We start from the raw sequence: 72089 nt of genomic DNA, 5'->3' as shown, positions 1-72089 counted from the left end.
GCTGATATATATATATATATATATATATATATATATATATATATATATATATATATATATATATGAGAGAGAGAGAGAGAGAGAGAGAGAGAGAGAACATAATTGGCGTATTTCATGTCTCAATGGTAGTTATAAATAAATTTTGCTATAAAATAGAAATGGTAGCTACACGTAATAATATTTTGAAATTGTTTTGATTTATAATAAATAGAGTGTAATAGTTTACTATATGAGGTAAGACTTCCTTACCATTACTAAGCGTGAATTAAGCCATGTAAAAGATGGGTACTAATTGCAACTAATAAAGGCTCGATATATCCTTTCTTTTCTTTAGCATAAAATGCATCATTCTTTTGTGTTGTGAATTTCAGGGTGTCTATATACGCATTTCTTTTCTTATGCACAAGTATCTTGACGTTTGGCTAAAATACTATATTTTTAGCACATTACTCGCCTTACATGTTGTTATTTTAATGGTTAATTGTGCGATATTTGAGCTAAAATATGTTATTTTATGTGTAGGAGCATTAGAAGACAAAGACGAGTGAAGGTTGCACGAAAAGAGGATGAAAATACAAGAAAAGAGCACAAAAGCATGAAGTACCCAAGCCTGGCGTCAGGCCAGGCGTTGCTAGCTCTATAGCATGATGTTTCTCGCTATAGACCTCGCCTCGCCTAGCTTAAGGCGAGCTCCACCAGGCTTCGCATGGCTTATGGCGCGCTACAGACCATGCCTCGCCTGGCTTATAGCCTGGTCCTCCAGTCCGTAAATAAATTATTTTCTACTCAACTTTGGACTCGGAGACTTCGACTCTAGCCTATAAATACTTCCTAAACATGTCTAAGATAAGGGGTTGGACGTTTTTTTAGAGGGGATTCGATCTAAGGAGGCAAGAACACTCTAGGAGCAAGTCGGAGAATTCTTCTACGAGTTTTTTACTTTTTTCTTCCTATTTCTATTATTGGTTATGAATTCTAGTATTGTAGTTTTACATACTATATGAATCACTAATTTGTTATCTAGGGTTTTGATGGAACCTTTTGTAAGTTAATTTCTTATTATATTTTTATATAATTCAGCCGTTGGATTTTGCTACCTGTTCAACTACGTGTTTATTGTTGTTGATTGAATGACCATCAATTGACTGTGCCTATTTAGTGTGTATTACTTGAAAAGGATATACATTTAGGTAGCTGTTGAATAACATCACTCCTAACGTATATGAGAAATCAATACGGAGGGTTTAAAGGAGGGATTAAAAATAACGAAACCTTGATGCGATCGTAGTGAGCGGTGAATTAGTGCCAGCTAGCGAGTTCGAAAAAATATGTCTAGTAAATTATAGTAGTTGCTCAAAAGAGAATTACGACACCCAAACTACTCACGATCGGTAGAGAATAATTAGGCAAAGTTATACAAGGCGTAGCGGGAAGGATTCTGACAATTGTGTGGAAATCAAAACTCTAGACCTCCTTAATTTAGTCTCCAACATTCCTAATTGTCAATTCACTCCTTTAATTTGTTAGTTAATTAGTTAGATATAAGAATCTTAATATTTATAACTTAGTAATTGTTCGATCTTGTCTTCTTAGTGATAGCGAACCGTTGTAGCTAAACATTAGTTCTTTGTGGGATTCTACTCCAGATATTTAGACCGGATTATATTTTTGCAACAACCGGTTATCCTTTTTAGAACTACAGTTGGGCATGATCATATCTCAAGCATCAATATGTTCCAGATATCAAATGCGTATAAAAAAGAAAAGGATGTTTTTCATGATAATAGAGAGGGCTTCTCCCTTAGACGGCTTTACGCGACACAAATCTAAATTAGTCGGGCCAGTGAATTGGATACCTCATACCATATGGTTATAGAAAAAAAATTATGATTTGGATTGACAATCAAATAAACCATGTTTAAAGACGTAAAAGGGAAAAAAAGGAATGAACTTTGTATGTGGTGAAATCAGAGGGTTTAATTTCTTGCTGCCAAGCCATCTTGGAAGAGTATCTCGAGACCCCGAGGACGTGGAGTTGCGACTGAGTCCCCTCCCTGGGGGCTCGTCGAGGCTCGACTCAAAGAAGATGAAGATCGAGGCTGGAACAAAAAGGGAAATTCCCAAGGCACGCGGCTAAGTCTGATAGAGCCGGCCAACCCAGAGCCTATGTCGAGGCTTCACGTCTAGCCGTCCCATCTCCATGCTTTTACAATTAATGTATGTTGTACTATAACCGGATTCCCCTCGTATATAAAGGGAACCCACATTACTTTGTAACCTGCTACTGTTGCTCCAAATATTCTACACAAGATCAATAATATCCTCCTCTCTCTCTTTGCTCTCTAACCCATTTGCTTGAGGCTACTCTTTCCATTTTATACTTTCATACTTGTTCTTCATGTATTGCTTGGTATTGGCCATAAAGAGCCTTTTTTAATTATATTCTAACTGTTATCCCTTCCCTGGTTGCTCCCGATAGCTCGAACTCGAGCCGGACATCGACCCCGAGGCCCTTCATCGACCAGTTCGAAGCCCGGACAACAAGCCCCTCGGTTTAATTACTGTCTCGTTTTAGCTTGTATCTCATCGTTAAATTTTATACTCTTAGCATTAACTGCTCTAACAACTAGCATAAAAATAGATCACATATTTTTAGAGTCCTATTTACAAATTTAATTATTGTTACCATTTTCACGGTAAACAAACTCATCTAACATAACGGGAAGTTTTGGTTTTAGTTTTCTAGCGCTATGTATCTATTTAAAACCGTAAATTGTATGGCTGAATAAGTGCTGACCTGTTGACTATATCGTTCAAGAGCACTATCCGTTCCAACATAACCAACTTAAAAATTTTAAAAAAATAAAACCTTTTCTAAATACAGCAAAAATATTCTTAGATTTGCAGAAAAGCACAATGTATCTTGTTTGTAGTCTTAACTTTCACTACCTTCTTAATTTAGACGAGAGTGAGCATCCACCACTTCTACAAAAGCAGAAGAAGGTGTAGATCCTTTACATTCATAACTGAATTCAAAACAGAACCAATTTTTTTTAAAAAAAAAAAAAAAGAAAAACAGAACCAATTAATCACTAATACTAACAAGAATATGAAACTTAATTAGGTATCAAAGTATCAAAAAAGATAAATCGTTTTGCTGAGACTCATTGAGCATGTCTTCTTGGGACAATAACTTGAAGACTTCATCACTTAAATTCATTACATCTTTAGTCATTGCAGTATGAAAACTTTTTGAAGGCTTCTTGGAGTTTATGTATGGAGAATATGGTGGAAACTTTTTATCCAATATTTGATGAAACTGTCGAAATCCATAATCGTTCCCAAAATCAAACAACACACATTCATCATCAGCGCTACTAAATTCAGTAGCCACAGATTCTGTACTTTCTGTCTGCTTTAGATTCTTGATACCTATCTCAACTTTTATCGTTAAATTTGGAAATTCAAATGGAGATCTATTGTTCTTTGCTAAAATTGGGAATTCAACTGGAGGATCATTCTTGAACAGGGGATGGGGTTTCTTGAAGTATAGCACTGCTCCTGTAAAGTTGATTTTTTTTTTTTTTGGTTTCTCATCCGGTGTCCGGTACCCGCATCGGAGCCCAACTATATCCGAATTCGTGCCGCGTAGGGCCCCATTCGGGGAAGCATTCCCTACCAAGAATTTTTTCATACCCAGGGCTCGAACCCGAGAACTCTGGTTAAGGGAAGAGCAGTCTCATCCACTGCACCACATCCTTTGGTGGTAAAGTTTAAGTTTGAGTTGCCATGAGAAAATATGTGTGTACTGATATTTACGTACGGGGTATTATATTATATAGTTGTAGAAATGCTGGTGTTGTATTTCCAAAAAGCCTAAGGAATGTGTTCGCGTTTAAGTTGAATAAACTCGGAAATGGTAAATATATTAACAAGTAGGGGTGTAGAAATCGAATTGGAAAACTTTACCAAATCGAAAAAGTCAAATCAAACAGATTAAAAAAACCTGACTAGATTTGGTTTGATTTGATTTGGTATTGAGTAAAAAAAATCTGAACCAAACGGACATATAAATAGATAATTTTAAAACTTTATATAGAATTTTATTTAAAAGATGTCTAGAAATATTTGAGATCCTCAATGGAATATGATATTTAATAGAACTATACAGTGCATTCATTTTTATTTACTTTAAATAATAGATTATATCACTTTCTTATTATGTGTTATTGAAATGCGTCAATCATCTCTTTGTTCTTTCATATTCATGTCAAGATTTCTTATATTTTTTCGAATTTGAAGTGGTATTTTGATAATCTAAAATTACATAGAATATATCATTATTTATGTATCATATTGATTTTTATGTTTAATTATTAAATTTGGTTAACGCTGAAAGCATACACAACCAAAATTTTTTGGTAGACGACTAAAAAAATAAATCATTACGTGTTACTATATTTGGTATTAGTCTTGGACTACACTTACATATTTGTAGTTTTTTTCCATTTGCGCCTTTCTTCATTAAAGCCCACACTTTATTTGCGCTTAAAGCCCTAATAGACCTTAGAGTTTTTTTGCGCTTTTCGCCTTTAATAACATTGGTCTTTATCCTGTTTTCAATTGCGTGTGGTGTTTCTTTATCACATTAATTGATTCAAGTGGTGACTTTAGGAACTTTTTAGTTCTTGATCATTCAAGAACATTTTTCTTGATCTAAATTCGTTCGTTTAATATCTTAGAATCAGAACTTCCACTGAACCAGTACAACCTCAATATTTACTTGTTTTGAACGAATAAATAGTCTTTCTTCTAGTTCAGATCGTCATTGTTCACCTCATTTTTGAATCATCGGATTTTGAGTCCTAAAACTTGAGATACACTGTTTCTAGAAATCAGCCCATAAATCTCACGTTTTCGTTTCAAGATCTTGATCCTGGTCGATTGGTTCTTTGTTAACTCGAAAAATCACATCAATTTGGTATTAGAGCTATAATCTAGAGGTCCAGGTTGACGAATTTATCTTGGCCAAGATCATGTTTTAGAGCTCTAGTTCAATCATATGAACTTATTTTTAAAAAGCGCAAGAAGTCCAAGAAGCTCAAGATTGATTTCAAGAAACCAAAATTCTTTCCTTCTTAAAATATGAATTATTATTTCTTTACAAGAAAGGATTTCTTGTTTCCTTTTCTTGGTAAGTTTAGTTTCATTTCTTTGTAGAATAGGGATTCCTTGTCTTTAGCTATTTCATTTCCTTATTAGATTAGGAATTGTAGTCATCAAAGAAGAGACCCTAGGCCAATATAAAGGGTTCTCATGCCTTGTAGAAGGAATTCACGTTTTTGAGATTTGCCCTAATTTGCAATAGAGTATTTTTTTCTATTTTGTTTTCTTTATCCTTGTGGTTCCAAGCAAGGTGGTGTTAGTCTTTATCTTGTTTTCAATTGTGTGTGCTGTTTTATTATCACGTTAATTGATTCCAAGTGGTGACTTTAGGAACTTTTTAGTTCTTGATCATTCAAGAACACGTTTCTTGATCTAAATTCGTTTGTTTAATTCCTAGAATCATAACTTTCATTGAACCGGTACAACCTCAATGTTTACTTGTTTTGAACGAATAAATAGTCATTCTTATAGTTCAGATCGTCATCGTTCATCTCGTTTTTGAATCATCAGATTCCAAGTCCTAAAACTTGAGATACGATGTTTCTTGAAATCAGCTCATAAACCACGTTTCATTTCAAGATCTTGAAATAATCTCATGATCTCAGTGCTAACTTCTTTTCATCTTTTGAACAATACTTGAAATGATTTTTCTGTATTATGGCTTTTTGGGTTGGGTTCCTTGAGTTCTTATTTTCCGGTGCACAAGACTATAGCTCTTTGTACCTAAGCAGAAAGGAAATATCTGTTACTCTTGTTGTAGTTCCATGTGTTAATATAATGGCTTGAGGAGATGCGTACGGTCCTTCAAAAATATCTGTTCTGTTACTTCACTAAATTTCTAAGTACCTCAATCATCAAAGAAACAACCTAATACCCAACACCAAGAACTGCAGATTATAATGGTATTGATGAATGAATTTTACCTTTATAAGTTACAATAATCGATGAGAAGTAGTTTTTTGTATCATTTAAGAGTTTATATTGATTTTCAATGCTAATGGAAGTCCTAGTACTATGCTTCTTATTTTGCTTCTACAACAAACCAATCCCAAGCTCCATAAACTTATCATATAAAAGAAAAACAAAACCAACCTTTTGTGTTGCAATTGTCTATTAAGAAATGTCAATACTTGATTATTCAATTGGAACAGAAGGAAGAATGAAAATGTGAATGGAGACGGGCAGTTGATCATTTATGAACAAGTAAAGTTGGGTTCTTTTGTCTTTCTGAGCTATTATGCTTTTTCCCTGTCATTGGACATTTCCAATTTATATTGAGCATGATGTTGTTCAGCCGCACATTCATGGCGATCATTGGTGGTGTCATTGCCGGCATTCTGGGACTTACTAGCTTGACAGGCTTTATCTTTTATTTCCTTGTCATGGCAATAACTTCGGTAGCACTCACAGCAAAGGCCAAGTTTTCAGTCCACTCCTACTTTGACAGCAGGAACAAAGTCATGCTTGATGGATTTTTTGGCGGTCTTATGGTACCTCTTTGATTCGATACTTCTAATAAGATGTCTTCTTTGTGTATTTTCATTTGTTCTAATACTTGATTAAGAATCTGTTGGTCCTCTGTACTTGTAAATAATGATTCTGGAAATTAGAACGTTAGCTTATAAACGTAAATATAAATAAAAAACAGAAATTAATTCGAGCCCACTGAATTCACAGTGTTTCCTTAAGGAATTTAATCCCCTCCTAGTACCCAAGGTTATAGATTATTTCCTCCCAGGATAGAACGAATTACACACTGGTGTAGCGGTACTTCAAACCCCAGTGTTTCAACGAACACAAAGTTCGGCAACAAATCACACTTATGGATGCTTTGTTTGTAGTTAAAAACAATGCAGAATAAGGAGGACAACTCAGAATAAGAATGGAAATTCTGAGAGGAAGGAATGCAAAGTATAGCCAATGTTGAATTCTTACTGAAGAGAATATCAAATTGCAATTCGTTTTTCCAGTGTATACGCAGTGTATACAGAGTGTATATCCAGTATATGCAGAGTGTATATCCAGTGTATACAGAGTGTATATTAAGTGTATACAGAGTGTTTCAAGTGTTTTTTTCGATGTGTTCTTCTTTCTCTCCAACTTATGCTCTATTTATAGCAGTTATTTGAGAGAAATCCGCCCCTTCCATGGTGCAACAAGCACTAGATCATGGAGAAAGCACTTACATGGTGGTATATACACTTGCTTGGTGGGAGGAACACTTGCACCATTGTGGGAGGTGCACTAGGCTGCATTGTTGCTTAGTGTTGCAACACAATACACGGATTGGAAAACATCCGTTATAAACACGGATTATATCACGTTAATATTCACTATTAACAAATAAATTTGGTCCAAAAAATTAATCAATCGATCGATCATTTGACCAAATCCGAATCCAAATCCCATTTCCCATTCACTCTAATTTTAAGACTATTTCATTTTAAACAAAAACTCAACAATCCCCCACATGAATGGGGAATGAGGCTATATCATGGAAGTATGCATGAAAAACTTGTGTGATTTGCAAACAAGAATTAATTGCATCTGGATAAGTAGGTTTCCCTTTGAACTTTCCGTAGTGAACTTATGTCGGATATACTCGGTCAATCGGTAGATTTGATATCTTTGAACCGTCGAACTTTAGTGTATACCTAGACAACCATAAGTCACACAATCAATCCCTTAACCGTCTTTGGTTCTCATTGTTGTGTTCGTTTCAGCCATGAACACTGCCTGGTTTCATAAGTGCGTAGAGAATTGGTCTTGCAAAATTCTCCTTGAAGCGGCTAACACTTCACACATACATAGGTGATTCCTAAACGTGTCATCTCATAGATACACTATTTGATATACCCTGTATCAAATTTAGAAATCATTAAAAAGCCTTAATGCTTTATCCTTGGTACTGAACATTGTCTCATCACGAGAATGGACTAAAACAAATTTTGTTGACAATGTTGAACCGTCATTAATGACTTTGTTTGATCTCCTTGAACCTAGATCTTGGGATCTCCAGTCTTCTAGGTAGAGTTACCGCCACAATGACTTGTTCTTGGCCATAGTCCCATTCCCCTCGATGATTTCTCAACTACCTCTCTAGTTAGGCCTTTTGTAAGTGGATCTGACACATTATCACTTGACTTTACATAGTCAATCGTGATAATTCCTCTAGAGAGAAGTTGCCTAACGGTTTTATGTCTTCGTAGTATATGACGAGATTTACCGTTATACATAACGCTCCCAGCCCTTCCAATTGCCGCTTGGCTATCACAGTGTATGCATATTGGTGCCAACGGTTTGGGCCAAAATGGAATATCTTCCAAGAAATTCCGGAGCCATTCAGCTTCTTCACCGGCTTTATCTAAGGCTATGAACTCAGCCTCAATTGTAGAGCGGGCAATACATGTTTGTTTGGACGACTTCCAAGATACCGCTCCTCCACCAATAGTGAATACATATCCACTTGTGGACTTCGAATCAGTTGAACCGGTGATCCAATTTGCATCACAATATCCTTCAATCACCGCAGGATATTTACTGTAGTGCAAATCAAAGTTTTGGGTATGTTCTAAGTATCCCAAAACTCGTTTCATTGTCATCCAGTGAGATTGGCCTGGATTGCTCGTGTATCGACTTAGTTTACTTATAGCACAAGCTATATCTGGTCGTGTACAATTCATGATGTACATTAAGCATCCCAACACACGAGCATAATCCAATTGTGATATGCTTTGGCCTTTGTTCTTTGCTAGTGCAAGATTCACGTCAATTGGAGTCTTTGCAACTTTAAAGCCCAAGTGCTTGAATTTTTCAAGTACTGTCTTAATATAATGAGATTGTGACAATGCCAGGCCTTGAGGAGTCTTTTGGATCTTAATCCCCAGAATTAAATCTGCAATTCCCAAGTCCTTCATATCAAACTTGCTAGTTAGCATACGCTTAGTAGCATTTATGTTGGCAATGTTATTACTCATTATCAGCATATCATCCACATATAGGCAAACAATGACTATGTGATTTGGAACATTTTTAATGTACACACATTTATCACATTCATTTATCTTAAAACCATTTGACAACATTGTTTGGTCAAATTTCGCATGTCATTGTTTGGGTGCTTGTTTTAGTCCGTAAAGGGACTTAACAAGTCTACATACCTTATTTTCTTTACCTGGAACCACAAACCCTTCAGGTTGTTCCATGTAAATTTCTTCCTCCAACTCTCCATTTAAGAAGGCCGTTTTAATATCCATTTGATGAATTTCAAGACCATACACTGCAGCTAATGCTACTAACATCCGTATGGACGTAATCCTTGTAACTGGGGAGTATGTATCAAAGTAGTCAAGACCTTCTCGTTGTCTATACCCTTTGACAACAAGTCTTGCCTTGAATTTATCAATAGTGCCATCATCTTTCATTTTTCTCTTAAAAATCCATTTAGAACCCAAAGGTTTATTTCCAGGAGGAAGATCAACCAATTCCCATGTATGGTTGTTCAATATGGATTCTATTTCACTATTGACTGCCTCTTTCTAGAACAATGATTCCGAAGAAGACATAGCTTCTTTAAATGTTCGAGGCTCATTTTTCAATAAGAAAGTCACAAAATCTGGTCCAAACGAAGTAGACGTTCTTTGACGTTTACTACGTCTTGGATCCCCCTGATTAAATGTACTTTCTTTTGTTTCTTCCCGAGGTCGTTTAGATACTTCACCAATCGACTCGCATTCCTTTTTATACGGATATATATTTTCAAAGAACTCAGCATTATCTGATTCTATAACCGTATTATTATGAATGTCGGGATTTTCTGATTTATGAACCAGAAATCGATATGCTTTACTATTAGTTGCATATCCTATGAAAACACAATCAACTGTTTTCGGTCCTATTTTTACCCTTTTGGGTTTAGAAACTTGCACCTTTGCCAAATACCCCCACACTTTAAAATAATTCAAGTTGGGCTTCCTTCTTTTCCATTTTTCATATGGAATGGATTGTGTTTTACTATGGGGTACTCGATTTAGTATTCGGCTGGCCGTAAGAATGGCTTCCCCCCACAAGTTCTGTGGCAAACCAGAACTTATCAACAATGCGTTCATCATCTCCTTTAATGAACGATTCCTTCTTTCCGCAATCCCATTGGATTGGGGAGTGTAAGGGGCTGTTGTTTGATGAATAATTCCATATTCTAAACATATTTGTTCAAAAGGAGATTCATATTCACCACCCCTATCACTTCTTATCATTTTGATTTTCTTGTTAAGTTGCGTTTCAACTTCATTTTTGTATTGCTTGAATGCGTCTATTGCTTCATCTTTACTATTAAGTAAGTAAACATAGCAATATCGAGTACTATCGTCAATAAAAGTTATGAAATACTTCTTTCCACCGCGAGATGGTATTGACTTCATGTCACAAATATCTGTGTGAATTAAGTCTAAAGGATTTGAATTCCTTTCAACCGACTTATAAGGATGTTTAACATACTTAGATTCCACACATATTTGACATTTTGATTTTTCGCATTCAAACTTAGGCAATACTTCTAAGTTTATCATTTTTCGCAAGGTTTTATAATTGACATGACCTAAACGTACATGCCATAAATCATTTGACTCAAGTAAGTAAGAAGAAGCTGAAGTTTTATTATTAGTTTCAACAACTATTACATTCAGCTTGAAAAGGCCCTCAGTAAGGTAACCTTTTCCTACAAACATTTCATTCTTACTAATCACTACCTTGTCAGATACAAAAACGCACTTGAAACCGTGCTTTACAAGAAGTCCAGTAGAGACTAAGTTCTTCCTAATCTCGGGAACATGAAGGACGTTGTTCAAAGTCATGACCTTGCCAGAAGTCATCTTGAGAAATATCTTACCGTATCCTTCAATTTTTGCTGTAGCAGCATTTCCCATAGAGAGCGTCTCTTCGGGTCCAGCAGAAGCATATGTAGAAAATGCTTCCCTCACAGCACAAACATGGCGAGTGGCTCCAGAATCAATCCACCACTCCTTTGGGTTTCCTACCAGGTTGCATTCAGAAAGCATGGCACACAAGTCATCAACATCATCATGCTTTTCTACCATGTTTGCTTGACCCCTTTGCTTGTCTTTCTTACGAGCACGACACTCCGTAGATTTGTGTCCGGTTTTCCCACAGTTGTAGCAGTTTCCACTGAACCGCTTCTTGCTTGGGTTGTATTTCGGACTAGAAGCCTTCTTTCTCTTTTTGTTATCTTCAACAATATTTGCTCCCATTATTGTTGAATTTCCACAGCCTCTTCTCTCAGCAGCTTTGTTGTCCTCTTCGATTCTCAATCGAACAATGAGATCTTCAAGGGACATCTCCTTTCGTTTGTGTTTCAAATAATTTTTGAAGTCCTTCCACAATGGAGGCAACTTCTCAATTATTGCTGCTACTTGGAATGCTTCATTGATGACAAGACCTTCAATGAAAATTCCGTTAGTAAAATTACTAAAAAATTTACTTTCAATATCAGTATTTATTTGAAACATACCTTCAGCAAGTAGATCATGAATAATCACTTGCAATTCCTGGACTTGGGTAATAACAGACTTGCTATCTACCATTTTGTAGTCCAAAAATTTTGCGGTGACGAATTTCTTCATCCCGGCATCTTCAGTTTTGTACTTTTTTTCAAGTGCATTCCACAATTCTTTTGACGTCTCCACGCCACTGTATACATTATACAGATTATCCTCCAGCCCGCTAAGAATATAATTCTTGCACAAGAAGTCAGAATGCTTCCATGCCTCAATCACGAGAAAGCTATCATTCTCTGGAGTTTCATCTGGAAGATCAAGAACATCTTCCTTGATGAACTTCTGTAGACATAACGTAGTCAAGTAGAAGAACATCTTTTGCTGCCAGCACTTGAAATCCATCCCGGAAAATTTTCCGGGTTTCTCTGCCGGTGCCAACGCCGGAGTTCGACTTGTCGATGCGTTGGCAGTCATCATCGGAACAGCTTGATTTCCGTCATTCGCCATTTTTACTGTAAAAATGACACAATCAAACGTTTAATAAACGTTTAAAACTGGAGTGAAAAATCACGTAGATTTTAATCTCCAACAAAATGCCACGAAGGTTTTAAAACTGGAGTAAAAATCACGTAGATTTTAATCTCTAACAAACCGCAACGAAGGCTTAACTCTCCAAACGGGAGTACACAAAAAACCACAAAGGTTGGAAACAAGGTTATAGTTTCCAGAATAATAAAAGTAACACAAATACAGAAATTAAATTATTAAATTATTAAATTCCTTAAGGTTGTTGGTCCTCTGTACTTGTAAATAATGATTCTGGAAATTAGAACATTAGCTTATAAACGTAAATATAAATAAAAAACAGAAATTAATTCGAGCCCACTGAATTCACAGTGTTTCCTTAAGGAATTTAATCCCCTCCTAGTACCCAAGGTTATAGATTATTTCCTCCCAGGATAGAACGAATTACACACTGGTGTAGCGGTACTTCAAACCCCAGTGTTTCAACGAACACAAAGTTCGGCAACAAATCACACTTATGGATGCTTTGTTTGTAGTTAAAAACAATGCAGAATAAGGAGGACAACTCAGAATAAGAATGGAAATTCTGAGAGGAAGGAATGCAAAGTATAGCCAATGTTGAATTCTTACTGAAGAGAATATCAAATTGCAATTCGTTTTTCCAGTGTATACGCAGTGTATACAGAGTGTATATCCAGTATATGCAGAGTGTATATCCAGTGTATACAGAGTGTATATTAAGTGTATACAGAGTGTTTCAAGTGTTTTTTTCGATGTGTTCTTCTTTCTCTCCAACTTATGCTCTATTTATAGCAGTTATTTGAGAGAAATCCGCCCCTTCCATGGTGCAACAAGCACTAGATCATGGAGAAAGCACTTACATGGTGGTATATACACTTGCTTGGTGGGAGGAACACTTGCACCATTGTGGGAGGTGCACTAGGCTGCATTGTTGCTTAGTGTTGCAACACAATACACGGATTGAAAAACATCCGTTACAAACACGGATTATATCACGTTAATATTCACTATTAACAAATAAATTTGGTCCAAAAAATTAATCAATCGATCGATCATTTGACCAAATCCGAATCCAAATCCCATTTCCCATTCACTCTAATTTTAAGACTATTTCATCTTAAACAAAAACTCAACAGAATCAATTCATCTGCTGCCTGCCCAACCACCCCTACGGGAGAAAATATTGTAAAATTCACTTTCTTTTCAAAATCATAATCTTTTCGAAAAGCCCTGATTAATTTACTTTACCCTGCCTCATTTTTTCTCCCTTGTTACCTTTTTGGAAATTTTTCTCATTCATTTTCCCGGTTATGAATTCTTCCCAAATCTTTTCAACTTTTATTTCTTCAAATTTCTCTTGCAGTTAACCAATTAATGGATCATATTATCTGTATCTCAATGATATATTATTGGTTAGAATCATGTTTATCAGTATTCCTACAGATCTTCGTCAATTATTTGGGGAGATGGGATTGATTTCTATCTTGGTAGCCTATGTTGTACCTTTTTGTTTTAAGGTAGTATCCAGCATAAAAATTTCACTGCTTGATTGCTAAGAGGAATTTGCTATCTTTGCATGACAATTTGAAATTTAAATTTAGCTTCATATGCTTAATTTGACACTGACTTGACGTTTCTGTTCTTTGCAGTCATTCGTGCTCTTCTGGACGTATCCTAATATGTTGTAATCTTTCGACAAATAGATTTATGAATTATTTTATTCCCTCTTGATAAAACTATATGAAGGTATTCGGCTTATCATCTCCGTGCCAACATGTATGTCTTTTGTCAATATTCTCAAGTTTTACTCTAAGTAACAAGATAGGGTGTAGAGATGACCATGCGATGTTATCAGGTTATAGTTGGGAACATGTTATCCTCTACCTCCCCTCCTCTGCCCTAGGAAATAACCATATTTTGTCTTTTACTTTTGCCTCTTGGACAAATTGTCTTGGACAAGTTTAGTTGAGAAAAGAATTGTGGGAAACAAAAACATAACTGGATATTTTGTCCTCGGGTCGTTAAAAAGACATCGATCAAAGACGAAAGTTATACTAGAGTTCAAGCTTTTTTTGTTAAGGAGCTCACAGATAACATTTATAGTGCTCTCAAATTCTTTTTCATAGATAATTATTTCTTAACCAACCAAATTGAAAAAAAAAAAAAAACGAAGAGGCGTAGTGGTGCCAATATTTTCATTGCATTTCTTGTGTGGTTTCTATGTATCTTTACCATACCGTCCCTTGCATGGTGTTGTATCGTATATGCATTCCTGTATTCCTTGACATGCAAAAGATTCGCATTTGACATTGTGCATATATTCTGAGGATCCCTTGCCGTGCGAGATGAAGACCTTTGCTATACCAAGAAGATGCTAAGACATTTTCAACTTCAAAGTGGTGGGTATTCAAAGTTTGCACTCATGATATTTTCGTTCTATTAAGCTTGTAAGAAGGTTTTTAGAGTTGGGAGTAGTTGAATATTTGATCTTGAGAAAAGTTTTTGGTTAGGTAATTTATATTCAGAGTTTAAAAGCTCGAGTAATTGCATAAGCTGTTGAACATTCCATATCACTGTTGAATGATATAGTCGAACATTTTCGTTCTATTTGACCACTTCCAACTGAGAGGTTGTGAGTTCGAGTCTCCCCAAGAGCAAGGTGGGAAGTTCTTGGAGGGAAGGATGCCGGAGGTCTATTTGGAAACAGTCTCTCTACCCTAGGGTAGGGGTAAAGTCTGCGTACACACTACCCTCCCCAGACCCCACCAAGTGGGATTATACTGGGTTGTTGTTGTTGTTGTTGTTGACCTCTATCGGCCCTGTTGTGCTTCTAAGAACAAGCCTATACTGCTTCTTTGGGAAATCACGATCCTGTTATGAAATATAATGGGGTCAAAGTCTAGCATATTGTTTGCAATTTCAATGGTGCCAAAGACCAGGTTACTCACCTCACATGGATCAGGAACTTCAATAAGACTAGCATCTGGAGCTTTAATAGCAATAACAGTTTTATCCTGTGACAAATTCCACAAACACTTTAGAGAACTGAGACACCATCACAAATCACTGATGTAAGAAGGATGTTACATACCCTGAAATGATGCAAGCTCATGATCTCTTTCTCCGTCAGAAGGAGGCTCCTGAAGAGTCGAACCAGATGACTTTAAGAAATTGATCACATTTTCAAAATAGAAAGAATTGCATAAAGAGAAAAAGGGCATACTTCTGACAAAATTTACCTTATGAAAAAAAAAAAAAAGTCATACTTCTGACAATTCACATCAGATTCCAGGGTCCTTATTTGGTCTAGTTTTCCCCTGTAATGAAAATTGCTTTCATGCTCACATTCACGAAGTAAAAAACTCAGAAACATTTCTCATTGATGACAAGTTGTTACTAAACCTTATGCAGTTATCAAGTCGCCAATCCTCTGCATTTAGATATTCAATCTCTCCCTGTCATTTAAATGGTTAAAGAATCAGAATGGAAGAATATACAGAACACCTCACTCCTTCCTGCCAAAAGCTATTACTAGTAGTCAGGTGCAAACAAATATTTCTGCTTCATTATATTAGTATATTGTTTGCTTCAAGCTCTAACTCATAAGCTTCTTAAGTAATATTTAGTGCTTTTGTTTGTACAACAGTTAGCCATCACATTAAGCAATTTATAAGCACCTTCAAGATCATGCAGCCCTCGTGATCTGGTTGACGGAAGCCCTCTGTTAAAGATAAATCCAGACGTCATTACCATGTAAGGTCATAAAAGACTGAACCAAATGCATACGTGTATTACTTCCAACATATACGACTCTTTGTAGTTTTCTCAATTAATCCAATTCCCTCAAGGACATTCGTGATCATGGAGAGACCAATCAATACTTAAATAGACACTGGTAACAGAATATGATCTTTTGGCATAAAACTATATACTATATAAGAGGTTTCCCCCATATTACAATAACAACGTGTGATTTCAATGCTATATCCATTTACATGTCAAAAGGAGCAATTTTTTGTTTCATTCCTTCATGATAGAATACCATGAGTCTCTACATTGTCAACTCACCTCTGTGAATTTTTTTTGTGAACTTCATAGATGAAATCACTATAGCCTATAGGACTGAAACCTCAATGCCATCTAGGGCTTCAATCCTCTCTCTTATGTACATATTTTACTTTTGTTAATATAGCGAATCCAAAATTTGGGTGTTTTCTCCAAAAAAATAAAATAAAATTGCCAAGCCTTAATCCTTTTTTGAAAGCATAAAATGCACCATTCCTTTCTGTTGTGACTGAATATTTGAAATATATCTTCACATAATTTCACAATCGAGCTTACACATATAAGCATCACGCTGTGTATTATTAATGTTTTCTTTTCTAGATATAACAACAAGAAGTACACGCCAATCACAAGCTAGTTGAGGGCTTACTTTTACGTACAACGTCGGTTCTTAGCGGAGAAAAAAGAAAGAGTCAAGGGTAAAACTTAATTTAGGGTAAAAATAGCACCGGCTAGCCTTTTCGGACTGATCATCCAAAAATAGCCAGCGTTTGCAAAGTCATTGAAAAAGCTGCAACACGGAAAGTTCCAGCATAATATACTGGAGATCGGTGCACATGTGTATGAACTTCCAACATATTATGTTGGAACTCCAAAACGCGAAAAGTTCCAGCATAATATACTGGAGATTGGAGCACCTGTGTATGAACTTCCAACATATTAAACTGGACTGGAGTTCCAGTATATTATGCTGGAGTATTTTCCGGATTTTGAACAGTATTTTCATTCAGATTTATCTTTACATGAAAAGTGGCTAAATTTCGATTACTTTTGAAATTGTGGCTATTTTGAATGACCACTTATAAATCTGACTATTTTTGAATTTCTCCCTAATTTACCATGCATCCTCTTTTTAGATCCTTAATTCTCTTTAGTATGTATCTTTTTTTCCCTTTTTTCTCGTTAATATATTTTAGTTTGTACCAGAAGTAGTATGTAAATAAAAAGTAAAAAAAATTAACAATTCGACCAATTAAGAGAATTTTAACCAAGATTACTAAATACTAATTATCAGAGAGTACACTGTACAGGGTGTTTCGAAAGAGTTTGGTCATTCTGATTCCAGCAAAGTGTTGCGGAAGCCAAATGTATAGAGTGTGAATAAGTCACAACTACTATACCAAAAATTATGACAACCACCAAATAATAAATAAGACAATAAAACAACAATAAAGGGAACACCAGAATTTACGAGGTTCGGCTAATTTTGCCTACTCCTCGGACACAACCAAATATTTTATTCCACTCCAAAAATACAAGTGAAATAATACTAAAGAGAGAAGATACAAATGCCTTAAACAGATGAGAAGGCAAATGAGAGGTGTGTTTCAATCCTAAACATTAGGCCTTCTTTTATAGGGGAAAAATCCCCTCCAAACTTAACTCCCAACCAATGTGGGACTTTGGCATTTTGCCAAACTTCAACAAATCTCCACCTTGGCAAAATTCCACATTTTCAATTCTCTCTCAATAACAAATTTTGGTTGTGTCTTCATCTTCAATCTTCAGTGTTCAACAATGTTGATCAAATCCAAACAATGTTGAAACTTGACCGCAATCACCACCTTTGTCAGCATATCAGCAGGATTCTCTGTAGTATGAATTTTCTTCACCGTGACTCCACCTTCTTCTATGATTTCTCGTACGAAATGATACCGAACATCAATGTGCTTCGTCCTTGCATGATAAACTTGGTTCTTCGCTAATTGAATAGCACTTTGACTATCACAAAAAATTGTGATACCTTTTTGTTCAACACCAAGCTCCTTTAGCAATCCTTGAAGCCAAATTGCCTCTTTCACAGCATCTGTAATAGCCATGTACTCTGCCTCTGTTGTAGACAAAGCAACTGTTGACTGCAAAGTAGACTTCCAACTAACTGGTGCCTTTGCAAAAGTAAACACATAACCAGTAGTTGATCTTCGTTTGTCCATATCACCCGCAAAATCTGAGTCACAATATCCAACTACAGACTGATTGTCTTCCTGCTCAAAAACTAACCCGACATCTACAGTATTATGAATATACCGTAGAATCCACTTCACAGCTTGCCAATGCTCCTTCCTGAATTGTGCATATATCTGCTAATAACTCCAACAGCTTGTGAAATGTCAGGCCTTGTGCAAACCATTGCATACATCAAGCTACCAACAACATTTGCGTATGGTACCTTTGACATATACTCTCGTTCAGCTTCATCCATTGGCGACATAGTAGTACTTAGCTTAAAATGGGAAGCAAGTGGAGTACTAACTGGCTTAGTCTTGTCATCTATGCCAAAACGTTGAAGTACTCTCTTCAAATATTCCTTTTGAGATAAACAGAGTTTCTTTGAACGTCTATCTCTAATTATCTCCATGCCAAGAATTTTCTTTGCCTCACTCAAATCCTTCATCTCGAACTCCTTCTTCAGTTGAATCTTCAACTTATCAATTTCTTCCAAATTCTTGGAAGCTATCAACATATCATCAACATATAGGAGAAGATATACAAAGGAACCATCTTTAAGCTTGTGCAAATACACACAATGATCGTATTTGCTTCTCTTGTACCCTTGCCGCAACATAAACTCGTCAAATCGCTTGTACCATTGTCTAGAAGATTGTTTCAATCCGTACAACGATTTTTCAAGTTTGCACACCATATTTTCTTTTCCAGCAACTTTGAATCCTTCTGGCTGAGTCATGTAGATTTCCTCCTCCAAGTTTCCATGTAAAAACGCAGTTTTTACATCCATCTGAACTAGTTCCAAATCCAATTGTGCTACCAAAGCCAACATAATTCTAATGGAGGAATGTTTTACAACTGGAGAAAACACTTCATTGTAATCAATTCCCTCCTTTTGAGCATATCCTTTGGCCACCAATCTTGCTTTGTAGCGAACATCTAATTGGTTAGGAAATCCTTCTTTCTTTGCAAATACCCATTTGCACCCAATTGCTTTCTTTCCCTTCGGGAGATTGGCCAATCTCCATGTATGATTCTGATGAAGGGACTGTATTTCATCATTCATGGAAATCCTCCACTTATCTTCTTCTGAACTTTGGACAGCGTCTTTATAAGTAGTAGGAACATCATCAGCTACAATTGAGGTTGCACAAGCAACCGTCTCTATGAGACGAACAGGTTTCGTTATTGTTCTTTTTGGCCTGCTGGTTGCTATTGATTCAAGTTGTTGTTGAGATTCCTGAGTTGGAATCTCCTCTACTGGCTCTCCTTCCAGAGGGTAATCTTCATTTGTTTCCTCCTCTGCTTCTTGTGTAGGAAAAATAAATTTTCCCTCAAACTCCACCTGCTTAGAAGCACCTTCATTTTGTTTGGTATCTTCTGTTACCTTATTTACCATAGCAAATTCATCAAAGGTAACATCTCTGCTGAATATTACTTTCTTTGTCATAGGACACCATAAGCGATATCCTTTGACTCCAGAAGTAATTCCCATAAAAATAACCTTCTTTGCCCTTGGATCCAATTTTGACTCCGTCACATGATAATATGCAGTTGAGCCAAACACGTGCAAAGAGTTATAATCTACAGCAGGTTTTCCGTACCATTTTTCAAATGGTGTTTTGCCATCAATAGCAGCAGATGGTAGACGATTAATGAGGTGGCATGCATATGTAATTGCCTCAGCCCAAAATTCTTTGCCCAAGCCAGCATTGGACAACATACACCGTACCTTCTCCAGCAAGGTCCGGTTCATACGTTCTGCCACTCCATTCTGTTGTGGTGTATGTCTAACAGTGAAGTGTCGGATGATGCCATCATTTTCACAGACCTTATTGAAATGATCATTTTTGTATTCACCTCCATTGTCTGTGCGAATACACTTGATTCTCCTGCCTGTCTGATTTTCCACCATCGTCTTCCATTTGAGAAAAATTCCCAACACTTCATCTTTGCTCTTCATTGTATACACCCATACTCTTCGTGAAAAATCATCAACAAAGGTTACAAAATAGTGCTTCCCACCCAATGAAGGTGTTTTGGAAGGACCCCAAACATCAGAGTGTACATAATCCAAAATGCCTTTAGTATTATGGATCGCTGTACCAAATTTAACCCTTGTCTGTTTCCCTTTAACACAATGCTCACAAAACTCCAAGTTGCAAGCCTTTACTCCTTTTAACAATCCTTGATCTGATAGAGTTTTCAAGGATTTTCCTCCAGCATGTCCCAAGCGCATGTGCCATAGCTTGGTTGCTTCTGCCTCTTTGTCGTCACTGGATGTTACTGTCGCTGTCCCAATAACTGTACTGCCACGATAGCGGTACATATTATTATTCTTCCGATTAGCCTTCATTACCACTAGTGCACCGGAGCATACTCTCATCACTCCATTTTCTGCAATGATTTTGAACCCTTTTGATTCTAGGGCTCCCACAGAGATGAGATTCTTCTTCAAATCCGGTACATATCGAACATCTATCAATGTTCTGATCATTCCATCATGGTTCCTTAATCGTATTGAACCAATGCCATATGAGGTAAGAGGGCTGTTATCCGCTGTGTGGATGACTCCATATTCTCCTTCTTGAAATTCCATGAACCAGTCCCTGTTGAGACACATATGATAGCTACAAGCCGAGTCCATCAACCATATGTCTGATGATGTTGATGACTCTGTTGTAACTAATGAGAAGTCTGAATCATCACAATCAGCTACATTTGAATCCATAATGGCCTTTCCATTGTTATGTTTGGCCTTATTCTTCAACTTCGGACAGTCTTTCTTCCAGTGCCCTTTTTCTCGACAAAAGGCACATTCATCTTTGCTGGGTCTGGATCTTGACTTGGATCTTCCCTTCTTTGTCCTCGTTTGATTTTGAGGACGACCCCTCACAAATAGTGCTTCTCCTTCTCCGCCCTTCTGTTTTTCTCGCTTTCTTTGTTCATAGCTGTACAAAGCCGAACAAACTTCTCTGAGAGAAACTTCGTCATTTCCATGGAGTAGAGTAGTTTCAAGGTGCTCGTACTCATCAGGAAGTGACGCCAACAACATCAAGGCCAAGTCACCATCATCATAAGTTGTATCCATATTTTGCAAATCTGTAACCAACTTATTGAAACTGGTGATATGTTCATTCATCGTGGTACCAGGAACATAGGTGAAGTGAAACAGTCTCTTCTTCATGTATAATTTATTTTGACTGTTTTTCTTCAAAAATTTATCCTCCAGTGCTTTCCATAATTTACTTGCAGAAGTTTCCTTTGTGTATGGATATTTCTGCTCTCTAGCAAGGTAGGATCGAATGGTACCGCAAGCAACACGGTTGATAATTCTCCAATCTTCTTCTCCAATAACATCTGGTTTCTTTTCTTCAATGGCCAGATCTAGCCCTTGTTGAAAAAGGACATCTAGAACCTCGCCTTGCCACATCCCAAAATGTCCGGACCCGTCAAATATTTCGACCGCAAATTTCGCATTTGACACAATTCTTGTCATAAGCGAAGATGCCAATGATGACGTATTGTTGACACTTGATGTAGATTCTTCTTGTTTATTGTCTCTCATCTTTGACACAAATATTATTTAATAGCTGACGACACAAATCAAGATTATTTCCTTTCTGGTGTGGAAGATCAGACTAAGCTGCAACCACAGAGCATACTTAGACAGTACCTTGGCTCTGATACCAATTGTTGCGGAAGCCAAATGTATAGAGTGTGAATAAGTCACAACTACTATACCAAAAATTATGACAACCACCAAATAATAAATAAGACAATAAAACAACAATAAAGGGAACACCAGAATTTACGAGGTTCGGCTAATTTTGCCTACTCCTCGGACACAACCAAATATTTTATTCCACTCCAAAAATACAAGTGAAATAATACTAAAGAGAGAAGATACAAATGCCTTAAACAGATGAGAAGGCAAATGAGAGGTGTGTTTCAATCCTAAACATTAGGCCTTCTTTTATAGGGGAAAAATCCCCTCCAAACTTAACTCCCAACCAATGTGGGACTTTGGCATTTTGCCAAACTTCAACACAAAGAAGATTGGAGATTTTCCTAACATATTATTCTTTCCATTTAAGCCTCCTTTATTTTTCTTTTTTCTTTTCTGTTTTTTTTTTTCTTTTTGTTCCACCCTGCCACGACTCCAGGCCTCGTTTATTTAACCTTCAGATCATGACAAACTTGATTATAATAAAGATATCATGTCTAGATTTTAATAATAAATAATTAAGACTGTTTAGCATGTGTGTACAAATGTATCTTTATTAAAATTCTAAAACATATAAAAAGTCAAATAAAAATAAAAATTAAATGTTATACCCCCAAAATGTTAAACAAAATCTAAATCTATATGCTGTTGTAAAAAGTGTTCCTTTAATAATGCACACTCTAAAAGTTAGTAGCAGTGAGGGTCGTCGGCGACGTTGATTTTTAAGGTAGCATTCTCTCTCGCGCGCGTTGTCTCTCCCTCTCTTATATACCATTATCAGCCCAGTATTGCACGTGTGGAGAGACTAGTATAACCAAAATGTATGTCGATTGCAGTCTTCTCTCTATTGAGTTTAGACCAGATTGTGCGGCAAACACTTCACAAAACATGCACATTCACAATAGAGTATTCAAAACATAAACAATTAATTTATTACTGATACTAACAAGAACATTGAACAAAAGTATAAATTACGAATTAAAAAAGACTGCTTTTTAAAAACTCATCGATCATGTCTTGTTGGGACGATAAATTGAAAACGTCATCAGTTAAACTCTTTGCATCTTTAATCATTGCTAGTGAATGTGGCGACACTTCCCCAAATAACTTGGAATTTTTGTATGGACAATTTGGCGGCATGGTTTTATAAACCTAGCCTCCCAAAATCCATAATCATTCCCGAAATCAAACGACACACATTCATCACCACTTGTAAATTCAGTAGCCGCCACATATGCAAAATTTGTGAGCAGCAGATTCTTGATATTCTCCTCAACTGGTAATTTTCTTGGGAATTCAAGTGGCGGATCTGTTTTGAATGGGAGATCGATGACGTTTCTTCAAGTAAAGCACTGCTCCCGTCCTTGTATGTCTAACAACTCCTAAACTTGGAGTTTGTGTTGCCATGACCAGAACTGGATCATGTGTTGACATGGGGTATTATATATATATATATATATATCAAATCCGATCCGCCCCCTTGTACACGATTTGAGTATGGATTTAGTCGACCTTACTTTACTTTAATTACAGATATATTCAACAAGTATAGTCGTATATGTTGATTCTATATATATCCACATAGAGTATTAGAATGCGTCGCGTTATACGAAATAACTTGTAAATGAAATATTAAGTGTATACAACGAGTTTAATTGTACTACTTTTAATTTTATAGCTTTAAATATTAAATAAGAGGAATGTTGCTCGTCTCAAGTCTGGATAAACGAGAACAAGTAAGGGTGGATAAAGAAGAGAAATTGTGGGTAAAATTAGTTAATTTATGCTGAATCGTCTTTTATATCCTTCTATCAATAAATTATTTTTCTTCCTTTTTCTATTGTTAAGGAATTTAAGTATATACTAATATGTGAATAACAAGTAAAAACGTAACAATTGTTCCAGTCAGAGGGTGTACATAGGTCGGGTTGGTTCGGATTTTGTAATTACCAAACCAAACCAATTGTGTCGGTTATTAGATCTAAAGACCAAACCAACCCAATAAAACTCGGGTTTTTCAGTCTCGATTTTTCTCGGGTTTTCGGGTTTTTTTCGGATTTTTTTTCCGGTAAAATCTTCGTAGCACAAAACATATAACTTGTACTCAAAATATTTTGTTGATCCTAATAAAATACAACCATATAAGGTATTTTCCAAGAAAATAATTCAAAATATGAGATGTGTCATGGCATTATCCTAAAATATTCAACAATAAAGACAATAAAATTATGTAATATAAATATTGCTAATTAAAAAGCCATAATAAAAATAAACATAATCTAAAAGTACTAACCTATGCTAAAGTAAGTAGACTAATAAGGGAGTATTAATTACATGACTAAACGCTAAAGAAAAAATAAAAATAGATTATGCATTTTTATCTAAATTAACAATAGGATAGGAGTGCACAGGTTCGCAACTAGACTCTTCTCTGACTAGAAGAGCTGCGCCTAAGACTCTGAAGCGAAGGGAGGTGGTCCCGAGCCTTGCCTATATGGCTATATAGCGTCAGCGTTGTTTGCAAGTCACGTCAGTGCAGGCGCAGCGTAGCCTCAGAGAAAGATATAGTTTATATACAGAAGAAACCTAGTTTTGAGTTCTATTAAGGACCCGAAGAAGACAGGAGAACTGGGCATTCACAAGACTGCTTTGATTCTCATCATGATACATTCTTGTAGTAAGCGGGTGGTTGATAAAGACGTATTATTGGGAGGGGGTTCCTCAATCTTCGGAGAATACGGCGTTGTATTATTGTAAGTTCTCTGTTCCAAACATTTCCTGAAAGTAGACGACAAGTTTTAAATCTTAATGCAGGCAAGGCATATCTCGTTGAATCAGTCTTTTTCGCCACATCGCGTATAACGGGAATCGAACCCCCTCCGCTGCTGGCGGGCAGATGTATAATGTACTACTTCGATCCAGCAACTTGTTAGGAGTAGGTTTTGGCTTGCCCCTTTCTTCTTATTAGTCAGATAGGTTTTCCACCCTTTCCTTGCAAAACAAAAAATAGATATTCAATACATTGTCGTTCGTAGTATTGAATTGAATGTTTTTTGTTAGCATTCGTATTGATTTGATTTTGGTTTGGGCTTTTGTTAGCATAATTTAAGTTACCAATATTAATGACTATAAAATTTATTGGAACATTCAAAAGTTATAAGTCCAACCTTGGAATAATACCTTAAAAGATAAAATTATGAAAAAAGTTTAAGAAATATTTATAAATTACATCACAATAAGTATATTTATATATTAAATATATCTAAAATTTCTATATATGTAATGTCGGGTTGGTTTGGTTTCAGTTTGACTTTCTTTAGTTAAAACCAAACCAAACCACTTATGGTCGGGTTTTTTTTTTCAACACCAAACCAAATCAAACGAAACTATAGTTGGGTTTTTTTTTCTCGATTTGACTCGGATTATCGGGTTGGCTCGATTTATCGGTTTCGTTTGTACACCCTAGTTCCAGTTAATAGAATTTTAGCTAAGATTACTAACTTACTAGAGACTACGTACACTACACAAGATGTTTTCAATGAGTTTGGCTTCATTCCAATTCCAAAAAACATGGAGATTTTCTTCTCTCTCTCTCTCTTTCTTTCTTTGGTGAAAATGGGCGATGTGCTGTCTTGGATCACCCTTTCCATCAAATTGTCTTGGACATTGACAAACAATCAATCCACATGAAGTACGGTTTTTAATTAACCTCGGGATTTTTGTGATAGATCACCATATTAACCTCTGATTAATTTGTTATCATGTCTTTTAAACTGTAAACGTCATATATTTTCCTATCAATTAATTAGTTCGTCAATAAGTGTCTTTTAAAGCTTAAGGGGAAAAAGTGTCAATTAATGGTATGATAATAGTTCTGATTTTTGTTTTTAAGCTTTAGAAAAGATTATGCATCTATTTAAAATCCTAAAATAGATGGCCTAAAAGAGTTCTGACTTGTTGAACTTTTGTTCAAGAAAACTATCAGTATTACAACATGAACCAATTTTTTTGGGATTTTTTTTTTCCAATACAGGAAACATATTCTTAAATTTGCGCAATGAAGCTTAATGGCCAGCTTTCTACCAAGTGAAGATGCAAATAATCTACACTGATAACTGAATTCTAAATAGAAACAATTAATTAGTGATACTAACAAGAACAAAATTAAGACAATAGGTTCAATTGAATCTATTATTTTTTGCGCAAATTATATTTGCATATAATAATTACAATAATCACGTTTCAGTCCCAAGCAAATTGGAATCAGCTAAACGATAAATTATGTATGCATATGCCAACAACAACAACAAGAAGGCCAATTTAATCCCACAAGGAGGTCTGGGGAGGGTGATGTGTACACAGATTTTACCCCTACCTGGTAAAGATAGAGAGACCGATGCCAAAAAATAAAAATGCATAAAAATATCGAGATCACAATTATTACGAATCCTAGATCCAAGATTCGCCTCTAAATTTAAGCAACAAGAATCAAAAAAGATGTTTTTGCTGAAACTCATTGAGCATATATATATAGAGAGACGAGAAGGTGAAGACTTGTTCGGTTAAACGTGCCTCTTGGGCATAAAATTTAGATTTTACTTTGAATGAAGGAATATTTTTATTCAAGATTTGTAAGGCCTGTTGAAATCCATAATCATTTCCGAAATCGAACAACACATGTTCATCAGCCGCCATTCTGCAGATTCTTTATACTTGGGAAATGAAGACGAGGTTTCTTGTAGAACAGTACTGCTCCTGTTCTTCTATGTTTTACAACTTCTAAAGCTGAACTATGGCTCAACATGACAACTCAACTCGATTTGCGCAAATAACATTTTTACGTGCCCAACTCGGTTTTATATATATACTATAGTTGTGCACTGGTGTTATGTGAAGCCTACCAAATTGGATTCCTGTTTAAGCCGAAGCTACGAAATTGTAGGGATATAACAAGCCTCGTCATAAAATAATGAGTCCTACGTGATTTCATTGAGCAAGTGTGAAATGAATCCTCTTTGCTCTTAATCATCATTTGTCTGTTTAAAGCTATATTCCATTTGAATCATGCTACATTGCTACTCTTGTTTTTTATGTTAACCACTCCTTAAAGGAGTATTGCTCTCATTAAAAGTATTATTGGCTTAAAATTAATCTGCTCCATAATTACCCAGCATTATTATAATTTTGAATGGATTTAATACAAAATTTTAGTAATCAAATTAAATCGGATAAAATTAGTTAAGTTTATTAATATCCAACTGGAATACTAGATCAGAATCACCTGATTTTCTCAAGAGGAAGAACCGGAATACATTAGACTATTAGAGTGATATGATGATATCACGGAAAACTCCACTCAAATTACAGAAGTATTACTTTGTACTTTTCTCATGGGGGATTTTATATGAGAAAATAAGTGAGATATTTCACATTCTGTTGTCCTATTGGTTGCAGCTGCAGACTCCTCAAGTCACTAGTAGGTAGGGGTATTCGTCGGTCGGTACGGTACGGTATTTAGTCATTTTGGTTCGGTATTCGGTTTCTTAAAATCCTATACCAATACTGTATCTAATTAAATTCGGTATGGTTCGGTTTTTCTCCTTTCGGTTTCGGTTTATTCAGTTCGGTAACTTCGGTTTATTCGGTTTGAATACTAACTAGTGCATAGAGCCATACACTCTAATATTCTTAATTAAAGTACTCAAAAATACAAAACTGAAAATGTTTGTTAACAAAACTTTTGTCCAAAACTAGCAAATATTGACCCAAATAGAGAAAATTGTACATAAAAGAATATTTGATCATTAGAAATGTCTTGTTACTTGTTTAGAGTTAATTGATGAACTTTGAGAATAAAGGAAAGTAAAATTTTAGATTTTTTATATTTATGTTATAATTGATAATATGTGTTTTGTGTAATATAATATATATTTCGGTATGGTATCGGTATTTCGTATTTTATTTTAAAATACCAAATACCATACCTAATACCAATTTTTTTTAAAACTTAAACTAAATACCATACCAAATACTAAAATACCATATACCAAATATCAAAATTTTCGGTTTCGGTACGGTAGTTCGGTATTTACCAAATTATGCCCAGCCCTACTAGTAGGAGTGGCAAACAGATGGGTCGGATATGGTTCGTGTCGAAAACGGATAAATTATCCGACCCGGATAAAAAACGGGTTAACCGGCGGATATGATCACTTTTGGGAGAATTCTTAGTCATCTTAACTTGAGGACCCCCAATTTGAGGCTTTACAAATGTAAAAGTTAGACTCATTGGTTATCTATTGGCTATCCATTTTCTAAATGAATAATATGGTTCTTATCCATATTTGACCCATTTTTAAAAAGTTCATTATCCAACCCATTTTTTAATGAATAATATGGGCGGTTAATTATTTTCTTTTAACTATTTTGCCACCCTTAGTCACTAGTATTTGGCTACCGTGAACCTTTGAGACTATTATTGTGAATTTACTGAAAGTTCACTTTTTAACTCAAACTATTAGACTTTGATTTTGGTGTGAGAAGGATGTCCCATCCAAAGGGCATGATGTACCGCATGTTTTAATGAATTGGACACTGGACTAGTAGATTGAGTTGGTGTAAACAATTGGTGCAGGAAAGTATGTACCCCCAAAACAAATTAGGACAAACCTTTCAAATGTGGTTCTCTTTATTCATCAGAGAATCAATTCTATTCGGGGCTCTGGGAGCATCGAGGAGCAGTAGTTATTTGATGAGATTCGTGCTCAGGGAAAATGCTAGACCAGTAAATCTCCTGTATCATTTGTAAAGCTAAGGATATGTAAAGGTTTTCTTCTACTGTGGGCAAATTCATTACATTTCTTGGATATAAAGAATGAAATAAATTGCAAAATCTCATCCAGATAATGGGAAAGCTTAAGTGAAAAATCAAAAAATGGAATCAATGTAGTCTACTGCACAACATACAAAAAACTTCTTTTACTTCCCTGCAAAGGAAAGAGCCATAATCATTGACTTGGGGGAGTATCCTCGGTGCCCTTTGCTTTTCCCCTGAGCATGTCCGAAAAACCACCTCTCATGATCCGCCGAAATCTTGTGTCTTCTACCGCTGCTGCAGTTGGCGCAATGGGCTTCAGAGGTTCAACAACTTCCACTGATGGTGGAGATGCATCTCCAGTTTCCCTTTTCCCTAATAAACCACCTTCACCAAAGAAGCTGCTTACTGATGATGCAATTCCCAGATGAGCACCCATTACCTTACTAATCGTATCAAACGTTCCACCAGATCTTTCCCTCATTATAATCTCCAGAGCTTCTTTGTGTGCTGGATCAAGGGAATCAGCATCTTTAAACAGATTTTGAATTGCCGGTAGAAGGAAATCTCTGACACTAGAAGCAGAAAGATCTGCAATAAAACAATCATAAACTGAGCATAGGAAGATTTTAATGAAAAGGTCGTGTAAAATGCTAAGATACAGGGGCTGAAAAGCAGGACAAAGTCACAGAGTGCAAATTTTAGGCTTTGATAGCACATGTAGTTACATTTTGTATGTCACAAGACTATACAATAGGCAACCAGAGGAAGAGAGATCAGTAGGAGAACTTGTCCTTAGACCTTCCGCATCTCATCTCTGACATTTGATACACCAGTTGCACCTTAAAAACCACAGAGAGATTACATATTGAATGCTTCAGTATTTCTTTTTCTTTCACTTTGTTTCTCCTTTCCTGTGTTTATCTTTCAGGGTGCTGGCAATCCTGCCGGAAGCGGGGAGGGGCAGACTTAGTTCGGTAGAGAGTCCGAGTATCCATAGAAATCAAATATCATTCAATTTTTCAGAAGTTCTTTGGAGTCATATTTGTATCAACCCTACTTAGGTCCGGAAGATAACTGGTGGTCTCTTTCACTGATTTGAGAGTTTCCTGGGTTTCACTTAACTATCTTAGGACATGTCTGTCATGCACTTGCTATTTACATGAACAAGAAAATGAATCACGCTAAACCCAATAAATTACAACCTATCATTTTTTACTTCAGCATGTATTTAGGTACAAATTGGGCCATTGTCAGGTAATTCCTCTGGATGGCACAAAACTCCATAAGATCTACTTTGCTCAACCACTATAGCTAAAGGTAGTTTACAACCAAAATATCAGGACATTAATCCCCAGTATCAGTCCATGGTGTTACATATCTTTTCGTACTTTGCTACATCTTTCAATATGCAGCTAACCTAGAGGCAATCATCTGGAATAAACATATACTATCAGAAAGTAAAGAGAGTTATGAAGGAGAAGAAGAGAAAAGAATATCTAAAAGGAGCAAACCAGTAGCATCAAGAGCACGAATTGATTCACAAAACGCATCCGCTCTCTCACGGCGACGTCTCATGTCACTTGAAGGAGGAGGTGTTGCTGTAAGTAGGAAAATCTTGGACAACAGATGTATCATAAGTTAAAGAAAGCTAATGAGAAATAGAAATTGAACTAGTGCTTTGGCACACATTATAAGAATGCATCTACTTCAAGAGTGCATAAAAGCTGAAATAAAAGGTTGAGGATATAATCTCTTAGTCTCTCCGTAGTATGTGGCACTGCCATCACCAATGCACGAACTACAGCTATTGTAGCTTCATGTGATCCATCCTCAAGAAAAGCATCCATTTGAACACGTATTTTGTCGACAATCTAACAAGACGGTTAGAAGAGCCGGTCTCATCAAAGCCTCTACAGATCAACATAGAATAAGAATGACACCAGATATTTAAAAAGAAACCTTTCCATACCGCATCATTTTTAAACTGCTGTGCTACAGCTCCAAATGCATCAATGCTGGCGTATTTCACATTCAAGTTTTGGTCAGAACCAAGAGTTACAAGAGCAGGCAAAACATGAGTTGAGGCGACCTTGGCATCAATACATGGAACCTGGTGAAGTTTCAAATATGATACAAAGAATGTTAATGGCAACGCTTAAATTTTTTTTTAGAAAGACAGGAACTGACATAATCCCGAAAAAACAAACGACTTACAATGACTTTGAAAAGATTGGCAGCCATCGTCTTCATGTTTATGTCAGAGCTCACAACCATTTCCCAGAGGATGTTAAAAATCATATTGTGATGTTCATCAAAGGTGCTGCAGGAAAAGATAGTCTAGCCATCATCTAGGAGTTCAGACACAGGACTGTAATGATTAGCTTGTTAAATGGCACAAACCAAAGGAAGCGAACAGAATTGAAAATTTCGCGCTTCACTGGCTGACTCTCTCGCTCTGAAGTTTGAATCAAGAGATTTCTCAAGTACTCTGTCAATAGTTCATGCTTTCTAGGGGATCCTAGAACACCTGCAAGCAGAAGAGGCAGGACGCAGATGGCAGCAAGTCTTTCAGCTACAGCAGTTTTTGGTTTTAAACCTGTTGAAGAGTAAATCAACACCAATTTGAAAAGGTTTGAACATGATGTATGATGTAAAGGTTAATAATCAGAAAGTTTTTAACTCATTACCTCTTATTCTAGATTGGTGTGTTGCAGGGAAGTATGATAAATCACCATTGTCACCAACTGCTACCAAGAATATAGGTAGCATGATGTGTGTCAGGTAAGGCTCCCCAAGCAGGACTGAAACGGCCAATAAAAACTGCATTGCCAAATTAAAGACGAATTCAGGAAACAAGAAGGCATTTTCAAACCTAAACCACCAAAACTCATGTCAAACAATTCAAGCTACCTGTGTGATTCGATTCCTTAAATTATCTTCCTTCTGAGGCAATAGAGAGGCCAGTTCAATCAATGCTGAAAAGCAATCAATATGCAACCACTCAAAAGAAGGCCAATCCATCTTTCCTCTGCATATATAGTTCAAATATGTAGAAAGTATTAGCTACACATGGTGAGAGTACCTTTGCAGAAGAAAGTATAGAAAGGTAGTTTAAAAACACAGGTAAAGGGGGATATTACCCTGCATACTGTTCAAGTAGTGAAGTAGAAAAAACTAGTCCTTTGTCATCTGAAACCAAATGGAATGGACAGGTCTCAATAGCTTTCTTGCGTACAAATGGAAGCAACTCTATTAGTAAGCGCAATAAAACGTCTATGTTCCACCGCTCTCTCTCTCCTAAAGCACGAAGATGTGACTCAACAGAACCTTCAACCCCTGAAAGAGGTTGACAACGCTGGCGAAAAAAAAGATAATGTATCAGATCCATGTCTAAGACAAGTTACTACTTCAGTGAGAAACCAAGTAAATGTAGAATACATACCTGACCAGAGCCCAATGCATGAGATAATAAAACTTGTAGCAAATGATCCAACTCCTTTCCCCAGTTTACTAAAGCTGGAACAACTTCCTTGATTGTTGTATCCACAACCACTCCAGATGGATCACACGCCAATTGAAACATCATCTCCTCAACCTTTACACACAAACAAAACAAAAAAAAAAGAGGAATTGGAGAACCTTCAATTATGTTTATCTTATCATTTAATCAGTTTGGGCAATCACACTAAGACCAGCAGAAAATGCTCCATTCCTAGACCACGGAGCTTACTTTGTAGGAAATTCTGTCAAGTCAGATTTCTTCTCCGTGATTGCCTCGAAGCTTATGTAGTGAAGCTGACCTTGAAATATTTGTCCGTATTTGGGAAGAGAGGCAGAAGCAATGCCAAGTTATGAGCAGCAGCCTCCCGAACAACAGTTGCAGGATCCTCGATCAGCTGTTGCACAATAGACAAGATAAGAGAATCTCGAATCTCAGGGCGCACGAATTCAGCAAGCTCTCCACATGATTGAGCAACTAGCAAGCGGCGCTCCTCATACATGTGATTGATCTACATTTCACAATATAACACTAAGAGCAGTTGCAAGAGTTGATGGAAGATATGGTAAAATCATGAGAGAGTCCAGCAGATATAATAATCTCACCTGTTCCCAACACTGAGGAAGAAGTTCAGTTTCCGTTCTCATCTCTCCAACATTTCTGGCAAGGGTGACACAAGCCTAAACGTGATAACAAAATTGGTGGCATGCTCAACTTTTTGAAAAAAAAAATATCTAGTATGAATCAATAGTTTTGACAATCTTACATCCATTATAATCCGTCTCTGTTCTTCATCAGGACGCTTGATTAAGTTGAATAATGTATGGGTCAAGGAGTCCCGCGTACTGCTATCTGGGTGGCGCTCAATTGCACACATTATAAGAGGAAGAAGCTCCTGCAAAGTCAACACCAATCAAGTGGAATGACAGCTAATTAGACAAAAAGATTTGTAGATCACTTAAGGTTGCTGAAGAATATTTGGAAGCCATTGAGACAACATTTTGAAAAAGTTTTGAAAAAGAAAAGTTAGTGGAAGCCGAAGATATATTGGGATAGTTATAGCTTTTTTGAAGATTTTTAAGTGTTTTGTAAGCGGAAAGAGAGTTTTCAATGAAAAACACCCTTCAAGCACTTCTTCATTTGAAAACGTCTTTGAAAAAACTTTCTGAGATCATGTTTGTCAAGATAAGTTTCAAAACTTGAAAAGATTTTCTCAAACAAAAGCCTCCTAAATAAGGTAAGAACATCAGACTTCAGAAGCATGATTTAAACCTCTCTGTGGTTGATCAAAACATAAGGTACAATTTTTGGCAATGCATCTGAAAGGATCTGAATAGTCCCCAAGCCCTGCGAAATCCAAAAAATTTGAAGTATAATTGCCAAGCGAAAATGTTACCAAGTAAAAGGCATCATGTATACATCTGAGAGAGAGCTTACGATCTTTTCAGCATTTGATTCGACAAATAAATTGTCTGGTTTCAAGATTAGTCCTTTAGTCTCTGAAGGTAGCTCGCCGTTGTGTGTGAGTACATTCTCGACTTTCTCAACAATGCCATTACCATTTGAAGCTTCCACTACTTCCTCAGGTTTGGTAATTGTGTCAGCAGAGGTTTGAGCCATCAATAACTGAGAATCGGCATTTCCTAAATCCCCAGAAGATATGCCAGCTGAATCCTCAAAGACATTATGCTCACTTGATTGTCCAACTTCATTTTCAGGACCTGTATTTCTAGTTTCTTCATTGTTATCTTCAAGAGACTCACTGTTCAAGAAATCATTTGCCAATTTCAACCTCTGGATCTCATTCTGTAGGAACTTCATCTCTTCCTTATAACTATCTATTGATGGCAGGTCAGCAACACCTTCAGAATCGCTTGTTACAAAATTGCGCGCAGAACGAGTACCCTCTATATGCATTTTTAATAAAGTTATTTCAGCTCTGCATTCATTCAATTCTTGTCTTTGCCTATCTAGAGATTGCTTCAAGGTTTGAACCTAAAGTACATTATTCAAGTATGAGGTACGTACATGCTACACAGGAAAAATCTTGTAAAACATAAAACATAACAAAGAAACTACCAGAATCTCCTTGTCCTTCATTTCCTTCTGCAATGCCTCCAAAGATTTTGTCACTACTGTGATTTGGGCATCTGCCATATCTTTACTCTTAAGCAAGGACTGCTTTTCATGTTTCAGCTTGTCTTTTTCTTTCACCAAAGACTCATTTTCTCTAAGCATAGCAATTTTTTCCTGCAAAAAAGCCACGATTCTTTTTATAAAATAGCACACCACAATAAAGCTTGTGGTACCAGTTGAATACGGAACTGACTAGATCAAATTTCTCATTTACTTGCTGAAAACTGTAAATAAGCTTTAAGGCATTTGATAGAAAATCACCAAGTAAATCATGCTTTTTCAGAAGAGCAGTCATTAATGAACATTAATGCTTATCTAGAGAAGGTGATTCTTCTTCTCTCTAAGATTCCGGAAACCCATAAAACTAATTCCCACGATCTCTCAAACATAACTCTGGAGCAAATCAGGTGGGTTTAGGTGGTTTGATTCACAGTAAATCAGCCCAGGATACGGCAAAGTGAACTGTAGATTTACAAGCCTTGTTATACAAGAAGCTGCAGTTATTTGAACAAAGCAAACTGAAATTACTGCAGTGCCAAATTTCTATGCCTTTTGAGTTACACCTGTAGTCTGAAAATGGATTCATAACTCAAGAAAAAAAACTAAAACTAAAAAGGAAAAGAGATAAGTTAAATATTTGACTAATCTTAAATCCGAAGGCATACAGATTTGACACCAAACATTATCCGAAGGACTCAAATACAGACAAGATAAATGGAACTGCAAACAAAATCTGTCTGGATGAAACTAAGGCATGAACTGGCCGTGAGGAACATAGAGCATAAACAAAACCAGGACTTGCAAGGAAAAATATTAATACCTGAATGCACTATGAACAACTGGGTGGACGTATTGTTCTTGCAGAATTAAATCAGGAGAAATTGAGAATTATAATTGCCGGAAGAAGAAAAATATAGTATATCAGTTAAAACATGCAGTTAACCTAGCTTGGCTATACAAGGCGCAAAGTTATCCACATATGACATGATTAACGTAGGTTTCCTACAGGCAATTCGTGGCAAGCATACATGTGTGAAACTTGTCCATACTATCAACAGTTGAGAAAGTACCTCAGCAGCCTCTGAGGTGGAAGAAAGGTACTGGTAATAGTAATGGCGCAAAGCATCTGGAACGCCTGCAGAGGAGTTCTGCTGAACATCTAGATCTTGATCAGTAACCTGTCATACATGTTAAAGAAGTTATGAAGACTTCCAAAATGACATGTTAGCAGAGTGCACAGGACAGATGCATGTGTCTCACACCTTAATTCTTCTATGGTTAAGGCCCTCGGCCTAGTAAGTGCATAAAATAGATGAGTGGTAATACATGAAAGCAGGGCAAAATCCGGTTTCCTCTATATATTATATTTTGAATTCCCTTGGTACTGCCCAAAGCATAGCTCAGTGGTCAAGGGGGTTTATAACCTTTGTTAGGTTGTTGGTTCAATTCCCACTTGAAGGATATCATTGGTGATATCAAACTACCTCCTCTTGATATCATGGGTGACATCAAAGGAGGAAGCTTCCTCCTAGCATCCACACCAACTCTTTCCACCAACTCTTCCAATTGGCATGCCATTGTTGACTAAACATAAACCAACACCTTCAATCTCCACCTTGGTTTGCGTGCGTGTGAACAACTCTGGCCAAAACTTCTAAGCTTACTGGGCAACCCCGTTGTAAGAAACAAGAAGAATCAAACCATTGTTGAACATACCACCTCCACCTAACAACTGTTCTCTTCGGAGTTGCATCAGTTGATGCACACCCCCGCCAAGTCCTTGCAGTGTGCAAACTTAGCGAGTGGGACTATCTTGGTCAACATATCTGCAGAATTATCGTCTGTGATAACCTTCACGACTTTGATAGTTCCCTCTTCAACAACATCTCGAATAAAATGAAATCTGACATCAATGTGTTTAGTGCGCTCATGAAATCTCTGATTTTTCATTAGATGAATAGCACTCTGACTATCACATCTAAGAGTTGATTCCAGCTGAACCAAACTCAATTCCGCTACTAAACCTTTCAACCAGATAGCTTCCTTCACCGCCTCCGCTGCTGCCATGTATTCTGCTTCTGTCGTAGACAAAGCGGCAATCGACTGCAGAGTCGACTTCCAACTAACGGCATTGCCAACGAGGGTAAAGATGTATCCAGTTGTGGACCTTCTTCTGTCAAGATCTCCTGCATAGTCAGAATCTACATAACCGAGAATTGAAATACCTCCACCACTTTTTCGAAAGGTCATACCAACACCAGAAGCTCCTTTGAGATATCTCAATATCCACTTGACAGCTTCTCAATGCCTCTTTCCTGGGCTGGACATGTATCTACTTACCACACTTACAGATTGAGCAATATCTGGACGTGTGCATACCATAGCATACATAATGTTACCAACTGCACTGGCATAAGGAATCTTTGACATATGCTCCACCTCATCCTCGGACTGAGGCATTTGTAACTCTGAAAGTTTAAAATGAGGAGCTAATGGTGTACTTACAGGCTTGCACGTATGCATATTGAATCTTTTGAGAACCCTTTCAATATACCTCTTCTGAGAAAGATGTACAACACCGTTTTCTCTTGAAATCTCCATACCAAGGATTTTCTTTGCAGCTCCTAAATCCTTCATGTCAAATTCCTTACTCAACAGTTTCTTCAAAGCATTTATCTCTGTAATGTTGTTAGCAGCAATAAGCATATCATCAACATACAACAGTAAATAAATCATTGAGTTACCAGACATCTTCTTGTGATACACACAGCTATCAAATGCACTCCTTGAGAATTCATGTGTAGTCATGAATGCATCAAACCTCTTGTACCACTGTCTAAGGGATTGCTTCAAACCATACAAAGACTTCTTTAGTTGGCATACGTGATCTTCTTTTCCCTCAGCTAGGAAACCTTCAGGCTGATCCATATAGATTGTCTCTTCTAGATCACCGTGTAAGAAAGCAGTTTTGACATCAAGCTGTTGAAGCTCCAAGTCAAATTGGGCAACCAATGCTAGTAGCACGCGAATTGAGCTATGCTTCACGACTGGAGAGAAAATTTCATTGTAGTCAATTCCCTCCTTCTGACTGAATCCTTTTGCAACCAATCTCGCCTTGAACCTAGCATCTTCCACTTCAGGAATTCCCTCTTTCTTTCGGTAGACCCACTTGCATCCAACTGTCCTCTTCCCCTTTTGTCTTTTCACTAAGACCCATGTCTGATTCTTGTGAAGAGACTCCATCTCTTCAGTCATGGCTAACCGTCATTGTACAGCATCCTTGCAAGAAGTTGCTTCAATATACGAGGAGGGCTCCAGATCCTTAATCTCTTCTTGTGCAGCTTCACCGGCTCAATTCGCGTGCTACTAGCATTGGTTGCCCAATTTGACTTGGAGCTTCAACAGCTTGATGTCAAAACTGCTTTCTTACACGGTGATCTAGAAGATACAATCTATATGGATCAGCTTGAAGGTTTCCCAGCTGAGGGAAAAGAAGATCACGTATGCCAACTAAAGAAGTCTTTGTATGGTTTGAAGCAATCCCCTAGACAGTGGTACAAGAGGTTTGATGCATTCATGACTACACATGAATTCTCAAGGAGTGCATTTGATAGCTGTGTGCATCACAAGAAGATGTCTGGTAACTCAATGATTTATTTACTGTTTTATGTTGATGATATGCTTATTGCTGCTAACAACATTACAGAGATAAATGCTTTGAAGAAACTGTTGAGTAAGGAATTTGACATGAAGGATTTAGGAGCTGCAAAGAAAATCCTTGGTATGGAGATTTCAAGAGAAGACAGTGTTGTACATCTTTCTCAGAAGAGGTATATTGAAAGGGTTCTCAAGAGATTCAATATGCATACGTGCAAGCCTGTAAGTACACCATTAGCTCTTCATTTTAAACTTTCAGAGTTACAAATGCCTCAGTCCGAGGATGAGGTGGAGCATATGTCAAAGATTCCTTATGCCAGTGCAGTTGGTAGCATTATGTATGCTATGGTATACACACGTCCAGATATTGCTCAATCTGTAAGTGTGGTAAGTAGATACATGTCCAGCCCAGGAAAGAGGCATTGGGAAGCTGCCAAGTGGATATTGAGATATCTCAAAGGAGCTTCTGGAGTTGGTCTGACCTTTCGAAAAAGTGGTGGAGGTATTTCAATTCTCGGTTATGTAGATTCTGACTATGCATGAGATCTTGACAGAAGAAGGTCCACAACTGGATACATCTTTACCCTCGTTGGCAGTGCCGTTAGTTGGAAGTCGACTCTGCAGTCGATTGCCGCTTTGTCTACGATAGAAGCAGAATACATGGCAGCAGCGGAGGCGGTGAAGGAAGCTATCTGGTTGAAAGGTTTAGTAGCGGAATTGAGTTTGGTTCAGCTGGAATCAACTCTTAGATGTGATAGTCAGAGTGCTATTCATCTAATGAAAAATCAGAGATTTCATGAGCGCACTAAACACATTGATATCAGATTTCATTTTATTCGAGATGTTTTTGAAGAGGGAACTATCAAAGTCGTGAAGGTTATCACAGACGATAATTCTGCAGATATGTTGACCAAGATAGTCCCACTCGCTAAGTTTGCACACTGCAAAGACTTGGCGGGGGTGTGCATCAACTGATGTAACTCCGAAGAGAACAGTTGTTAGGTGGAGGTGGTATGTTCAACAATGGTTTGATTCTTCTTGTTTCTTACAACGGGGTTGTTGCCCAGTAAGCTTAGAAGTTTTGGCCAGAGTTGTTCACACGCACGCTCTAAACGCAAACCAAGGTGGAGATTGAAGGTGTTGGTTTATGTTTAGTCAACAATGGCATGCCAATTGGAAGAGTTGGTGGAAAGAGTTGGTGTGGATGCTAGGAGGAAGCTTCCTCCTTTGATGTCACCCATGACATCAAGAGGAGGTAGTTTGATGTCACCAATAACATCAAGAGGAGGTCTTTACCTCTATAAATAGATGCACTCCTTCATTTGTAGAAACCATCCCAAAAATAATACAACACATTGTAGTGAGTAGAGAGTTAAGAGAGAAATTCTCTTAAGTATAATTGGGAACTCTCCCTTCCTTTGTTAATATTAAAAAGGCAACTGTTCTCTGGTGGACGTAGGATTATTTTGATCCGAACCACGTTAAATCTTGTGTTCTTTCTTTTACATTTCCGCTAACACCACTAGCCACTGTTTCTTTTAATTTTTATAATTTTTTTCTTTTTTACCCCCTTAACGGAAATTTTGCCTCCGCCATTGCATGAGAGGCCTCTGAAAGATGAAGATAAAATAAAGCACATTACACATTACACATTTCAAACCGTGCCAGAATACCTTTTTTTCCTTTTGGTGTGTGTCAAATCCCACCCTCTGCCTAAACTCCTCTTCCGAGGAGCCAAACAGTGGACTTTTCCCACTTTGCTCCATGGGTGGCTTAAACCCCAAACTAATGGAAGGAGGTGGAGCCCCTTTCCACAATTACCAAGTTTATAAACCAAGTTTTACTCATTCCAGCATGAGATTTCCATGGACTGGCATTCAGAAGATGCTACGAACAATTTTTGAGTAGTAACCAAAATATTGAACATTGACAAAACAGCTATCTTACTGGAATTCTGTCCCAAAAATGCTTTTAATTACCTTCAACCTAGAATTTCTAAAGATTGCTCCATCTTCTGAGATAATTAACGAGTTGAGATCATGGCTCACTGAATAATTCACAGTTGAATGGAAAGTGTGTGGTCTCTAGTACACAAGGAATAAATTTTCCTTATCTGATTACAGAATGAACCTTTGCCTCTACATTTTTCTCATATTGATAAAGAAATGGACCTTGGGTCTAACTCAACCCCAAAGTTAGCTCAAGTGGTGAGGATTACCCCAGACCATATAAAGAGACCAAACACCTCCACCATAGCCAATATGGGACACTAACACCCCCCTTTCTCCCCGCACGCCTAGGACTGGACATCTGGAGCGTTGACAATATAAGATGGCGCCCAAGATCGGATGAAACGAGAATTAGGTGGGCCTGGATATGATACCATGATAAAAAAAATGGATTTTGGGCGTAATTCAACCCCAAAAGCTAGCTCAAGAGGTGAGGATTGCCCAAGATTATATAAAGAGATCAAACACCCACCCATAGCTGATGTGAGACACTAACACATATCATGCAGAATTACAACTCCTCAACAATCTAATCCCTAACTCATTGCCAACAACATCCCATATCTCTTTGGACACGTAAGCTGGATACAACATAAAGAGTTAAGTTCAACCTCTCAGCCCATTTCTATTTGCCCTGGCGATCGACGCACTGACGCGACACATTCAAGGGGAGGCGTCGTGGTGTATGTAATTTGCAAATGACATTGTACTGATTGACGAGACACGAGGTGGTGTTAACGAGAGGTAAGAGGTTTGGAGGCAAACCCTGGAGTCTAAAGCTTTCAAGTTGAGCAGGACCAAAACAGAATACTTGGAGTGCAAGTTCAGTGGCGCGACGCAGGAAGTTGACGAAGACGTGAGGTTTGATTCACAAGTCATCCCCAGGAGAGAAAGTTTCAAGTACCTTGGGTCGGTTATACAAGGAAATGGGGAGATCGACGAGGATCTCACACACCGTATTAGGGTGGGATGGATGAAATGGAGGCTTGCTTCCGGTGTTCTGTGTGATAAGAATGTATCACCAAAACTTAAAGGAAAGTTTTATAGAGCGGTGGTCAGACCGACTATGCTGTATGGGGCAGAGTGTTGGCCAGTCAAGAACTCCCATGTCCAGAAGATGAATGTGGCTGAAATGAGGATGTTGAGATAAATATGCGGGCATTCCAGGTTAATAGAATTAGAAATGAAGTTATACGGGATAAGGTGGGCGTGGCTCGTGTGGAGGACAAAATGCGGGAGGCGAGACTTCGATGGTTCAGACATGTGAAGAGGAGAGACACAGATGCACCGGTGAGGAGGTGTGAGAGGTTGGCATTGGAAGGCCAACGGAGAGGTAGAGGCTGGCCGAAGAAGTATTGGGGAGAGGTGACTAGGCTAGATACAGAGTTGCTCCAGGTTACTGAGGACATGACCATGGATAGGAAGGTGTGGAGGTTGAGAATAAAGGTGAAAGGTTAGGTACCCGAGCATTATCCGTGTTTGTAGCAATAGCTTTAATACATCACTTAGTGTCTTTTGTGTATTTTCGTATCCCTAGACTTTTGTTATTACTTGTTACTGCCTTTGTTTCGGTTTTATGTTTGCATTCCTTAGTGTTAGTTTTGTATTTTCGCTTCGATTGTCAGATTTGGTTTGCTTGTTATTGCCCCTTCCATTTATCTTTCCTGAGCCGAGGGTCTACTGGAAACAGCCTCTCTGCCTTCTTAAAGGTAGGGATAATGTTTGCGTACACTATACCCTCCCCAGACTCCACTTGTAGGACTACATTGGGTATATTGTTGTTGTTGTAGTTAAGTTCAACCCCCCCCCCCCCCCCCTTCTCTCTCTCTAGCTATTGGTGTGGAACTAAAAGATTGAGGCCAATGCCCTCTGGTCCTCATTTTCTCTAATCACACAATCTGCCAAAGCAAAACATGAGTCCTAGAGACCAAGCGAATTGAAAGGGACATGGTCTAAGAAATTCCTCAGTCAGAAAGATCTGCTTTTCCTCTCTTTAGCCAAGAATTTCACTGAAAGCATCATATACAATAATGAATTAATGATTAAACTTTCTTTGCTCGGATTAAAATTAGAGGATTTACCGATCTTCTAAGGTCTGGTATTTGACCAGGTGTTTATTCTTCTTTTGATAAATAATCTGGTGTATGATTAGTTTCACGGGAAGTAATCATACACAATTATGATTAAACTTTCTTTATTCGGATTAATTATAAAAGGAGTTACCGATCTTCTAGGGTTTGGCATTCGACTTAGTATTTTTCTTCTACTGATAAATGATCTGGTGTATGTTCTTATTCTATTTAATAACATCGATCCGAGTTTCTTTATCAAAACAAAAAAACATTTACTTCAGTTCCACAGGGATAAAATGGATGAACGAGTAACTTGTTGTTCTCAATCACGTACACCTGTTGCTCTTAATTCTTAAGGTTCTTTTTAATCTCTTTGGTTAACCATTGAGAATGTGGATGAGGAGCCTTGTGCAACGGTAAGAGTTGTTATCGTGTGACTTCAAGATGTGTAAATAACCTCTTGCAGAGATACAAGGTAAGGTTGTGTACATAAGACCAAATGTGGTCCGGCCCTTCCCCCAACCTCCACATAGAGGGAGCTTAGTTCACCAGACTCCCAGTGCACTAGAAGGATCTATGGAATAATTCAGATCATCTTTTGGCAGTTCTGCTTCTATCATAGAAGTGGAATTCATCATTATATTATGTGACAATTTAAGTTAAAATTTAACGTATGCCTGGTTCGATAGCCGGAAGCAAAGGTGATTACAAAGTTAATTTCAATCTCTATGTAATCGCAGTCTGAATAAATTAAATTAAACAAAAGGAAATATGGTGCTTATATAAAACCAATCATTTTACCTTCCTTTCTTGGGAAGCTTTGATTATCTTGGCATCTTTTCATGGTCAATCAGTTATTTCCCTTCTAATTGTGAGATATAACATCGTCTACACCTAACAAAGTGTTGGTTGGTGCATTGGTTAGGTGGTAGGTGGAATGGTGGCCTAGTCTTTGAAGTCACGAGTTCAGTTCCAGCCTTCGACAAAAAAACAGCGTTTACATCCAAGTGGTGGTCCCCTAGACCAGCAAATTTTAACTTATTTTTCTGTCTTCTGAGAGAAGTTTTCAATAAATTCTACCCAATTATCTATACATGTTGGAATATTATGCGTGCTCCAAAATAAACCTAAAGGAAATCTGGTCAGCCGAATTCTAGGGCAAGCCCCTGGGGATATAGCTAGTTGTACTTAAAAGGTCACAGCTCTATCTTACTATCTTCACATTTAACATAAAAGCAGGAAAGAGGCCACACTACTTAAAGGTCTGCCGAGAACATGTTATTTGGATGATCGTTTCTAAGTTAGTTAGAGTTTTATTGGTACTTGTAATTTTTTCATTGAGACGTCAACTGCAGCATATATGTTTAACATAAATGAAGCTCCAAATATTTTAGGTCCTCCGCAGATGATAAACCAAAAAGGTGGAAAGAAGGAACAAGAAGATGTAGATAACTAAAAATACAGCTCTGTGACATAATGTAGATAAATGCAACCTCCTTCAGTTGTGTTATGAACATCAAGATAGCAAGTTGTCTTCATATCAATTACCTCCTCCAAAAATGTCATTGCAGTCAAGCGATATCCTGCTAGTAGTAAATACTCCTTTACAGCACAGTTCAAATCCCTCCGCTCATTATCCTTCAAAGGACCCAAATCAGAGAAAGAACCTTCCCTCTTCTGCTGCTGAAAATCAGTTCCATGGTTTTCCAAAGCATCTATCTTTGAATCTGCACAATGAAGAAACAGATAAATTCACATGAACAAAATGATCATACTGAACGAAACAAAATATAACCCATATCTAAAGCAGAATCACCGGCCCTAAGCCTCATGTCACACTCAAAAGCCTGGTATTTAAGTGGAGAAAGGGACAGAGGCGAGCCCATTATCCACCGAATTTCAAACCGTGTGCCAGCTGATCCCTGGGGATTTTTCGGTTAACAAAGAGTAATATTTAAAGCATAACTACCAGTCCTTCAAGAAACTAATTTAGGCTCAGACATGACAAGCCTACAGTTTATCCTGGCATCCATTCTAATACTGCCTAATCATACAACTTCACTGGAAACAGAATATCCAGGCTAAACTAGGATTCGCAGTTCCAAGAACATTATCAGAATGAACGAGCTAAAGCTACAAAGTCACAATCAGAAGAGGCAGCGAAAGTTCAAAACAGTTTCAGGGATATACCACTTGTTTGACGAGGAAAAGCCTGACTTTTCTTTTGCAACTCGGTCTTAAGTTGCACAATGTCCTCTTGAGCCAAACGGAACTCATATTCACAGAGCGCCAACTTTTCTTCCAGGGCTTCTTTTTCTTCAAGCAGACTTTGGGGATCTGCAACTGCTTTGATAAATGAATAGTTATTATTCATATAAGAAAAATATATATGAGCCTGCAAATAAACAGCTGATTACCACAGCTGACTCAAACAATCAGGCAATTGATCGTCCTGCATAATGAACTAAGGACCATGAGCAAAATTTAAGTTGTAGTTATTACAACTGAACAGTGGCAATAGTGAAGAAGAAAAAATTACTTGATATCAATCAAATATTTATTTCATATACTCTCTTTGCTCTAATATACCATGGGATTCGTCAGTCGTAACACAATACAACTCAACTTCATAACCTAATCTTAACGGATTGATTCGCTCGATTTCAATGACTGCTCCATATTTATCGCAATAAAATTCCAAATGTAGAAAATGTGCATAATAAACACACCGGATATATGGATACGGTAAGTAGCAAATCAAGGCAAGGTAGAGAAGCGGCAAACCTCTGAGGGAATTGAAGCGGGAGATCTGATCGGGAGGGAATTGCGAAGGATCGGAGAAGAACTGTTTGAGACGAATTGCTTGATCGTCACGGCCATCATCGAGAAGCTCGTGAAGGAGCTCGAATGCCGTTAACAAGTAGTTCTCTTCCAATAGAAAATTAACCACGCAATTGCACAGGGACGATTTCTCCACGTCCATTTGATCTTCAACTGTAAATCAACATTTCGTTTCAAACAATGACAAGGGTGGAGGGAAGTAGAAGTTACGGTGCGGTGCGAGAAACTGTAGAAAGGGCCGTCGATGATCCACTCTCGTGAACAGTCACGTGATTTGGCTTGAGAGCCGTAGATTAATCTGTGAGATCTGCCCAAAAAAAAAAAAAAAAAAAAGGATGCAGAAATTTATGAGGAACAGCGCATGTGCATTTCATAAGATCTGCTGCAGTCAACGGTTTCTCAAAAACAAAGCAACTAAACTCTGCTAATTAAGATTTTAGTTTATCCAATGATAGATGTCTATCACATACAATATTTTTTTAACTAAACTATTGTTATGAAATAACGAAATAATAAAAGAAGAAGAGTATTACCACCAAAGGATGTGATGCGGTGGATAGGGACGCTTCTCAGTCCTCCTTTAATCACAGGTCTCGAGTTCGAGTTTTGGGTATGGAAGAATCCTTGGTAGGAAGCGCTACCTCCCGAATGAGACCTTATCCGGTGCGAATCCGGATATAGTCGGGCTCCAATGCAGGTACCGAACACCGAGTGGGAAATCACAAAAAAAAAAAAAGAATATTACATAGAAAAGTAGGGAGAGAATTCTTATTGCTTTTTGGAATGATTTACAATGTAATAGAACCCCTCTATTTATAGGGAAAAGTGACTAATGTGCCTCATTAAAACCTTAACTAAAATAAAACCCAGTGGGAAAAAAATTCTAGATAAGGAAAAAGAGTACACATGTTCAGAAATACGCTTTTTGGTTGCCTCATTAAAAACCTTGTAAGGAAAACCTAGTGGGACAAAATCTTGTAAGGAAAAAAAAGAGTACAACACGTATTAACTTCCCCTGATGAGAGCATCAATCCACATCTTTGAGCCTTCACATCCCAATCTTATGCACTAGCTTCTTGAAGGTTGACGTCAGCAGAGATTTGGTGAATAAATCACCCATATAAACTCCAATGAATATGTTGCACCTTGAAAATTCTCGCTATCACATTATCATGCTTATAGTTATAGCAAGATATAAATATGCGCAAATATCACTTAGGAGTACTTCAGGACCAAGAATTATATATGATTTAAGCGATTTAAATTCTTAAAGGATTACAATATACTCCGTAAGTCATATAATAGACTTTAATTAGATGCATATCAAGTTTTTATGTCATGCTAGACAAATAAGATATCGAAAACTGATTGCACATATCATTGACTTTATACTTTCAAGTGTTTGAACTACAGGTCCAAAACTACATGTATTTCATATGAAACAAATTCTATTCGAATTGTGTCTCTTTCATTTGGCCAATATTTTTGTATTTGTATTCGACAGGCTTAAGATCCTCATCTATACTTATCGCTATGATAGATGTCATCTACGAACATTTTATATCGGTTCCAATATTTTTTCATAAAGACATGACATAGAGATCTCTTCATTCATATTTTCAGGTCACTGAATCTCTCTTGAGATTTTATGAAGTGTTATGTCATGTGATCTTCTAGATCACTTGCCTCCTTATTGTGATCGTTTTGATCATTTGCTCATCTTCTTTATTAAGAAGTTTATTTGAAACCGATTTGTCTATACGATTAAAGTGTACCATAGACTTTGTCCTTCTAGGACTTATTTTAATAGGAGCATTTGCAGTGAAAATATAGTTACTTTCTTTGGGCCAGCAAATGCGTCTGACATTCTTTGCAATATATTGTAAATGAATTATCTTTTTATGAACTTCAAGTTAATATTATCTTATTCGAGTATTTAGATGTACACCCGATAATTCATTCAATTGTTTATCTTATCTCCCCCCTCATGTTAGAAAAACTAATATTTCCTCAATTTTGAAAATCCATCTTTGTGCGTTATGGTGTTAATCAAAATATACACCGCACATCAATAATAATAAGATGGAATTATTTGGTTCCTGACCCCGAACCACTTGTGAGGGGAGAAAATAATATACTTTCGTATATAACGTATATCAACCTGATATACAAAACTTTGTTCTCATAAGCTAGTTTCGCTATTAAGTGGAGGCACTCAATAAATCATTTTGTTAAATCAGTTGTGATATAAACCAACATATCAAGATAAACTTTCTTGAATAGAAAATCTAAAAAATATGCTCTAAATTAAATTATTAAGCAAGTTACCTCGCAAACACCAGGTTGCGGGTTAATAATAATCGCACATGTAACCATCTCATAGATGCATCTTATGTGGTAGGCAGGTGAATGGACCCATATTTACCTTTGAGATTTCCAGCATTCATGGGATTCAATCCCAATTTTAGTTGGTATATTAATTAATGAGAACAAATAACATAAGAGAATTCATAAAGAACTTTCTAGTTCTTTAATATTTACCCATGTGAATTCTCTTTTATTTTTGCACATCATGCTTAAATTGATATGGCTAAACTGATTATGTTAATTAGATAAATTATCAATATTGATAAAGTTCAGGTTTACACCATGACGTGTGCAATTATCGATAAACTCCAAGTTTATTATGATATGGGCTTTTATATCAATAAACTTTTAATTTATTGTGGCATTCTTTTATTTGTGTAGTACAAACTGGAGAATAAAGCGGGTAACTTTTTAAATACATATTACCATGTTATAAGTTATAGTAATAGAATATATTAAATCTTTCCTTTATTTATAGTCTCAATATAATCAACCGCTTTCGAGGATACTTTGGAAACTGAATAAGTTTATTTGAGACTTCCTACAACACAATACCTTATGGGTAATCAACTGTGTTTCTCCAAAATAGTATAATTGGCTCTCGCATAGCTCTCAATTAATTTTATAGTACCACATATTCATCAACATCCATATGATGAATATCTCTTTTAAAAAGAAAGTTATATTATTATGGTTATGGTCAAAATTATATGCAAGATCTGTTTCTTGCATTACCGTTGTCTTTTAATAATCACAATGCCAAAATATTTTTGGCGTACAATAGGTACGTGACCAATGACCATTCATGTCATAGTAATAACATTGTTTCTTATATCATCTCAAACCTCCTTCTAGAGGTGAGTGTGGTATATTCACTACCACTAACACGTTCATATTCTTCCAAGAACGAATATATATTCATAAATCACATGTTATCACATTCACATCATGAATGGACCATAATCATCTATACATGCTTTATAAAATCTCATGTCAAATCGATAATAAATTTCACAGAGTGAAGAATTATTTTGAGAATCCTTATTATTCTCATTACCACAATGATGACGATTATAATTTCGTCTATTGTCACATCCACATCTATTGATACCTTCACGGTAATAATTTTGTCTTTTTCAGACTTATTACATATTGCTACCACATTCTCTTAAGGGAATGAGAATGAAGCAAATTCAATGGGACGGGGGTTTCCACTTCTTCTGCTCATAATCATACATGAATTTGATCATGGCAAGGCATAGAAATATTACCACTTCGGGTGGTTATAATTTCTTGCAAACTCTATTAGAATTATAATCAAAATTTATTGTCTTTGCTTGTATTTAAAATAAAATTATAAAATTTCAAGAATTTAAAAGAGAAAAATAAAGTAAAATACTTACCTTAAATTTAGAATTTAATCATGAAGAAAGTTCATGGAACGACTGACAACCATTATGCTCAATCCCAAGTCTTCTACTCAATGGTTAGAGTCTCGTGCTGATAATGTGTTATGAAATAATAAAAGAAGAAGAAGGGTATTACAGAGAAAAGTAGGGGGAGAGAATTCTTATTGCTTTTTGAGATGATTTACAATGGAATAGAACTCCTCTATTTATAGAGAAAAAGTAACTTAGCCACCAAGTAACAAACCCTAAGATCTCTCTAAAATATAGACATTCACCTTAAATAAAATTCTATTTATAACAACTTTAGTTAATTACTATATATTTTCACTTTAATTATTATGAATTAAAAATAGTTTGAAAGACATACTAATCAAGCGTGGATAAACAATTACTTACTAAAGATCCTTTTTCCTTCTGATAAATTTGTGTCATTTTTAGCTCCAAATAAAATGGTATGCGATTAATATAGAAACAAATTTGTTATTACTAGTGGGGAGACTTCGGAAAGAAGTACTTATTTTATTTTTTGGACTACTATTAGCAGGAATTATTAAAAGGTACACAGGATACTCCAAAGAAAGCATAATGATTGTGGGGAGTATTTCTTATTATTTGCAAGGTACAAAGTTAAGGAAAGTTATGATGCCCATGACGGAAGGCGAGTTGATGTGGACGGATCAAGCAGGACTGACAGACTTCTAGGTCGGTAAACTTTTGAAGAAGGGGTGTATATATCACCTTAGGATAATCCCACATCGAAATGGGAGATGAAAGTGAAGAAATTTATAAGGCATGATACAAGTTCACATGGTACGCGCGTTTTTGGGGCTCGATGTGGCGTAGTCCAAAAAATAAATTCATGCAGGCCTAGTCCCAAAGTGGATAATACGTGTCATGGGCTTGGGTTGTGACAAATATGGTATCAGAGCTGAATCTCCCCTAGTACAGTGGTGGGGCCCAACTGAGTTTAGGCGAATGCTGAGTCCCAATGGGGGTGAATGTGATGCCCATGATGGAAGACGGGTCAAGCAGGACTGGTAGGTTTCTAGGTTGGCAAGCTTTTGAAGAAGGGTTGCACATGTCAACTTAGGCGAATCACACATCGGAATGGGAGAAGAAAGGAATGTGATGCCCATGACGAAGGCCGGGTCAAGCAGGATAATCATGCCCAACTATGCCTTATAAAAAGGACTAAGTGGTCGCTGCAAATATAATTCGATTTACAAGTCTGGAGTCGAATCCCATATAAAACTAAGGCTTAGCTACAATTGTTCAATATTGCTAAGAAACACAAGTTCAAATAATTTTTTAATTATAAAGATTATAATGTTTATTTCTAACTAATTAACAAACAACTATTACTCCCTTCGGTCCACAATAAGTGACCAATTTACTTTTTTATTTTGGTCCAAAATAAGTGTCCATTTATATAATCAAGAAAAAATTCAATTTATTTTACCAAAATTACCCTTATGTACGTATCCTTAAAAAGTCACTTGCTCCTCACATTTGAGAAGAGAAGTAAGTGCTATTATAACTATGTTGCAACATTTAATGAAGGTTAGTTTAGTCATACTAACTATTTTCGTCTATAATTTAGTATTTCCTTAATGGGTGTGCCCAAAGCAAATTGGTCACTTATTGTGGACCAGAGGGAGTGTAAAGCAGTAAAATTATCACTAACAAGGATGAAATTTGAGACAAGACTAAGGAGGACTAGAGTTATAATTTTTTCAATTGTCAGAATCCTTCCCGCTACATTTTCTATAACTTTGCCTAAGTATTTTTTATCGATCGTGAGTTCTTCGGGTGTTGTAATTCTCTTCCGAGCAACTACTACAATTTACTAGACATATTCTTACCGAACTACGCTAGCTGGCACTAATTCATCGCTCACTAAGATCGCGCCAAGTTTTCGTTATTCCTAATCCCACCTTTAAACCCTCTGTATTAATTCCTCACATATGTTAGGATTGATATTGTTCAATAACTACCTAAATATGTACCATTTTCCAAGCAATACATACTAAATAGGCACAGTCAGTTGATGATCATTCAATTAACATCAATAAACACGTAGTTGAACAAGTAGAGAAATCCAATGGCTCAATTATATAAAACGCAATAGAAAAATCATCTTTCAAAAGGTTCCATCAAACACTAGATTAGATCGTTTAGCTAATCATAACCATACTAACAATCATGATAATAATTGAAAGCATTAAAATATAGATTACGGAAGAACGGAAGAGAAAACTCTTGTGATTCGTTGCTTCCAAGTGTTCTCGTAGCCTTCTTGCCTATCCAATAATGTCTCCCCTAAGAAATAGGTTTAGAACCCCCTTTTATACGTGTTGGGGTATGTACGGTCGAAACTACCAAGTCCTAGCCGAATTAGGACGAAATCCGCCCTTAGACGTCTCGCTTGCCGCCTGGCGCCAATTAGGACACCAAATTTTTTCACTACTTTGCCTTTGGCGTTTTGGTTGGTGCATGGCACCAATCTGGGCACCAAACTCATACTTCCTCCAAATTCTTCTTTTTTTGCTTCACTTTGCATGCAAGCTTGCCAAATCACTTTAAATTGACTCCTACATATATAAATATCATTATTAAGCTCGAGTCACAAGTATTTACACCAAAGTTAACAAGATTGAGGTATAATGCAAGGCAAATTACATGCAAAAACATGGATTTTTAACTTAACATCATCACCACACACTTAAGCTCTTGCTCGTCCGCGAGCAACCTCAAACCTTGCTTACCAAACAATGCACGCATGACATCATACATTGGAGGAACATTTGGCAGTTCAACACACGACACCTATAAAGATGGTTTGTATCAACAATTAAGCCCTTGCATATGCATTCATACCTTTCCCTCACATGTCAGAATATTATTGACCAATTAAAAACACTCAAGCAACCTACCCGTAACCACCCAACCTCAAAGATCGACTCATCGTCAATAAGCACTTTCAACTCGTGCACTAACATAACCAAAGATGTTTAATAACGTCACTTATCCGTCATAGAATCATCTGCCTCACCAAATAATAAGAGGGTATTTCGTATACTCATTCAAATATGCATTCGAATATAATTTAAGGACATCACGTATATGAACGGTCACGACCCTAACCCGGACCCGGTCGTGATGGCGCATCTCGTGAAGACAAGGCCAGCCGACGCTTCCCATTTTCCAAGTTATTAATAGTTAAGCATTTAAGAAAACGGTCTAAACATGATAAAATAAATCCGAAATAACAATGATAACATAAATACGCGGAACAACACCCATACACAGCCTTAACCGGGGTGTCACTAGTCATGAGCATCTATAAGTCATAATACAAATCCGCTAAGTCAATAAACTAGTACAACTGTCTGAAAAGAGATAGAAGTAATAAAGGAGTAGAGACACGGCGTTGCGGACGCCAACAACTACCTCATGAACTCCGAATATCCGTTTGAAGCTGGAGGGATCAACACTCGGGAGCAGAACCAGCTACGCCTGAATCTGCACACGGGGTGCAGGGAGTAAAGTGTGTACTCCAACTCAGTGAGTAACAAATGTAAATAAAGACTGAAAGAAAGAAATCACGTAAGGCACAAAGCATTCTATAATGAAGCAGTAAAACTATTTAAAATCCGTAAATCAGTGAAAGATAGGTAAAATTCTTTAACTCAAGTGTAGTTTCATGAAAAGCCTTTTTCAATAATTAAGTAGGTAATTGACAGTCAATTATGAAAAGTAAACACATAAAGGCTCGCCCATCGGGCACAGTATCAACAAATCCTCCCCTTGGGCAACATCTTAGAGCAGTATCAGCCCCTTAGGCAATCACATAGAACGATACCAGCCCCTCGAGCTCAATCTCACATCACAATGGGTACCCGCGCTCACTTGGGGTGTACAGACTCCTAGAGGGACCCCTTACGGCCCAAACACAATAACAAGCCATGTCGTGGCATCAAAACTAGGCCCTCGACCTCATATCAATCAAGTCACCTCGTGGTGTACATATCTCAGGCCCTCGGCCTCAAATCAGTATCAGTGTTTCCTCACAACATGGGCCCTCGACCTTACTTAATAAAAAATCCTCACAAGCCACTCGGGCAATAGTAAAACATGATTCTCAACCCAAAAATATCATTTAAAAGATCATGTAAGTGTCTAAAACAGAGTAAACATGGCTGAGTACAAAAATAGTGAAATATAACATGACTGAGTTCAAGTATAAAGTCAAAACAGTGAGGAAATACCAGTAAAAATCCCCGAAGGGTTCAAATAGTTGGCACAAGGCCCAAATATGGCGTTCAACCCAAATCATGATGATAGCAAATAGATTTCAGTCAAATACGCAGTAAATTAGTCATCCGGGACGAACTAAGTCACAATCCCCAACAGTGCACGACCCCACGCTCATCATCAAGCGTGTGCCTCACCTCAATATAGCACTACGATGTGCAATCCGGGTTTCGAACCCTTAGAACATCATTTACAATCATTACTCACCTCGAACCAGCTAAATCTCTAGCTCACGACACCTTTGCCCCTCGAATCAGCTTCCACTCACGTCGAATCTATCCAAAATCATAACGAGGACGTCAAAATATGCTAAGCAAACGAAGCCAAAGCGAAAACAATCATTAAAGGACACAAATCCCGAAATTACCAAATCCCGACCCCTCGAGCCCACATCTTGGAATTCAATAATTTTTACACCAATAGGTTCCTTATCTCCCCACGAGTTCATACATATCACAAGTTCTGAAATCGGAGTCCAAATGACCCCTCAAATCCTCAATTTAAGTCTCTTAATCTCAAGCCCTAATTCTTCAATTTTAGGCTTAGATTCCATGATTTATTAGGTAGATTACACATAATGATCGAGTTTTAAGTCCAAGAATCTTACCTCCAAGTGATTCCCCTTGAATCCCTCTTCAATTTCCTTCTAAAAAGCTCCAAAAATAACCAACTATAGAGGAAATAAGCCCCAAAATCGCGGACAAGACGAGCTTAAAAACCTTCTGCCCAGGCATTAATTCCTTCTTTGCGAAAGCGGTCAAAGCCTCGCGTTCGCGAAGCACAAAATTCCGCTGACCAAAACTCTCCTTCGCGAACGCAACCCTACCATCGCGAACGCGATGCTTCAGCCTCTCAATCCTACGTAGAACGCGACAATGCCTCTCGCAAACGCGAAGGCCAAGCCTGATGCCTCCCTTCCTGACCCTTCGCGAATGCGAGGGTCCACTCGCGAACGTGAAGACCAAAATACCTGCAACTGCTGGGACTCAAAATCTGCAACTTTCTTAACTCCAAAATGATCTGTTCAACCCCTCGAAACTCATCCGTGGTCCCCGGGACCTCAACCAAAGGCACGAACATAACCCAAACCTTATTCAAACTTGTAACAACCTTCAAAATACCTCAAACAACATCAAATCAACCAAAACACATCGGATTCAAGCCTAAGTTTCCAAAATTCTCCGAATTCTGTTTTGATAAAAAAACCAACCAAACCACGTCCGAATGACCTAAAATTTTGCACACACGTCTCAAATGACACAACAGAACTACTGCAATTCTCGAAATTCCATTCCGACCCCTATATCAAAATCTCACCTACCAACCAGAAATCGCCAAAATATCAACTTCGCCAATTCAAGCCTAAATCTACTCCGGACCTCCAAAACCCATTCCGATCACACTCCTAAGTTCCAAATCACCTCCTGAAGCTGACCGAACCACGGAACTCACATTCAAGCCCTCTAACACATAAGTCAACTTCCGGTTGACTTTTCCAACTTAAACTTCCTTAAAAAAGACTAAGTGTTTCAAACTTTAACAAAATCATTCTGGATGCGATCCAACCAACCCGATACCACATAACACGGATAAAAAAAGCATAAAGAAGCAAAAATGGAAAAAATGGAGCGGTAATTCATGAGATTACTGGCTGGGTCGTCACATCCTCCCCAACTTAAACAAACGTTCGTCCTCGAACGAGTCAAGAAACGTACCTGAAGCCTCAAACAGGTGAGGATATCTGCTCCGCATCTCCCGCTCGGTCTCCCAGGTAGCCTCCTCCACGGGCTGACCTCTCCACTGCACTTTCACTGAAGCTATATCCTTTGACCTCAACTTTCGAACCTGATGACCCAAAATAGCTACTGGCTCCACATCATAGGTCAGATCATCATCCAACTGAACCGTACTAAAATCCAGAACATGAGACGGATCTCCAATATACTTCCGGAGCATAGAAACATGGAATACCGGATGCACGCTCGACAAGCTGGGTGGCAAAACAAGCTCATAAGCCACCTCCCCAATCCTTCAAAGCACCTCAAAAGGCCCAATGAACCGCGGACTCAACTTCCCTTTCTTCCCAAATCTCATAACACCCTTCATGGGTGAAACCTTCAACAGAACCTTCTTGCCAACCATGTAGGACACATCTCGAACCTTCCTATCAGCATAACTCTTTTGCCTCGACTGCGTTGTATGAAGTCTCCCCTGAATCACCTTCACTTTTTCCAAAGTATACTGCACCAAATCAGTCACCAATAGCCTAGCCTTACGGGGCTCGAACCAACCAACTGGTGATCTACACTTCCTCCCTTACAAAGCCTCATATGGAGCCATCTGAATACTCGACTGGTAGTTATTGTTATAAACAAACTCTACAAGCGATAGAAACTGATCCCATGACTCTCCAAAATCAATGACACAAGCACGCAACATGTCCTCCAATATCTGAATAGTACGCTCGAACTGCCCGTCCGTCTGAGGATGAAAAGCTATGCTCAACTCAAATTGAGTACCCAGCTCTCGCTGCACAGACCTCCAAAACTGCGATGTAAACTGAGTGCCCCTATCTGAAATGATGGAAACTGGGACACCGTGCAAACGAACAATTTCCTGAATATAGATCTCTATTAACCCCTCTGAAGAATAAGTAGTACACATAGGAATGAAGTGCACGGACTTGGTCAGCCAATCCACAATCACCCAAATAGCATCGAACTTTCTCAAAGTCCGTGGAAGTCCAACAACAAAGTCCATAGTGATCTTCTCCCACTTTCACTCCGGAATATCTATCCACTGAAGCAAGCCACCTGGTCTCTGATGCTCATATTTCACCTGCTGACAATTGAGACACCGAGCTACAAATCCCACAATATCTTTCTTCATTCTCCTCCACCAATAGTGCTGCCTCAAATCCTGATACATCTTTGCAGCACCCGGATAAATGGAATGCCGCGAGCTATGGGCCTCCTCCAGAATCAACTCCCGAAGCCCATCCACATTAGGCACATAAATCCGGCCCTGCATCCCAACACCCCATCATCACCAATGGTCACATCTCTAGCATAATCATGCTGAACTCTGTCCTTAAGGACAAGCAAATGCGGATCATCATACTGGCGCTCTTTGATGCGATCATATAAGGAAGACCGAGAAATCACACAAGCCAATACCTGGTCGGGCTCCGAAATATCTAGCCTCACGAACCGATTGGCCAAGGCCTGAACATCAATTGCAAGAGGTCTCTCCCTAACTGGAACATATGCCAAACTCCCCATACTCACTGCCTTTCGGCTCAAAGCATCGGCCACCATATTGGTCTTCCCCGGATGGTACAATATAGTGATATCATAATCCTTAAGCAACTCCAACTATCTCCGCTGTCTCAAATTAAAATCCTTTTGCTTAAACAAATGCTGAAGACTACGATGATCAGTGAACACCTTACAAGATACGCCATACAAGTAATGTCTTCAAATCTTCAATGCGTGAACTATGGCAGCCAACTCCAAATCATGAACGGGGTAGTTCTTCTCATGGGGCTTCAACTGACGAGAAGCATAAGCAATAACTCTACCCTCCTACATCAACACACAACCAATCCCAACTCTCGAAGCATCACAACACACGGTATATGAACCTGAAGTTGATGGCAAAACTAACACTGGAGTTGTGGTCAAAGCTGTCTTGAGCTTCTGAAAGCTCTCCTCACACTCGTCCGACCATAAAAACGAAGTACCCTTCTGAGTCAACTTGGTCAAAGGGCGATGCGATAGATGAGAATCCCTGAACAAACTGGCAATAATAGCCTGCCAAACCAAGAAAGCTGCGAATCTCTGTGGCAGAGGACGGTCTGGGCCAACTCTAAACTGCCTCTACCTCCTTCGGATCAACCTGAATACCCTTGTTGGACACCACGTGCCCCAAGAAAGCCACTGAACTAAGCCAAAACTCACACTTGGAGAACTTTGCATAAAGTTTCTCCTCCTTCAATCTCTGCAACACAACTCTCAAATGCTCCGCGTGCTCCTCCTGACTACACGAGTACACCAGAATATCATCAATGAAGACTATGATAAATGAGTCGAGATAAGGCTGAAACACACTGTTCATCAAATGCATGAACACTGTTGGGGCATTGGTCAGCCCAAAAGACATTACCAAGAACTCATAATGACCATATCGGGTCCTAAAAGCTGTCTTAAGAATATCCGAGTCCCTGATCTTCAACTGGTGATAACCTGAACGGAGATCAATCTTGGAGAACACCCTCGCTCCCTGAAGCTGGTCGAATAAATCATCAATGCGAGGCAAAGGATACTTTTACTTAATTGTTACTTTGTTCAATTGCCTATAATCAATGCACATTCTCATAGTGTCATCCTTCTTCTTCGCAAATAGAACCGGCGCACCCCAAGGTGACATACTAGGCCGAATGAACCCTTTATCAAGGAGTTCTTAAAGCTGTTCTTTTAATTCCTTCAACTCCGGTGGTGCCATACGATACAGGCGAATAGAAATGGGCTGAGTGCCCGGCACCAGGTCACTACCAAAATCAATATCCCTGTCCGGAGGCATGCCCGACAGGTCTGCAGGAAACACATCAGGAAATTCTCTCACAACTGGAACAGAATCAATACTGGGAGTCTCAGCACCGACATCCCTCAAAAAGGCTAGATACGAAAGATAACCCTTCCCAACCATACGTTGGGCTTTTAAGAATGGGATCACTCTACTGGAAACATAATCAGTCACACATTGCCACTCAATCCGGGGCACACCCGGTATAGCCAATATGACTATCTTAGCATGACAGTCCAGAATAGCATGACACAGAGATAGCCAATCCATGCCCAAAATGACATAGAAATCCACCATACACTAATAAAAGATCCACACGGGTCTCCAGACCCCAATAGTCACCACACACGACCGGTACATATGGTCTACAACAACAGTATCGCCCACCGGGGTAGATACATGAACATGTAAAGCAAGAAACTCACAGGGCGTACCCAGATAATGAGCAAAGTATGATGACACATAAGAAAAGGTGGAACCGGGATCAAATAATATAGAGGCATCTTTGTGGCAGACTAAAACAATACCTGTAATAACAGCATCTGAAGAAATAGCATCGGGTCTGCCTGGAAGTGCATAGAAATGGGCTTGACCACCACCTGATAGACCTCTCCCTCTGGGGTGACCCCTAGCTAACTAAACTCCACCCCTAGCTAATTGAGCGGGTGGTGGTGAAGAAACTGGTGCTAAAGCCGATGATTGACCTCTCTATTAAGATGAACTAGCAAAATGACGAGGACACTGCCTCCACATGTGACCCATCTCGCCACACTCATAACAACTCCCAAGTGCTGGAGAAGGGGACTGAAGGGAACCCCTCGCACCGGAGTGACTAGCAGATGCACTTGGCATAGAAGAGCCCTGAACGGATAGAGAACGGGTCGAACTCTAAGCTGGAAGGGCACTAAGTAATGACTGGCCTTGATGAGAACTATGAGAACCATGACCCGACGATGCCTCACGATGACTTGGGTGAGTAGACTGAGCATGCCTGAATGAACAACCTCGGTCGTGCTGAAACTGACCCCTCGAAGAAGAACCACTATAGTTACTAGATCCTCGAGGCCTCTTGGCCTCCCTCTCCTCTCGCTCCCAGTGACGAACAAACTCAATCTCCGGGGCAATATCCACAACCTCCTCGAACGTAGCACCAATCACCCTCTCCCTGGTTATGAGAATACGAAGCTAATAAGTGAGGCCATCAACAAACCTCCTAATCCTCTCTCTATCTGTCGAAACCATCCAAATAGCATGACGAGCTAACTCGGAGAACCTCATCTCGTACTACGTCACAGTCATCTCTCCCTGACGTAACCACTCAAACTCCCTACGCAGCTCCTCTCTGCGAGACTGCGGTACATACTTCTTTAGAATGAGAACGGAGAACTGCTGCCAGGTATGGGGTGCTGCACCAACAGGCCTATGCCTCTCAAAAGCCTCTCACCAAGTGAAGGCAGCTCTACAAAACTGATAAGTAGTGAAAGCGACCCCGCTGGTCTCCAGAATACCCGTTGTACGAAGTATCCTCTAGCACTTGTCTAAGAAACCCTGGGCATCCTCGCCCTCTGCACCACTGAAGGTCGGAGGCTGCAGTCTACCAAACCTCTCCAACCTACGCTGCTCATCCTCCGGCATAGCAGGAACTACATAGTCCTGAGCAGATGCAACCGGTTGGGCTGGATGTGCCCCCGATATCTGAAGTCCCTGTACGACCTGCTCAGGTGTGCGAGTGGCGGGAGTCTGATTGCCTCCCCCGGCCTGAGAAGTAGCTGCGCCTGTAGTGGCTGAAACTGCTTGATCTAGGCCAGTGCAAACTGATAAGATCTGAGCCAAGGCCTCCTGAAGACCCGGAATCACCATGGGCACAGCTGGTGCTGCTGGAGCACCCATAACTGGGATCTGATCCTGAATTGGGGCAGCTGGTGGATCTGCAGGTGCTGCCCTAGCTGCTCTACCCCTACCAAGACCATGACCACATCCTCGGCCTCTAGTTACCATGACTGGTGGTACTGGTGGTCATCCATCCTGACCGGTAGCACGTGTCCTCACCATCTGTGAGAGAATAGAACAATAAAAGTTTAGTACTCGGATCAACAAGTTTGCACGACAAGAGTTTCAAGAATATAAATTTTCCTAAAGGTTCTGCAGCCTCTCGAGGATAAATACAGACGTCTCCGTATCGATCCAAGAGACTCTACTAAACCTTCTTATGACTCATGAGACCTATGTAACCTAGACTCTGATACCAACTCGTCACGACCCTAACCCGGACCCGGTCTTGATGGAGCCTTTCATGAAGACAAGGCCAGCTGACGCTTCCCATTTTCCAATTTATTAATAGTTAAACATTTAAGAAAGCGGTCTAAACAAAATAAAATAAATTTGAAATAACAACGATAACATAAATACGCGGAAGAACACCCATACATGGCCCTAACCGAACTGTCACTAGTCATGAGCATCTATAAGTCATAATACAAATCTACAAAGTCAATAAACTAGTACAACTATCTGAAAAGAGATAGAAATGATAAAGGAGTAGAGACACGGGGCTGCGAACGCCAATAGCTACCTCGTGAACTCTGAATGTCCGCTTGAAGCTGGAGGGATCAGCACTCGGGAGCGGAACCAGCTACGCCTAAATCTGCACACGGGGTGTAGGGAGTAAAGTGAATACTCCAACTCAGTGAGTAACAAATGTAAATAAAGACTGAAAGCAAGAAATCATGTAAGATACAAAGCATTCTATAATGAAGCAGTAAAACCATTTAAAATTCGTAAATCAGTGAAAGATAGGTAAAATTCTTTAACTCAAGTGTAGTTTCATGAAAAGCATTTTTCAATAATTAAGCAGGTAATTGACAGTCAATTATGAAAAGTAAACACATAAAGGCTCGCCCCTCGGGCACACTATCAACAAATCCGCCTCTCGGGCAACATCTCAGAACAGTACCAGCTCCTCGGACAATCACATGGAACAATACCAGACCCTCAGGCTCAATCTCACATCACAATGGGTACCCGCGCTCACTAGAGGTGTACAGACTCCTAGAGGGGCCCCTTACGGCCCAATCGCAATAACAAGCCATCTTATGGCATCAAAACTAGGTCCTCGGCCTCATATCAATCAAGCCACCTCGTGGTGTACATATCTCAGGCCCTCAGCCTCAAATCAGTATCAGTGTTTCCTCACAACATGGGCCCTCGGCCTTACTCAGTCAAAAATCCTCACAAGCCATTCAGGCAATAGTAAAACATGACTCTTAGCCCAAAAATATCATTTAAAAGATCATGTAAGTGTTTAAAATAGAGTAAACATGGCTGAGTGCGAAACCTGTGAAATATAACATGACTGAGTTCAAGTATAAAGTCAAAACAGTGAGAAAATACCAGTAAAAATACCCGAATGGTTCAAATAGTTGGCACAAAACCCAAATATGGCGTTCATCCCAAATCATGATGATAGCAAATAGATTTCAGTCAAATACGCGGTAAATAGTCATTCGGGACGGACTAAGTCACAATCCCCAATAGTGCACGACCCCACGCTCATCATCAAGCGTGTGTCTCACCTCAATATAGCACTACGATGTGCAATCCGGGTTTTGAACCCTCAGAACATCATTTACAATCATTACTCACCTCGAACCGGCTAAATCTCTAGCTCACGATGCCTTTGCCCCTCGAATCGGCCTCCACTCACGTCGAATCTATCCAAAATCAGAATGAGGACGTCAAAATATGCTAAGAGAATGAAGCCCAAGCGAAAACAATCATTAAAGGGCACAAATCCCGAAATTACCAAAACCCGACCCCCTGGGCCCATATCTCGGAATTTAATAATTTTTATACCAATAGGTTTTTTATCTTCCCACGAGTTTATACATATCACAAGTTCTGAAATCAGAGTCCAAATGACCCATCAAATCCTCAATTTAAGTCTCTTAATCTCAAGCCATAATTCTACAATTTTAGGCTTAGATTCCATGATTTATTAGGTAGATTTCACATAATGATCGAGTTTTAAGTCCAAGAATCTTACCTCCAAGTGATTCCTCTTGAATCCCTCTTCAATCTTCTTCCAAAAAGCTCCAAAAAACGACCAACTATGGAGGAAATAAGCCCTAAAATTGCGGATAAGACGAGCTTAAAAACCTTCTGCCCAGGCATTAATTGCTTCTTCACGAACGCGGTCAGAGCCTCGCGTTCGCAAAGCACAAAAATTCCGTTGACCAAAACTCTCCTTCGCGAACGCAACCCTACCATCGCGAACGCGATGCTTCAGCCTCTCTAACCTACGCGAACGCGACAATGCCCCTCGCGAACGCGAAGACCAAAATACCTACAACTGCTGGGACTCAAAATCTGCAACTTTCTTTACTCTAAAATGATCCGTTCAACCCCTCGAAACTCACCCGAGGTCCCCGGGACCTCAACCAAAGGAACCAACATAACTCAAACCTTATTCAAACTTGTACCAACCTTCAAAACACCTTAAACAACATCAAATCAACCAAAATACATTGGATTCAAGCCTAAGTTTCCAAAATCCTCCGAATTCTGCTTTTGATCAAAAACCTAACCAAACCACGTCCGAATGACCTAAAATTTTGCACACACATCCCAAATGATACAACTGAACTACTGCAACTCTCGGAATTCCATTCCGACCCCTATATCAAAATCTCACCTACCAACTAGAAATTACCAAAATATCAACTTCGCCAATTCAAGCCTAAATCTACTCCGGACCTCCAAAACTTATTCCGATCACACTCCTAAGTTCCAAATCACCTCTCGAAGCTGACCAAACCACCACAACTCACCTACGAGCCCTCTAACACATAATCCAACTTCCGGTTGACTTTTCCAACTTAAACTTTCTTAAAAGAGACTAAGTGTCTCAAACCTTACCAAAATCATTCTGGATTCGATCTGACCAACCCGATAACACATAACACAGATAAACAAAGCATAAAGAAGCAAAAATGGAAAAAATGGAGCGGTAATTCATGAGACGACTGGCCGAGTCGTCACATGAACAAAGAACCACTCACTCTCACAAAGAAATTCATGTACATTCCGTGCTTGTACTATAGGCTTGACCGTTGTGTATATCTCCACTAATCTAAACTCGCAAAGTCCAAGATCAATTAGGTCTTTACGAGTTGTAATGTAGGCTAAGGGAGGGGTAGGATATTTTTGGTATAGTGGCTAACCCTCCTAAGAACTTTAATACACTACATTTAACTTTCAAATACACACTTTTCATGACCAATTCAAACAATGCCACGAAACCATATACAACTTGGCCCTTCTTCTTTAAGTACAATTATGCATCACTAGCCCGGATCACGATGAATAGGAGGTGTATTATATATATATATATATATATATATATATATATATATATATATATATATATATATATATATATATATATATATATATATATATATATTCTCTTTATTTTTCTTTAACACTTTCCCTAAATTTAGGTTTCTCGGGTAATGATTTATCAAACATATGTGCACTTTTTTGGCTTTTCTATTGTTCCACTCAAAAGCTACCCCAACTCTCACCTTACTCTTCTAGCGACTCAAGTGCTTTCGGAGATAAAGGTTCAAAAGATTTAATTAAGAACAAAATGGGAATCGGCTTGTAATGTGGGTGCCAAAGAAAAAGCATATAGGCTCAAATGGGCTATCTACGGATAATTTTATTTATGGTGGAACGCGAGGGTGCACTCGCGAAAGCGAAGACCAAAATACCTGCAACTACTGGGACTTAAAATCTGCAACTTTCTTAACTCCAAAATGACCCGTTCAACTCCTCGAAACTCACCCGAGGCCCTCGGGACCTCAACCGAAGGCACCAATATCACCCAAAACCTTATTCAAACTTGTACCAACCTTCAAAACACCTCAAACAACATCAAATCAACCAAAACACATCGGATTCAAGCCTAAGTTTCCAAAATCCTCCGAATTCTACTTTTGATCAAAAACCCAACCAAACTACGTCCGAATGACCTAAAATTTTGCGCACACATCCCAAATGACACAACGGAACTACTACAACTCTCGGAATTCCATTCCGACCCCTATATCAAAATCTCGCCTACCAACTAGAAATCGCCAAAATATCAACTTCGCCAATTCAAGCATAAATCTACTCCGGACCTCCAAAACCCATTCCGATCACACTCCTAAATCCCAAATCACCTCCCGAAGCTAACCGAACCACCACAACTCACCTTCGAGCCCTCTAACACATAAGTCAACTTCCGGTTGACTTTTTCAACTTAAACTTTCTTAAAAGAGACTAAGTGTCCCAAACCTTACCAAAATCAATCCGAATTCGATCCGACCAACCCGATACCACATAACACGGATAAACAAAGCATAAAAAAGCAGAAATAGGGAAAATGGAGCGGTAATTCATGAGACGACTGGCCGGGTCGTCATATGAACAAAGAACCACTCACTCTCACAAAGAAATTCATGTACATTCCGTGCTTGTACCATAGGCTTGACCGTTGTGTATGTCACACCTCCTTTTTACGTACCCGTGAGGGTACAAGGGAGTTTTTCCAATTAAAGGACAATCGAAATGGGATTGGTTTATTTATTTCAGAGTCGCCACTTGGGAGATTTAGGGTGTCCCAAGTCACCAATTTTAATCCCGAATCGAGGAAAATAATGACTCTATATTACAGTCTGCGTACCAGAAATCCGGATAAGGAATTCTGTTAACCCGGGAGAAGGTGTTAGGCATTCCCGAGTTCTGTGGTTCTAACACGGTCGCTCAACTGTTATATTCGGCTTGATTATCTGATTTTATACAAGTGTGAACTTATGTGCAAAAATTAACTTAGTTTTCATTGTATCATGTCGTGAAATATTTGGTTAGACTCTGCTGCCATCATCAATCCTTTGTTTTCCTGCAGCAGACAAAAGGATTTAATTAGTTTTCATTGTGGTGGTAGAGGGTGCCTTTCCGGCGAGCAATTTTTCTCTCTTCCCCTTTTCTTGCTCTATGTCCCCATAATCGATTAACGGGCAGAGTTGCCTGCTGGGGGGGTCTCTAGCCTGCTGGGGATTGGCTTTCAATTAATTCCCCTTTCTGCTTTCTCTTTAAGCACATGCTGTGGGAGTCTGCTTTTAACTCCTGAAACCACTCCCTTTATGAGCTTACTTCCTCCGATAATGTCGGGTATGATCACTGCATTGCCTGGGACCGGCCTTTAGGACTGTTTGTATTATCCTGCATTGGATGAATTCCCCTCCGGTTTCTGGTAGTAAGCTTTGAAAAATCCTTTCAAGACACTTTTTAGAAAAAGAAGTAAAAGGTAGAAAAAGGAGCAGATCTTTCTGAACCAACATTTTGGTGGGAGAAGAAACTCAAAAGAACTTATCTGGAGGATATGACTGGTCCCCGTGATCATGACGTGCACCATAGATTCCCGACCCAGTCTATTTGTATCAATCGATTCGCCCGATGGTCTGACTTGCTGGGGATGATAAAGGAGTGTCCGTTTCGGATGTTGTAGCTTTTGCTGATCTGTCTTGTCGCCTCATAGTGCCCTTCGAGGGGTTTTCACTAATGAGACTCTCTCGTTTCTCTCATCTCCCGGCGCCTTATGGTGCCTGTGAAGGTTTTCACCAATAAGACTCTCTCATTTCATATCCATCATCTTACATCGCCTCTCGGTGCCTGTGAAGGTCTTCACCGATAAGACTCTCTCATTTTATTTCTTTCGGGAAATCGGGGTGTTGTAGATACGTCCCTCCTTTCTGGAGATTCCCTTGACCATCAATTCATTTCCAGTCTTACGATCCTCTTCTTTGTTGGGGATCAGTGTATTATTCTCGGCCTTATTCGCCGGACTTGGCATCTCTCGAACATTGATCGGGAGGTCTTTTGGATGTTGATGTTGGTTTTGGTGTGGGGTTAAAGAAAGGCTTATAAAAATAAAAACAACTTGAAGGGTGATGTGCTACAACTTTAGGAATCAAATCTTTGTTGGAACTTAAAACATAACCTCTGCCCCAGTTTTCTTGCTTGGGGAATTTTATTTCTTTACACTTATGTTGAGCTATGCGTGTTACGCACATTGTGCCATATTGTGCACACTATGTACATTATGCATCCTATATTCATTATGATGCACACTATGACCGAGCCGTGAGGCGCCTACGTATCCTCTTTGAGGAATCAGGTCAAACGTAGTTCCCACGGTTTTGTGTTTCTTATGATTTTATCTTCTTCTCCTTTTTTTTTCTTTTTTTTTTCTTTCTTTTTTCATGTCTTTTCTTTTTCTTTTTCTTTTCCTTTCTTTTCTTTTTCATGTCTTTTCCTTTTCTTGTTCTTTTCCTTTCTTTTCTTTTTCATGTCTTTTCCATTAGTGATTCCAAAAGAGAGGTATGAAAGAATAACTTAAGGATCAAAGGGGGAAGCAAGGGTTAAACAGTGTGTGGGTAGAAGAAAGAATTGCCTCCGTCATCTCATTATCCAACAAATGCCAAATACAAACAAATAGACCAAAAATTGCCATAATTAAAGAAGTTACGCATAATATCTCTTGACTACATCTGAATTGATAGCCATGTCGACACATCTACCTTCGACATCTGTCAAACACAAAGCACCGTTGGACAATACTCTGGTCACGATATAAGGCCCTTGCCAATTTGGGGCGAATTTGCCTTTTGCCTCGACCTGATGTGGGAGGATCTTCTTTAATACCAACTGCCCTACTTCAAACTTCCTGGGGCGCACCTTCTTGTTATACGCTTTTGCCATTCTCTTCTGGTACAGCTGACCATGGCACACTGCTGCCAATCTTTTCTCATCTATCAGGCTCAACTGTTCCAATCGAGCTTGGACCCATTCATCGTCATCAATCCCGGCTTTAGCGACAATTCGGAGGGACGAAATTTCAACCTCCGCTGGTATCACGGCCTCAGTTCCATACACCAACAAATAAGGAGTTGTGCCTATGGAAGTTCGGACGGTGGTGCGATAACCCAACAAAGCAAAGGGTAATTTCTCGTGCCATTGTCTGGATCCTTCCACCATCTTTCGCAGTATCTTCTTGATATTCTTGTTGGCTGCTTCGACTGCTCCATTCGCCTTGGGACGATATGGGGTGGAATTGCGGTGTATAATCTTGAATTGTTGGCATACCTCTCTCATCAGGCTGCTATTAAGATTCGCACCGTTATCCGTGATGATCACTTTTGGGATTCCAAATCTGCAGATGATATGGGAGTGAACAAAGTCCACCACTGCCTTTTTGGTTACTGATTTGAAGGTTTTAGCCTCAACCCATTTGGTGAAGTAATCAATGGTCACTAGAATGAACCTATGACCGTTGGATGCTGCTGGCTCGATGGGCCCAATGACATCCATGCCCCATGCTACAAACGGCCAGGGTGCTGACATCGTATGTAACTCTGTTGGCGGAGAATGAATCAAATCTCCATGTATCTGGCACTGATGGCATTTCCTCACGAAAGTGATACAGTCGTGTTCCATGGTGAGCCAATAACACCCTGTTCGAAGGATCTTTCTTGCCAACACATATCCGCTCATGTGTGGTCCACAAACTCCAGCATGTACCTCAGCCATAACCGTCGTTGCTTGACTGGCATCTATGCATCTCAACAATCCCAAATCCGGGGTTCTTTTGTACAATATTCCCCCACTGAGGAAGAAACCATTCGACAAACGCCGAAGGGCTCTTTTTTGGTCTCCAGAGGCATGTCCCGGATATATCCCCATCCTGAGGTATTCCTTGATATCATGAAACCAGGGTTTGCCATCTGCTTCTTCTTCTACGGCATTGCAGTAGGCGTGCTGATCACGGACCTGGATGTGTAGAGGATCAACATACATTTTGTCAGGGTGGTGCAGCATTGATGCTAAGGTGGCTAAGGCATCCGCAACCTCATTGTGAACTCTCGGGATGTGTTTGAACTTTACCGATCGAAATTGCTTGCTCAGATCATGCAAGCATTGTCGGTATGGTATGAGCTTTAGATCTCGTGTTTCCCATTCACCCTGAATTTGATGTACCAAGAGGTCCGAGTCTCCCAAGACCAAGACGTCTTGGACATCCATGTCAGCAGCCAAGCGCAGACCCAGAATGCAAGCCTCATACTCGGCCATATTGTTGGTGCAATAGAAGCGTAGTTGAGCCGTAACAGGATAATGCCATCCTATTTCAGAAATGAGTACTGCTCCTATTCCAACCCCTTTTGCGTTTGCAGCTCCATCGAAGAAAAGCTTCCAACCCGGTTCCTCAGGTAATTCCAACTCATTCGTATGCATCACCTCTTCGTCAGGAAAATACGTTCTTAAGGGCTCGTATTTTTCATCAACGAGATTCTCTGCCAAATGGTCTGCCAATGCCTGGGCTTTCATGGCCGTCCTCGTTACGTAGATGATATCAAACTCTGTGAGCAGAATTTGCCACTTTGCCAACCTTCCCGTGGGCATAGGTTTCTGAAAGATATACTTCAATGGGTCCAAGCGGGATATGAGATAAGTAGTATATGAAGACAGGTAGTGCTTCAACTTCTGAGCTACCCAAGTTAGGGCGCAGCATGTTTTCTCGAGTTGAGTGTACTTGACCTCATGCACTGTGAATTTCTTGCTAAGATAGTAGATGGCCTGCTCCTTCCTTCCTGTGTCATCATGTTGCCCCAGTACACAACCAAATGAATTTTCCAAGACCGTCAGGTAAAGGATTAGGGGTTTCCCGGGCTTAGGCGGGACCAATACGGGTGGATTAGACAGATACCCTTTGATTTGGTCGAAAGCCTCCTGACACTCTGCTGTCCAACCTACCGCAGCATCCTTTCTCAGCATCCGAAATATGGGCTCACAAGTTGTTGTGAGTTGAGCGATGAATCTGCTGATGTAATTGAGTCTACCCAGCAAACTCATTACCTCTGTTTTGTTCCTCGGCGGTGGCAAATCTCGAATGGATTCAATTTTGGATGGGTCTAACTCAATCCCCCGTCGACTGACGATGAATCCTAGCAACTTTCCTGATGGAACCCCGAATGCGCATTTGGCCGGGTTAAGCTTGATATCATACCTTCGGAGTCTTTGGAAAAATCTCCTCAGGTCTGCCACATGGTCCTCCTGACACCAAGATTTGATGATCACATCATCGACGTACACCTCGATTTCTTTGTGTATCATGTCGTGAAACACAGCAGTCATTGCTCGCATGTACGTTGCCCCGGTGTTTTTTAATCCGAACGACATTACCCGATAGCAGTAGGTTCCCCATGGCGTAATAAACGCTATCTTCTCAGCATCCTCCTCGTCCATTAGGATCTGATGATAACCCGCATAGCAATCCACAAAGGATCCAATCTCGCGCCCTGCGCAATTGTCGATCAAGATATGAATGTTGGGCAGCGGAAAATTGTCCTTGGGACTTGCTTTGTTGAGGTTGCGGTAGTCAACGCACACCCTGATTTTTCCATCCTTCTTTGGGACTGGTACCACATTGGCTAACCACTCGGGATATCGAGTGACCCGAATGACCTTCGATTGCAACTGCTTAATCACTTCTTCTTTGATCTTTACACTCATTTCTGTTTTGTTCGAAGCAGGCCGGCTTGGCCTGTTTTGGCCTGAACTCGACCTTTATGAGGTTGAGGCCCTGAATTTGTGTTCCTGATCTTAAAACATGGTTTTAAGAGTTATATATAGCAATTTATTGGAAAGGAAAGAACTTATTTATAGTGTACGAATTTCATGCTTGGCATACATTACAGGCTTATACTACACCTTTGAACTAAATATGAGATACAAACTACTGCCTTGGGCATACTCTCATCACCAACCTATATGCACATTCTAGCATTCAACTACCATGCATTGACATTTATAGGCATGAAGACTACCTCTAGTACCCAGAACAAAAATATAAAACTATTACACATTGCATGAATATTTAATGTAACAATCTATATCTATAAAAAAACATTCTTCAGGTCTTTCATTTACATTCATGCTCAAATTTCCAGCTACATCTGACAGTGTATTGGGTGTGTACCTGGTATAGAAAGGAAAGGAAGAAAGGGAGTAATCAGTTGAGTAGTGTGCCATAAACAACAGCAGCAACAGACACACAGCAACAACACAGCAACAACCAACAACCACGAGTGTTTTCTACAGTCCACAGACAACCAGCAGTATTTCCCAGAACAAAAGAACCAACATAGTTGTGTACCAAACGAGCAAATCCCAGGAAAGAGTGATGAAATAAACAGCAATAACAGAGTATTCAATGCAGCAACACTACCAATTCAACAACCAGAAACAGCTCAGTCAGTGCTAAAGAAACAGAACTTGGCCAAGACAGCTTGACCAATATGAACTCTTAGATAGCTCTCAGACAGTGTTTGGTTACAATGTTTTACTGAAACTCTCTTCTGTTTTCAGTCTTTTTCTTTAAACTCACAAAACCTTTCTTAAGACTAAAAATTCCAGCCTCAAGACTCCAAAAAAATTCCCCCCTTCTAATCGAAGGTCTGCCTCTTTTATAGCCTCACCTTAATACTTTAACAGTCTGTTTTGACAACTCAAAATTCCCCCTCCCCGTTGTTTTTCCACTCACTTATTTTAAATAACAAAACTCCCATGAAATCCCTGTCAGCCCCTCTCTCTTTTTTTTGTTAAAGTGTCCTAGTCCCTTGTTTATTTAAACCAAAGCATGGGCAGCAGGAATATAATCTGACAGCACATGCTGTCCAATTATTTTAATTCCCTAAAGCTAACCATACACATGCTGCCCAGACTGTCTAAACCAAATGCACATGGCATCGTATTTTAAAATCCAAGTCTGAGTTGCCATTATAACCCTCCCCTAGATGTTCTTTAATTCAATTTGAACAAGCTCAATTGGCAATTCAATTCAGTTCCTAATGGGATTCAAATACGATCACAGCAGAAGTAAACAACACGGATCAAGTTGTTACCATTAACGACTGAAACTAATTGACGACATATATCGACTCGACTATATTAATCGTAACACATAACAATCAATCGTTCATATAAACAACACGTATATAGTCCCAGATAACTTCAGACAACTTTGTTCAACACTGGGAACCTATATGAATTAAACTCTTTTGACGACTAATCTAATTGACGAACATGTATATCATAGAGTATAATCAGAGCACACATAGAAAATCAAACGACCAAATAGAAGGTCTTTGACAGAGACGGGAGAAATTAAGAAAACATCACACAATAACAAACAGGCACAACAAAGCATGCTAACCATTCAATCAAAACTAAAACAAAGAGAAAGAAAACTTACTGAAAGAGTTTAAACCAAACTGTCCAAATCCGACTTAGCTTTGACCCTTTTGAGGCCGAACAAATTTTAACCAGGGCGTTCTCACATGAGAACACCTTGGTTAAGATCCATTAAACCTCAAACCTTTGTTAAGACCGGCCGGATTCCAAAGCTATTAGTGTTCTAGGTTTCGGATCTCCAGATCTGATTTTTTAGGAGTTGTGTGTAGATTCGGACCAAACCAAGCTTGGTTTGGTCACGAGGAAGGTCAGGGGAATGTCTGGTATGAAGATGGGGTGGTTTGGCATAGGTCCGGGTTCGACTCAAATCTTCAAATGAAGATTCGAGACGAAGGAAAGTGATTCGAGGCTAGGGGGTAATGGATCCATGTTCAGGAGAGTGAGGGGGTCTCAGGGTGTTCAGGATGTGGCCACCGGCGTTCGTGCCGCCGGGTTCTGGTGAAAGGGAAGCTAGGGCGGCTGCTAGGGTTTGGGGCTTCAGTGTTTGGGTGAAGACGATGAGTGGGGGGGGGTTCGAATAGGGGGTGCGGGGTATGATAGGAGGCTTATATACGGGGAGGCTGATTGGATCTGAGCCGTTAGATCAGATGATCTCAACGGCTTGGATCTGAGGGTGAGAAATGAGACGGACGGGGTCGTTCGGTAGTTAAACGGGGTCGTTTGGTTTAAGTGAGGGGTTGGGTCGGATTGGTTCCTGGGTCGGGTTTGAAAATGGGTTGCTGAAAGAGATCCTGAGCCGTTGGATTGGTCTGAACAGACGGCTCAGATTGATTTGCCAGAAACGGCGTCGTTTCAGGAGGTGCCTGGGCAGGCCTGGACTTGTACTGGGTCTGAGTGCTGGCTTTGGGCCTTTTTGTTTCACTTCCTGGGCCCAAACCGATTTTAATCCTCTTTTTTTTTTGTTTTCTAATTTCATTTTCTTTTAAAACAAAAAATGAAAATAACAAATAATAAAAATAATGAAATTAAAACTAAACAACAAGGCAACCTCTTAACATAATTATCACAAAAATATTTAAGTAAATAAACCTAGAACGAACGATGCACATATATATATGTTTTGAATTT

General features: G+C 38.8%; 1 protein-coding gene and 1 long non-coding RNA gene across 4 annotated transcripts; one reads left to right on the top strand and one right to left on the bottom strand.

Moving 5' to 3' along the window:
* Positions 1-13364: 13364 nt before the first annotated feature.
* LOC142179496 (uncharacterized) lies at positions 13365-14787 on the top strand. Its single transcript, XR_012707812.1, has 2 exons — positions 13365-13893; positions 14520-14787. It is a non-coding gene; the product is annotated as an uncharacterized LOC142179496 (long non-coding RNA).
* A 13950-nt stretch (positions 14788-28737) lies between these two features.
* On the bottom strand, positions 28738-45393 carry LOC107775733 (uncharacterized). Of its 3 annotated transcripts, XM_075249876.1 has the most exons (20): positions 44938-45384; positions 44344-44496; positions 43702-43880; positions 35486-35593; positions 34359-34529; positions 33717-34274; positions 33552-33626; positions 33046-33174; positions 32885-32959; positions 32581-32790; positions 32223-32375; positions 31921-32135; positions 31691-31808; positions 31468-31600; positions 31181-31376; positions 30995-31100; positions 30750-30890; positions 30528-30651; positions 30292-30408; positions 28738-29368 (listed from the first exon to the last, which is right to left on the bottom strand). In XM_075249876.1, exons 1-20 carry the CDS (start codon positions 45134-45136, stop codon positions 28971-28973), a joined length of 3558 nt encoding a protein of 1185 aa, XP_075105977.1. In that variant the 5' UTR covers positions 45137-45384; the 3' UTR covers positions 28738-28970. The 3 variants fall into 3 exon arrangements, with proteins under 3 accessions (XP_075105977.1, XP_075105978.1, XP_075105980.1); XM_075249877.1 differs by lacking the exon at positions 35486-35593 and having other exon boundaries at positions 44938-45393; XM_075249879.1 differs by lacking the exons at positions 43702-43880; positions 44344-44496; positions 44938-45384 and adding an exon at positions 35678-35859.
* Between the last annotated feature and the right edge of the window lie 26696 nt (positions 45394-72089).

Source organism: Nicotiana tabacum, chromosome 3 (genome assembly GCF_000715075.1).
Source record: "Nicotiana tabacum cultivar K326 chromosome 3, ASM71507v2, whole genome shotgun sequence".
Lineage (NCBI taxonomy): Eukaryota > Viridiplantae > Streptophyta > Magnoliopsida > Solanales > Solanaceae > Nicotiana > Nicotiana tabacum.
Note: the sequence above shows the minus strand (reverse complement) of the source record. Positions and strands in the feature narration are given on the sequence as shown.

Bases quoted from the DNA above. Each gene is read 5' to 3' on its own strand.
- LOC107775733 (XM_075249876.1), bottom strand. From the start codon at position 45,136: ATGGACGTGGAGAAATCGTCCCTGTGCAATTGCGTGGTTAATTTTCTA. The intron at 33,627-33,716 runs GTAAGCTCTCTC...TGGATTTCGCAG, and splicing joins AATCAAATGCTGAAAAGATC to GGCTTGGGGACTATTCAGAT. The intron at 32,136-32,222 runs GTATGTATTCTA...TTTTTTCGCCAG, and splicing joins ATGCATTGGGCTCTGGTCAG to CGTTGTCAACCTCTTTCAGG.